The sequence below is a fragment of the Zingiber officinale genome, chromosome 1B (assembly GCF_018446385.1).
Source record: "Zingiber officinale cultivar Zhangliang chromosome 1B, Zo_v1.1, whole genome shotgun sequence".
Taxonomy (NCBI): Eukaryota; Viridiplantae; Streptophyta; class Magnoliopsida; order Zingiberales; family Zingiberaceae; genus Zingiber; species Zingiber officinale.
Genome location: NC_055986.1, coordinates 116,258,699 through 116,328,877, shown reverse-complemented (window position 1 = coordinate 116,328,877; position 70,179 = coordinate 116,258,699). Strand labels below are relative to the sequence as shown.

General features: G+C 38.3%; 6 protein-coding genes across 11 annotated transcripts; 3 read left to right on the top strand and 3 right to left on the bottom strand.

Annotated features, from left to right (window-relative positions):
- Window positions 1-15,809: 15,809 nt before the first annotated feature.
- On the top strand, window positions 15,810-18,585 carry LOC121974851 (eukaryotic initiation factor 4A-1-like). Of its 2 annotated transcripts, none has more exons than XM_042526113.1 (5): window positions 15,810-15,965; window positions 16,366-16,435; window positions 16,552-16,658; window positions 16,762-17,192; window positions 17,801-18,585. In XM_042526113.1, exons 2-5 carry the CDS (start codon window positions 16,368-16,370, stop codon window positions 18,434-18,436), a joined length of 1,242 nt encoding a protein of 413 aa, XP_042382047.1. In that variant the 5' UTR covers window positions 15,810-15,965; window positions 16,366-16,367; the 3' UTR covers window positions 18,437-18,585. The 2 variants fall into 2 exon arrangements, with proteins under 2 accessions (XP_042382047.1, XP_042382056.1); XM_042526122.1 differs by having other exon boundaries at window positions 15,811-15,961.
- Window positions 18,586-21,546: 2,961 nt separating this feature from the next.
- On the top strand, window positions 21,547-27,487 carry LOC121974830 (serrate RNA effector molecule-like). 3 transcript variants are annotated; one of them, XM_042526100.1, is made up of 12 exons: window positions 21,549-22,057; window positions 22,140-22,231; window positions 23,190-23,244; window positions 24,364-24,438; window positions 24,622-24,696; window positions 24,797-24,844; window positions 25,026-25,094; window positions 25,164-25,970; window positions 26,052-26,100; window positions 26,565-26,827; window positions 26,904-27,080; window positions 27,200-27,487. In XM_042526100.1, the coding sequence occupies exons 1-12, from the start codon at window positions 21,645-21,647 to the stop codon at window positions 27,258-27,260; spliced, it is 2,184 nt and encodes a 727-aa protein (XP_042382034.1). In that variant the 5' UTR covers window positions 21,549-21,644; the 3' UTR covers window positions 27,261-27,487. The 3 variants fall into 3 exon arrangements, with proteins under 3 accessions (XP_042382037.1, XP_042382026.1, XP_042382034.1); XM_042526103.1 differs by lacking the exons at window positions 26,904-27,080; window positions 27,200-27,487 and adding an exon at window positions 26,281-26,371 and having other exon boundaries at window positions 21,547-22,057; window positions 26,565-26,724; XM_042526092.1 differs by having other exon boundaries at window positions 21,548-22,057; window positions 26,904-27,487.
- A 472-nt stretch (window positions 27,488-27,959) lies between these two features.
- Window positions 27,960-31,385, bottom strand: LOC121974813 (formin-like protein 1). Its single transcript, XM_042526065.1, has 5 exons — window positions 30,434-31,385; window positions 30,258-30,346; window positions 30,052-30,163; window positions 28,626-28,678; window positions 27,960-28,531 (listed from the first exon to the last, which is right to left on the bottom strand). The coding sequence occupies exons 1-5, from the start codon at window positions 31,353-31,355 to the stop codon at window positions 28,310-28,312; spliced, it is 1,398 nt and encodes a 465-aa protein (XP_042381999.1). The 5' UTR covers window positions 31,356-31,385; the 3' UTR covers window positions 27,960-28,309.
- A 6,538-nt stretch (window positions 31,386-37,923) lies between these two features.
- On the bottom strand, window positions 37,924-39,448 carry LOC121974821 (epoxide hydrolase A-like). 2 transcript variants are annotated; one of them, XM_042526079.1, is made up of 5 exons: window positions 39,288-39,448; window positions 38,995-39,212; window positions 38,749-38,910; window positions 38,423-38,658; window positions 37,924-38,326 (listed from the first exon to the last, which is right to left on the bottom strand). In XM_042526079.1, the coding sequence occupies exons 1-5, from the start codon at window positions 39,358-39,360 to the stop codon at window positions 38,065-38,067; spliced, it is 951 nt and encodes a 316-aa protein (XP_042382013.1). In that variant the 5' UTR covers window positions 39,361-39,448; the 3' UTR covers window positions 37,924-38,064. The 2 variants fall into 2 exon arrangements, with proteins under 2 accessions (XP_042382013.1, XP_042382007.1); XM_042526073.1 differs by having other exon boundaries at window positions 38,995-39,419.
- Window positions 39,449-40,063: 615 nt separating this feature from the next.
- LOC121974804 (casein kinase 1-like) lies at window positions 40,064-46,379 on the top strand. 2 transcript variants are annotated; one of them, XM_042526042.1, is made up of 14 exons: window positions 40,064-40,829; window positions 40,950-40,990; window positions 42,281-42,350; window positions 42,436-42,584; window positions 42,702-42,797; window positions 44,029-44,099; window positions 44,579-44,640; window positions 44,731-44,794; window positions 44,887-44,971; window positions 45,094-45,220; window positions 45,285-45,349; window positions 45,433-45,496; window positions 45,571-45,704; window positions 45,785-46,379. In XM_042526042.1, exons 1-14 carry the CDS (start codon window positions 40,754-40,756, stop codon window positions 46,076-46,078), a joined length of 1,398 nt encoding a protein of 465 aa, XP_042381976.1. In that variant the 5' UTR covers window positions 40,064-40,753; the 3' UTR covers window positions 46,079-46,379. The 2 variants fall into 2 exon arrangements, with proteins under 2 accessions (XP_042381976.1, XP_042381986.1); XM_042526052.1 differs by having other exon boundaries at window positions 40,065-40,829; window positions 45,574-45,704.
- A 1,500-nt stretch (window positions 46,380-47,879) lies between these two features.
- LOC122041173 lies at window positions 47,880-49,415 on the bottom strand. Its single transcript, XM_042600776.1, has 3 exons — window positions 48,482-49,415; window positions 48,349-48,408; window positions 47,880-48,261 (listed from the first exon to the last, which is right to left on the bottom strand). Exons 1-3 carry the CDS (start codon window positions 49,413-49,415, stop codon window positions 48,248-48,250), a joined length of 1,008 nt encoding a protein of 335 aa, XP_042456710.1. The 3' UTR covers window positions 47,880-48,247.
- Between the last annotated feature and the right edge of the window lie 20,764 nt (window positions 49,416-70,179).

Below are 70,179 nucleotides of genomic sequence, written 5' to 3'. Positions count from 1 at the left end.
GATCAGCTATATAAAAGAGATTTCTCCAGACCCTTGCTTAAGTGTGTTGGATCACAGGTCGCGGAATACATCATTCAGGAAGTGCACCAAGGCTCCTGCGGAAGTCATCTCAGCGGCCGATCACTGGCCCGAAGATCACTGGCCCGAAAGATCCTCTGCGTCGGATCTTTCTGGCCCACGTTTCTCGATGATGCCGCTCAGACAGTAGCCACATCTCCATCGTGCCAAAAATATAACAACATCCCTCACTGACCGACCTAGGAGATGAAGGCATCCACGGTGTCTTACCCATTCGACCAATAGGGCATGGACATCGTTGGATCATTTCCAATGGAGATCGGTCAGCGAAGATTCTTCTTGTCGTGGTGGATTATTTTTCAAAATGGACGAAGGCTGAGCCACTAGCAAAGATAACCGAACAGATGGTCATCAAGTTTATCTGGCAGAACATCTTGTGCTAGTTCAGTATCCCTCGTCGGCTCGTCTCGAACAATGGGAGGTAGTTTGTCGGACGGAGGCTCAGGGAGTGGTATGAAGGCTATGGGATTTAGCAAGCCTTCACCTCAGTAGTCTACCCCCCCCCAGAGCAACAGTTAGACGAAAGTCACCAATTGGGAAATCCTAAGAGGTTTACAGGCTCGGCTCGACCACGTAGGAGGCAGGTGGGTCGATGAACTCCCTAGTGTCCCATGGGCTCTTCGCACGACACCAAAAGAGGTGACCGATGTCACACCATTCCAGCTGGTGTACGGCGATGAAGCGGTGGTTCCCGTGGAAGTTGGAGTAGAATTCGACCGAGTGTAACTCTACAACGAGGGGAATGCCGAGCGGAGACTCATGGAGCTTGATTTGGTGGATGAAGCTTGTGATAAGGCCACCGTCCAGCTCACGGTGTACAGGTAGCGAATGAAGCAAAACTACAATTGGAGGGCGATCCTGAGGTCCTTCCAGGTCGACAATATGGTGTGGAAAAGAATAAAGTCGGTCGACGACGTCACCAAGCTTAAAGCCCCGTGGGTGGGACCTTACAAGGTCATGCAGAAGCTCCGCTCATAAGCTTACTACCTATAGGACAAAGATAGGAGACAGCTCGAATGACCTTGGAGCGCTAACCATCTCCAACCATATAGGGTTGGGTGAGAGGTGTGTGCATAAATCCAGATGTACTTGTATGAGTGTATGTCTTGTAGATGCAGGAAAAGAATGAATAAAAGTCCCAAGTGTTCAAGACTCTTGTGCCAACCGGCTAAGTTAAAAGTTGAGCGACGACTATAAACCTTAGTCTTCGTCAACAGTCAAGCGGTGACTATAAACTCTGGTCTTCGTTAACAGTTGAGTGGCGACTTTAAACCCTAGTCTTCGTCAACAGTCGAGTGATGACTTTAAACCCTGGTCTTCGTTAATGGTCGAACGATGACTTTAAACCCTGATTTTCGTCAACAATTGAGCGGCAACTTTAAATTCTTGTCTTCGTCAACAGTCAAGCAACAACGTTAAACCCCGATCTGTGACAAGTTTAGTTGATCAACGAATATATAAACCAAGAATAAGACTGACCAGGAAATGTGCTCCTCCAAGAAGCAACAGTTTTCAATAAATAAGGTCATTTGGCAGCATTGAAGTGATCGCTTGGACATCCCAACGACTAGTTACATTGATAGTCGGGAGGACAAGAACCATACCTAGAAATTTTTCGTAAAATGGTAAGTGGTTTGTGTTTGTACCCCAAGGTTATTTTGATATGATCAAACAAGTTAAGTTAGGTCATGTTGTGTTTAAGCTTGTGTCTAAGTGTATAGGAGCTTAGGAGAACAGGAAGTCGAGTTAAAGACGCAGCTAGAGAGAAGGATGACACAGGAGAGAGCCGACAGGCTCGGTGCGTCTGAGGACCAGGTGCTGCGGAAGAGTATGCGGGCGGACGAGAAGGAGGCGCGTGGTGTTTCCAAGGGACGGGAAGCCGGAGCGGAAGGTTGCTCGAGAAGGTTGGAAGTTGGGTTCGGGTGAGCCCTATTCCGAATGGCCGAAATCACCCAAGCGAGCGGAGCTAGAGAGGAAGACCTAGACCGAGGCGAGCAGCATCGGAGCAAAGGGCCTGGACCGAAAAAAAGTCAACCATGTTGACTTTTAGGGTCTGGGCGTCCGGAATAGGTCCGGGCACACAGAACCTAATTTTATCCACTTTCGATGTGTATCTTGATCGTTGCGTCAGAGATAGAATTCTATTCTACTCCAGGCGCCTAGAACGATTCCAGACACCCCGACCAATGCTATAAATACAGCCTTAGTCTAGAAGCTAGATAACAACAAGCAATTCTTGATACAACACTTGTGAGTTTTTCTGTTTTGTTTAGCTTCTTCCTTTCTGAGCTTTCATTGTTGTAAAGAGGCTTCTCCGCCTGAAGGAGAAATTAGTGTGCATCATTTCCTTCGATTAACAACCTCTCTAGTTGTAACCAAGTAAAACTCTCTAAGTCTCTGTATTTCAGTTTCTTTTATTTATCATTTATGCAAGTGTTCTTTTAAGTTCGAGAAGGGTTCGTTTTTTTTTATTTTGTGCAGGGATATTCAACCCCCCTTCTAGCTGGCCAACGGTCCCAACAAGTGGTATCAGAGCCAAGACACTTCAGGAGGACTAACCGCTAATCGAATCACCGAATCAATGGCAGGATCGAGCATATACCCACCGAAGTTCGAGGGGGAGTTCGCTAGTTAGAAAAAGCGAATGCAGGTATTCTTTAAAACCGACTTTGAATTACTTTTAATAATAAAGTTTGGTTTTGTAGCACCCGAGGGTAAGGAGGAATACCAGTGGACGAAGAAGAAGCAGGCCGACTACGTGGCAAACGACAAAGCAGAGTTCAATCTGCTGAGCGTCCTTCCTCCATAAGAAGTCAACCGGATCGACACCTACGACTCAGTAAAGAAGCTTTGGGAGAAGTTCCTTGAGTTACATGAAGGGACGTCCGAAGCCAATCTCGCGAGACGGGACTTAATTCGCAACCAGCTCGCCAACCTACGATTTGAAGAAGACGAAACAATTGCACAACTTTACTCGAGGATTAAGGAGCTTATCACCGGACTTTCAAATCTCGGAGAAAAGGTAAGCAACCGAGATTCGCTAAGGTACATTCTTAATGCATTCCCTAGAAATACAAAATGGTCATCACTAGTAGATGTCTTCTATATCTCTAAGGACTTAGAATTTATTACCTTAGAAGATTTTTTTTCAACTTTTGAAGTACATGAATCGAGATGTGCAAGTACGAAGGAGTCGAAGCACAACATCACCTTCAAGGCAATGAGAGACGAACATGAGTCAGAATCCTCTCTCGACGACGAAGAAATGGTAATGATCGTAAGACGTTTTAAAAAGTTATTTAAATCAAGAAAGACTAACCATCCTCAGGGTAGAAAGAAAAGGATAATCAGATGCTACCACAGCAACGAAGAATGGCACGTTAAGGACAACTACCCTAAGTTGAGGAACAAGGATAAAGGAAAGAAGCTTGTCCAAACGAATAAGTACAAGACTTTAAAGGCGACGTGGGATGAAACGTCGTCCGAATCGGAAGTTAAAGCTTTCTTCGGGCTTGCGTTGATGGCAAGTCATCAAGACAAACACGAAGAAAGCTCCTCCGAAATGAGCATCAAGAATATCGATGAAGGGGGAGTGACATCGGAAGAAAGCAACAGTTCAGGGGGAGCTACGGACAACGAGATCGACAAGCTAAGTGAGGTACGATCTCTTCCTTCCGATAAAATGTTTAAATTCATTAAATTATTATCTAAAGATTGTTGTAAATTAGAAAAAGAAATTAAAGAATTAAAAGTAATTCTAGCAAAATCTTGTCCATTAGAAGATTTTGATAAATTAAGGTTAAAAAATGATAATTTATAAAAAGAAATAAAAAATTTGAAAAATCATACATGCACATATAATACAAGTATTAGAAAATATAATTTGAACTGGTATTTTAAATATCACAAAGGATAAATTAGGAAATTTTCAAAGAAATATGTTCTAAAAAATTCTTAATTAATCCAGTTGGCTAGAACCTATATTAGGTTCCAAAGTCTTGTTTAACTTGAACTTTAATTAGACTTAGTGCTTTCAACGAGAAAATTAGACGTTTAATTTCCTTATAAGACTTTGTCTAGAAAGTGGTTGTTGCTCCAATAACTAAGAAGACCTAGCGACTCGCCACAGCCTGGAAGACAAATATTGAAATAGAATGTTTAATTAACTAACTGATAAAACATTAAAATTGAAATTAGATAATGTTTTGAATAGTTTTTTTTTTGAAAAAAATCTTAAATTTTTCTATGCAAATCTGTTTAACTTTGAAAAAAAATTTCTCATTTTTTTTAACTTAAAGTTTTTTAATTTATTTTATAAACTTGTGCTTTACCAAAATATATTTTATATGTTGCATAAATTTTTTAAAAACTTAGAAAAATTTTTCTTACTTAGATTTTTTATTACTTAAAAGTTTTTTTAAGTGTCAGCTTTACTTTACCAAAAATTCTAAAATAATAATTTTTTTTGAAAATTTGTTTAACTGAGGAAATTATTGATTGTTTCATGAAATTTTTACTTAGAATTTTTTTTTAAAATTATTGAATTTTTAGTGCTATCAAAATTATTTTCAGTATTTTCAAAAATCTTGATAAATTTTTCAAAATTATTTATAAATCAGAGTTTTATAAAAGTTATCCTTAGATTTTTTTTGGTACCCCCATTTTTTATGTGATCAAAGGGGGAGAAAGGAAGATTAAGTCTACGGGGAAGTATATTATTTTTTTTTAATTTTTGCACTTGAATTACAAATTTATGCAAATTTATTTCTTTTATTTTATATTTGTTCACCCTAACTTAAATTGGGTTGCTCACATAAAAAAAAAAAAGGAGATTGTTGGTATCATGATAACCATGATTTTGGTTGTATTATCTTGATTCATAAATCATAATACAAGTTTTTAATGATTTTCTCATGGATTGAACTCATATTTACATTACATTTCATAATCGTATTTAATCTTGGACTTAATTGCAAATTAGCCTATAATCATGATATTTGATGCTAATATTTGATTATTATTTTGTAGGCATCAAAAGGGTCATGGACCCGATTAGATCAGACTACATTTGGGCTCAAATCTAGGGCTAAACAAGTCGATCAAGCTTTGGAGCATTATGGGCCGTTCATCCAAGATCAAGTAGATCTGAGTCATCCATTGAAGATCCGACCCATCCAACCTAATGAGGAGTATATCTGGACCGTAGATGAAGATCAGTACCTTTAGATCAGATTTTAGGCGATCTTCCACCGTTGATTGAGCTCTGAGCATTCTCAGTCGTCCGATCAGATTGGGAGAGGATTTAAAAGCTTTGAGAAGCTACAGTGCTTCCCCGAGCTCGGCATCCTCGCGATTTCCACACTGTTCACCATCTCCTTCTTCAGCGACGCCACAGCTCCCATTCCTCTTCCAAATTTGAAAATCAATCCTCTTTATCTCCGGCGAGCTTGTAATGATCCGGCGACCAACATTCAAGGGACAGAGCCGCGATTGAGGGTGTTCCCTGTTCACATTCTAGCTGTCCACGAGCGTCATTCCGGCAAAGATATGAGGGTGTTCCCCGATCTGATGCTTCCATCTTCCAACTGAAGGGTATGAGGGTGTTCCCCGATTCTTCAGAGTCCAATCCATCTTCATCTTTACCTAGCGTTTCCAGATTTGCAAGATTTGCTCTGTTCTTTGGTGGCTGGTGAGTTCAGGTGCTCTTAAGCTAGTTAGGGTGTTCCCAGCAGCTTTGGATTTCTCCTAAACGATGCTGTGAGTATAGTTTTTCGTCAGTAATTGCCCGAAGGGCGTTCCCAGAGGTGATTCTCTGTCACGGTAGAGATGAAGAAGATGAGTTCGGGTTTGGTTATGGAATGCTTTAGGTTTTTGTTTTCCTTGTTTTTGTCTTTGAATTATGCTTGAACTTGCTCAGATCTGATGATCTGATTTCCTAGTTTTGCAATTCAGATTTTATTTCTCAGCTTTGATACTTGTTTTCTTTGAACGTTTGCAATCCAAACCATGTTTAGCTACTAACTTAGTTTACAATTCCAGTCATGTTTTCTGCAATTCTTTTAGATTTAAGTCTTAAATTCAGAAAATCTTTGTTCTATGCTTGGATTTGTTGTGACGGTGATTGAATTTAAATGTTGAATGGATCACTTAATTACATTATTTACTTTAGTTAACATTCTTGATTGAGGTTGTGAATGGAAGTTTTGATAGTTGATGAATTAGCTGCAATGGTGTAAGTTTGAGATGTGATTGAATTATTTGATTTATGAGTGTGATTTGGAGTAGACTGTTGTTTTGGTGCATGCAAGATTGAGTTTAGTTTCAAGCTTTAAATGTTGAACTCTTATTTTAATTATTGAATCTGAAATTATTGTGGTTGTAGATTGAAGAGGTAGTAATTGATTTATTTGATTCATTGGTGCATTTAAATCCGAATTAGTTGTTGTAAGCTGGATGAGATGCAAGATAATAATGTTTATATGAGAGAACCTTCCTTTGATTCTATTCTTGATGTTATTAGATGAATTTACCTTGTAATGTGAGTCAAATGGAAGTGTTTAATAGAACTTGTTGATGTAAGAATTTTATTCAAATCAATTCTAGAATTAACACACATTTATTAGTCATCCTTGGAAAAATATGACTTGGGACTCGTTGTTACAACATTTATCTTTAGCTTATGTGAGTTTCCAATCTTAATTAATTTGATGTGCCACGTGACATGCAAAATGGCTAACACCAAATTTTGGCGCCGTTGCCGGGGAGATAACTAGTACTGTGTGTTTATTTTAGATTGAGATTGATTGATTTTCTTTGTTAGCATCTTGATTGATTTGATTACTTAATTTTTTTTTGTAATTACATGTTGACTTGTTCTTGAATTGTTAAGTGCTTTAATTTTCATTAATTCATTGTGTTTGAAACTTTATGCTCTTGAATCTTCTAATTTTGAGTTTAGTGTTGTAGTGTAAGAATAGGATATTTCAGTAGCATGGATCCATATTTTCAGAATTTTGGAGGTGGAATGGAGAATCAGTATTTTCAGCCTGAGTATCAAATTTACCCAACAATGGAACAACAAAATAGGTATGAGTCATTTCCTAATACTTTTAATGATAATTGGGTGGATAATTCATGTTTCAGGTATGAAAGTGCACAAGGACAATTTATTGAGCCATATCCAGCCTACTAGAATTTATATGGATTTCAAGAGGTTTCAACATCTTTTATGTCACATCCTTTTCAACAAAATGATCCTCAAATTGTAGAGTCAACATGGAAATTCAATGAAATTATGCAACAAATGAGTGAGCATCGAGAGCAACAATTTGCGAGGATACAGAACATACAGATTCAGTTAGATCAAATTACATCATCCATCAACCAGTTGCAAAAACAAAACGCCTATGAAGAGATGGATTATGGAGATCTTGTCAGGCCTGACACTGCATCTAGTTCTTCACTAGATTCTTTAAGTACTTTTTATTGTTGTGATGATGTAGTTGAACATACTTTTGATTCTATTAATAGTGTTGCTTTAGATGTTGTTGAAGATGCAGGAAATGAAGATTTAATTGATGAAGATAATTTAAGTGTAGGGGAATTCTTACTGGAAGCATTACCTCAAGAATCACCAAGAATAGAGGATGTAAGTGTAGAGACTTGTGCTATGGAGCCAAACACCCAAGAATCACTACATGAAGTTGTACATTCACCAGAACCAGAGCTTGTGCCATTATTTAATGAAAAGGAGGTAACATTCACTACTCCAGGTACCTTTCAACAGAACAAGGTCAGTATTTCTTGTGATACATCAGAAAATTTCATAAAGGTACCGATCATTGATTTTGTTAGATGTGATTCATTTCTTGAAATATTTTCTACTCGCACTAATATTCTCCTATTCTTTTCTCATTCCATATGTGAGTGAGAGATATTTTCTTTGATTGATGTTGTAGGAGAACATAAACTTCCAGAGTGGATGCTTGAACTAAATCGCCTCAGACCTCCGGAAAGAATTTTGAAAAGAAAAATGATGAATAAAAAGAATTTGAGTGCAACCACAATGACACCTCTACCGGTGTGGATTCTGTTGCTAAATCTTCTTCGACCACCGGAATTAAAGGGGAGTTGGTTCCAATTTCGTTTTCTTATGCATTTTAATTCATGCTTTGTTAATAAATTCTTTGTGGGCAATTTTCTTTAGTTTTATATTTTACATTTGCACTTTGTCTCCATACTTTGCATTTTTTTTAGTATATAGCATTTCAATGTGAATAAAATTCTCCATGGGAATTTTCTAAGTAATATTTTTAAGATGGTAAAAGTTTCTTAAATTTGACCATCAATTTTAGGTCATTTGACATGATTGGATGCTCTACTTACATGATATTGGTTAGTGTGGAGGTGGATTCCATTTTGATCGATTGAGCTTGTTTGCATGAATATTGTCTAGAGAGGTCCACTTTAAGCCTATATTCTATTATTGTCTTTGTGTGACATGTACTTACAACAACTGAAACTCTAGAACTTGCTTAGCTTCTTTTCAAAGTCACAGTAGCATATGTATGCATGGAAATGACTGCCGCATGGGCCCGGGCATCGACCTATATTTGTACGAGCGACCCTTGGTCCATATATGGTGCTCGGGGTGCGGGATGCAACGTCTTCCGGACTGCGTCACTTATCGGTCGACAAATGGATAATTGTCATTATTTATCTCTGGTCGCTCGGACAAGAGGGTTTTGAGGTCGTTCTGCTCGTAGACTGGGGTGTTAGGGCAGGTCAGATGTGGGACACTTGGGCCATCTGTAAGGATTGGGGTGACATGTGTTGGTGCAACATCCCTCAGGTCAAGGTTGACCTGGTTGACCAAGCTGAGTCTTGGTTTGAGTTTAGATGTTTGACAATAAGATGTTAATTGAAGAAGAGTCAAGTAGGTCAAGGTTGACCGAATACTTGACTGGGAAGTCCTAACTGGGATGTTAGGCAGAAGGAAAACCCTAGTGAGTGAAGCTAGGTGAAAGTCCTGGTAAGTGAAGCCAGGTGAAAGACCTAGTGAGTGAAGCTAGGCAGATGGAAAACCCTAGTGAGTGAAGCTAGGTGAAAGTCCTAGTAAGTGAAGCCAGGTGAAAGACCTAGTGAGTGAAGCTAGGCAGATGGAAAACCCTAGTGAGTGAAGCTAGGTGAAAGTCCTGGTGAGTGAAGCCAGGCAAGGGAAAATACAGATAGGTCAAAGGGATTGACCAGACATCTGAATAGGAAAGTCCAAGTAGGTCAAGGGAGTGACCAGATACTTGGCATGACGAGAAAAGTCCAAGTGGGTCAAAGGAATTGAACGGACACTTGGTGGGAAGTCCTGGCAGGTCAAGGGAGTGACCAAATGCTAGGCATGATGTACCAACAGGTCAAGGATGACCGGATGTTGGTTTGGGAGTCTTGGAACTTGGTTTTGGGCAAAAACCAAGTCTTGATCGATCGGGATCGATCCAGGCTGATCGATCGATCCAGTGCGAACAGAAGCCTCCGGATCGATCCGTGGATCGATCCAGATGTCCCAATCGATCGCTGGATCGATTGGGATAAGTGGATCGATCCGTGGATCGATCGGACGTTCTGATGAGAGCGCTCCGGATCGATCCGTGGATCGATCCAAAGCCTCCCGATCGATTGGGAACATTTGAATCGATCGGGTTAGCGTCGATTTAAGCTGCGGCGTCGATGGGCATCTCTTCACCGATTCACTCGGATCTCTCGCCAACTTCTCACAGCGCTCTCAAAGATCAGATCGCCAGTTCTTGAAGGATCTTGGAAGCTTTCCAAGTCAAGAGGCGGATCAAAGGCAAGAAGAGAAGCTAGGGTTAGGGTTTTCTGTACTCATTGTAAGCTTTGCGCTTGTGTTTTGTTTCCCTTTTCTTTTCTTCTTGTACTGAGAGTCTTGTAGGACTTCTCCGCCCTCGGTAGTTACCGAAAAGGAGTGTTTTCATAGTGGAGGGTGCGTGCGTGGTGTGGATCCTTGGACTAGTCACCTCTTGTGAGGTGGATACCAAGTAAACCAACCTTGTTAGCGTTGTGTGATTTGTTTCTTTGTATTTTCCGCTGCACATCTTAGAAGAAACAAGCAACGCCGAGCAACGAGCACGCGACGAGCTATTCACCCCCCCTCTAGCTACTTTTGGACCGGTGGTGCACAAATTGTCCCCAACGATAACTTGGACAAGGACGATGTTCAGTCGGATGACAGTGTGGTGTGGAGCGCTGTGGCTCCTTGCTCGAGAAGAGCAGGCATGGATGTTTTGCCCCGCTCGGAGGATGGTCGTCAACCGACTTGGGCTGGAGTCTGTATAACAGAAGTGGCAGAATGGGAGGATGCTTCCATACAGCGCCTCTTGCGTCGTTGCAGGGTTTGCCAGAGTGGCTGACTCAAAAGCTTCCGCGATCGGCAGCATGAGGGTCATTTTGGAGGAAGGTCCGTTGTAGTAGCTGCTATATCACTAGCCGCAGTCTGACTTCTTCCACCCTCGCTGGCCGACCCTTGCATTCCTTCGGCTTTGCCGAGCGGATCCTCGTGGGAGTCGATTGACTGTAGGTCTCGACTCTCCAGTTTGGCCACAACCGTAGTATTATTCTCCTCGTCTACGAGTTTGCTCTTGCTGGCCATATGTGCCCTTAACATGATGTGAGCTGGAAAAAAGAAAGTAAAATCAATTAGATTCAAGGATGAAGAGAAGAAAGAGAATACCTAAGTTGGACGAAAGCCGCGTGCTAATCGGGCTCAATCCGAACACGTAAAGAATGCCCTCTAACAGTAACCAGTGAATGTGATATTTCTGACTAGCCAAACTGGAAGCTACTTGGAGAAAGTCTTATCGACTTCTGTACTTCCCGAGCGATGGGGAATTCATCACTTCTATCTGCCAGTCGGTCGGGAAGTCTGGCCGCTAGGAAAACGAAGGAAGAAGTAGTGGTCCCTCCAATGCTTATTGGAGGACAGTATTTTATCAAGAAAGACCAAGCCCACTCGGATTTGGAACAAGAAGGTCCCCGGCTCAGATAATTTAAGGTAATAAAAATAATGGAAGAGCCGAGGAGTCAAGGGAATGCTGTGCAGGCAAAACAAAATTACGACCCTGCACAACAGTCTAAAGGAATTCGACACCGGCTGATTAAGGGAAATATAGAAATATTTACCAACAGCAGAAAAAAAGGGATGAACGAGGAACTGAAGGCCGCCAATAAATTGATCCTTAAAATAACACAAAAAATCTGCTGATGGTTCGTGTGGCTGGTCGTAAGCAGATGGAATGACAACTTGGTAATAAGATGAGAAGTGATAGGTGAATTTCAACTTTTCAATGTCGTCCCCATCAAACCTGGACTTGGTGGAAGTATACCAGAGCCCAGGTATGGGGGGGGGGGGGGGTTATGAAGAACTAACCATCGAAAATAAAGGATTCGAGAAGGAGTAGCAAACATATACAGATAAGGAAAGAATGAAGAAACTTACAGAAAATGATCGCCGAAGAAGAAGAAGAGATGAAGTGTCGCAGAGAAGGCTCGAAGACGAAAGCGCAAGGAATGAAGATGACATCGACGCGAAGTAAGGTTTATAAACCTCGCGACCGATGGCACTGAGTCGTTCGATCCAGAGTTCGAAAAACCAGGAGAAGATCCGACCATAGAATTTGAAAAGGCGCATATTATATCACCAGTAGATATTTGTCTGTCACATCAAACGTGCGGTGATAGAAAATGGGACACATGACATTCACTATCGAAAGACATTAATGAGGATTAATTAATTAAAAGGTATGGTCGCATGCTCGGCCATAATGATCAAAGATTTATATAGTCTTCAAGAAATTTGGATGATGTCAGCTACTGTGAAAGGGAGCCCATCAGAGGGAACCAAGGAATGGAGAAAATTTGCTAAGTGTGGTCGCCCATCGTCTCGATTGGCACAGATATTCAATTATCACACAACCGAGCGGCTAATTCATCTGTAGCTTGGGAGGTATGATCCGAGATACCTTGGGAGGTATGATCCGAGCGGCAACTACAAATCCAAACCAGTGAAATGAAGTCAAATGGCGAAGACATGTGATTCGATTAGAAACTCAGGAGCATAGATGATCAGATCAGACGTGGAAGCCATCGAGGATACTACTTATCCAGTCAGTTGGACTTGCAACCTCCTTCGATTAGACTTGAGGAGGAAGCTTGTGATGTGGCGATAAAGGGGGCACGCTCGACGCGGGTCAAATGCCGAGGTGAAGGTCAAAGTCAAGGTAGTCAATGCCAGGGGTGTCAAGAGGCTCGCCTATAGTGTCCGAGCGGAGGTCGATTACAACGGTCAGTTGGGGCAATCAGTGTTCGATCGGCAAAAGACTTGTCCGAGCGGGTCAGCCGTCTAGCTCGGATAATAGGGTAAGATTGTCAGACGCTCAGTGCGGGACGGCGGGACGCTGAGGAGATCGAAGAACTTGTCCGATCGGGAGGGACAAACTACTACACCCAGTTATCGCAAGGAAGAGCGGCTGAGGCCGACAGAGCGGAGAAGTCCCGGTGGAACGACTACCTGCTCGGCCAAGCAGCAGAACCATTGTCATATCTTTCAATATCCTTTTAGGAGATAGTGCCACTGACATGAGACATGACCAACAAACGGATCGTATTGCGAAACCTTCTACTGTCTTGTCAAAGATATGCATGTCCTGTTAAGGTATGGTGTCAAAGACATTTTCTTGATAGGTCATTTCATAGGACACATTGGAGAACGTGCCCACGCCTTGAGGAGCGTGCACGTCGCCCACCAGGGTTCTATATAAAGAGGGGTTCATGCACATGCGGAGGTGCGCGTTATTCATTGTTTGCGCTAGTGCTACTGTTGCTCCATTTTCTTCTACAATTCTGGTGATTGACTTGAGCATCAGAGGGTCAACACTGATGACCCCTTCCCTGACTCGACACTGACATTGCTTGTTTTGCAGAGCGAAGCACGGTCTATAGCCAGTCAGCGCAGCGACCACATCTCCAGCTAGCCACCTTCCCAGTTCTGGGTAGGATCATGGTACATATGCCATTTTTTTTTGTATATAGTGTAATTTTGTGAATGAAAAGGGGTACATGCGTCATTTTTTTGAATCTGCTATTTTCCGTCCGATTTTGAGGTGATCAATTTTAATTTCAAAACTATTCATTGATGGATTACGTTTCTCTTCCCTCTTAAAATTTTAACTTTTCCTTAATTTTATTTTCTGCTCTCCTAAGTAAATATAACATAAGAGTATCTTCAATAATTAGAGCTCCGAATGAGTTTTTTTTTAATGACCCTAATATGCCACAACAACTATATTAAGACTTATTGACACATCTCGAGCTCTAAATGAGTTGTTCTTTTATCTAATTCATAGTGATAAATTCATAGTATGAGTTACATGTCTTTATACATATTACATCAATTATGAGATAAAATAATAGATTTAAATTTTCATTATTATTTTTAAATTATAAACTTCAGACCTCATCTCTACAATAATTTTAAAAGATTTTATTCAAACTTTTTAAATTTAACTGAATTCTGTATTAAAGATGCCCTAACTTTATAACAAATAATCATTTGAATTTCATCTATGATATATTATATTTAAGGAATTAGTATTAGGTGTGATATAGGATAAAAGTTGGAGACCTAAAATAATGATCTTAATCAGTTTCTTTCATCCATTGTTAACCAGATTTATGTAGTTGAAACAGAATCAAATCAATAGAAATCACGAGGGGGCAAATTCACCCAATCGAATCTCCCGACATCCGCCCACGTCACATAGCCAACTTGTACGCGAAGCACACGGGTTTTTGGGCGAAGACAATGAATGATTAGGCCGTCACTAACTCCGTAATTACAACTAGGTAAACGGGTTGTTAGGGCTAAATCCATCTCCATTACCATAGAAAAATATAATTAATAAGCACGACAATCGGCTTCGACGTTCGCGCTTAAACTTTAATTAATCAACGCCTCATACTACAATTATTGGCGACAGACGACGTGGCATTGGAGCCCACAGGACCCAGGCGGCGGCGACAAGGTGGACCCGCATGCTCAGCGCCGCAAAGTGGGAAGCTGGCCCGTGAAAAAATTCATGAAATAAAAGAACTCATGAAAAACAAACACTCAGTCATCTAATAAAAAAAATTAATAATTTCAATTAGTATCATCTATTTAAATCTATAAAAAAAAATTATTAAAAAATATACATGATGATTAATTTAGAAATCTAATATTTTTTAATTATATTTTTTATTTAGAGGAAAAAATCTTATATAATTGGAGATCGAACCGTGGATGTCTGAATGATAATTTGAATATTTTATCATGACATCACAACCCTAAGAACAACACTCAATGAACTAATAGCAAATTTACGAGACGGTTACAAATTCACTGTGAGCTCGTAACTCTTTACCGTTAGTATTGAGCTTAAATAAGACGATGACAAATAACTAAAATTGAATTACTGATTTTGATTTTTTTTCTACTTTCATATTAATTAAATAGATAAAAATTATTTATTACTTTTAATATTATATATTTTTTTTCTAAATTTGGTTTTTTATAAAAAAAGAAAAAGAAAAATAGGGCATTAGAGAGTTTAGTGGGCGATGCACAATTCTATCCAAAAAGAATCCGTCTTGTCCTTAGGTTGGAATATTTATAAGATCTAAATATGCAAGATGATGTTTCGTGTGTGGAATAGAAATTACATACGGTTGCAAATTGGAATGCTTTTATTCTTCCTAACTCTCATTGCATCTTTAGAATCAAATAACTATTCTAAAGAAACTTTTCCCAATGTAATTCAATGTCAATGCCATTATCATGCCAAAAAGAGAAAAAAAGTAATCTTTAACTTTTGTGTCATTTTAATGTGGTTGTGGTGGGGTGGGATGGGGGATTACATTTCATTTTTTTTCTTAAAAAAGAAGCAATAATTTCAAAGAACAAAATCTAATGAATTGAGTGTGAAATGTGGAGTATCTTTGATTTGACTCCATAGTTATGGATACAAAGCTTGAGCTAATGGCACTCCTTATTAATTGATTTATTCAAATTGATATGTTAATGGCAAGTTAAGCTCCCTTCTTTGTTTACTCAAATGTAATATACTAAATTCAAACTCAAACTTGAGTGAGAATTAGATGTGGCTAATTTATCTATAGTCCCATCAACTTATCACTTCTTTGGTGCTATCTCAAGTCATAAAAATAGTGAAATGGAAAACTAATCAAAGCCAACCATTTTAAAATTAAGGTAGAAGTCTACTTATGAAAAGCTAACAATGTGAAAAGTATGTATTTGTGTAATCTTTTTAAAATTTAGATTATTAATTTTTATTTCAAAGTGTATAGTTTTAATAACACTGTTCATTATTAATAGATTAGGATAATATGGGGTATAAAAATCACCTTCCATTTATAATAATAATAAAAAACAAGGATTTCCCGATAATTTTTGCAAAAAAGGTAATTTTTTAATTTTAGAATTATTATAAATATGGAATTAATAAAGATTAAAAGTGGAGAGCAAGATCCCATGAAAGGGCGTGTTTGGCGGATGAGAAGTAGCGCTAGATTTGCTCTCACAACGTTGATTCTTAATAGGCCCAATTGTCGCAGCCCTTTTCGGCCCAATTATCTCGGTCCAAACGAAACCCTAAATAAGAACCACCGCCGTCGCCTCTTTTGCCTTCCCCACGCGGTTCTGCCTCTTCCTCGATCGACCTCCTCTGCCGTTGAATCCGAGCTCCATCTCGGGTTCATCTGCTAACCAATCGCTCTCTTTGCCTCCGTTTCCTCGGTTCTTCTTCGATCTCTCTCGCAGGCAGGTGAACAGCTACCTTTTGATTGTTGCGTGATCGCAGATTTGTTGTTTATGGGCCTCTTTTGTTTGTATGTGTGATAGCTAAAAATTGATCTTTGCTTGTGTTTTCCGTTTTCGTCAATTGGATCAGTGTGCGATATGGGATAACCGGTTTTTCTTCTCGTCAACACGGTTTTTTTTTTAACAAAAGAATATCTAACTTTTGATATTTTGTTCATAAAAAAATGGATTGTTGTTGCTAGGATGGGTTTGCAAGATTTGCCCACTGTAGAAATTACCTGTTTTCAACTTTATCGTTTTCGTTAATTCTCTGAGCATTGCTTTCCTTGGTTTGATTGGCACATGTCTAATGCATGCCGATTATGTAATCTTTCAACTGCCCGTAACTGTATGCATCTTTGCAGATATGGCTGGATTGGCACCAGAAGGATCACAATTTGATGGGAAGCAATATGATTCTAAAATGAGTGAGCTGTATGTCATCTTAGCCATCTTTTAGTTGATTCTTTTTTATTCCCCGTCCATTAATATTTATTAAGTCGTAGTTGCATATACACGTTTGTTATTTTTTCCTCATATTGTTGATGCAGACTTAATACTGATGGACAAGAATTCTTCACATCGTATGATGAGGTTCATGAAAGTTTTGATGATATGGGGCTTCAAGAAAATCTTCTTAGAGGCATTTATGCATATGGTGAGACTGAATGCAACTTTTTAAAGTAAATTATCATCATACCAAGTGCTTATTAAATAAAGATGGTTTGAGGTCTGAGAACTATAATTTCCTGTTTTTACAGGTTTTGAGAAACCTTCAGCTATTCAACAAAGAGGAATAGTTCCCTTCTGCAAGGGACTTGATGTCATTCAGCAAGCACAGTCAGGGACTGGGAAAACTGCAACTTTCTGTTCTGGAATTTTACAACAGCTTGATTATGGGTTGGTCCAGTGTCAGGCCCTGGTACTTGCTCCTACTAGAGAACTAGCGCAGCAAATTGAAAAGGTTATGCGAGCTCTTGGTGATTATCTCGGTGTTAAAGTTCATGCCTGTGTTGGCGGGACTAGTGTAAAAGAGGATCAGCGGATTCTTTCAAATGGGGTGCATGTAGTGGTGGGTACCCCAGGTCGTGTGTTTGATATGCTGAGGAGGCAATCCTTGCATCCAGACTACATTAAAATGTTTGTCTTAGATGAGGCAGATGAAATGCTCTCCCGTGGATTCAAGGATCAGGTTGGTATAATACTTTTGAATGCACATTTCAAGTAACACCGAGCAAATAGCCTAAGATTTCTGATTTGTGGTTCGCATGTTATAATCTAAGTCTCTTCTTTTGATAATTTCATTGTGTAGCATTGATTTTGTACAGTACACTCTAATTGTCATCATCTCTGTATCGTGGAGTGTATAATCTTTCTTAATACTTTACTGACTCTAGGAATGCTAGTTTTTTATTTCATTTTGTTGTTTCTTAAATAGAATCATTCAATTTTGTTCCAAACTTTTTTAAATAGTCACAGTAGTTGATGTTCTTGAGTATCATCACCAGCTCTGAAATCCAATGCTGTATCAGCTATTAAGAGCTTAATCTCCAATATTTATCTATTGCCAGATTTAACATATTTGTAAGATTTTGAATTATAATTTCTGTGTTAAAACTATTTACTCTATGGTTGGTACTCATCACCCTGTCTGGTTACACTGGAATATTATTTATCTAACATGCTTAATATCGTCGCCTGCTTATGCTTGCTCAGATTTATGCAGAGTGTTGCTTTGCTTATCTATAATTCTTGCAACTTGATGTCTAATTGATTGACTAATTGATTTTATCATTTCAGATCTACGATATCTTCCAGCTTCTTCCTTCTAAAATTCAGGTAGGTGTCTTCTCTGCTACAATGCCTCCTGAGGCCCTTGAGATCACCAGGAAGTTTATGAACAAACCTGTCAGGATCCTTGTGAAGCGAGATGAGCTTACCTTGGAAGGTATTAAGCAGTTTTATGTCAATGTTGACAAGGAAGAATGGAAACTCGATACACTCTGTGACCTCTATGAGACACTGGCCATCACTCAAAGTGTCATCTTTGTGAATACTCGGCGAAAGGTTGATTGGCTCACTGACAAGATGAGGAGCAGGGATCACACTGTCTCAGCCACACACGGAGACATGGACCAGAACACTAGGGACATCATTATGCGTGAGTTCCGCTCCGGATCCTCTCGTGTGCTAATTACAACTGATCTCCTAGCTCGCGGTATTGATGTCCAGCAAGTCTCGCTCGTCATAAACTATGACCTACCAACACAACCAGAGAACTATTTGCATCGTATTGGACGAAGTGGGCGATTTGGGAGAAAGGGTGTTGCCATAAACTTCGTCACCCGGGATGATGAGAGGATGCTTTTTGATATTCAGAGGTTTTACAATGTTGTGATTGAGGAGCTGCCTTCCAATGTCGCCGATCTCATCTAAGGCATTGCCTCTCATGTGTTATGAGATTTAAGCATTTTATGCTTTGTAGGATTATGGTGGTGTTCTAGGTGAGTATCGACTTCATCTACTTTTTGTGGTAATGTTCGAACCAGACTTTTATTTATTACAAACTTTAATTGTTTTGCAAATTTATCCCAATCTTTTATTTGTTTTTGTTGCATACACAATTTATACTGTTTTTGATATATCATATTGGTGGTGTGATCAATATTTGACTATGTGCTAATATTTCAAGGGGCTCTTGGATTTTTTTCTTCTTTAAAGCATCTAAAGAGGGGCTCTTAGAATTTTTATATAATCAACATTTCAATGTAAAATAATAAAAATATTGCTTTTAAAAAATATAAGTTTAATTAGTTGATTTATTAGTGAATAAGGAAAAATATCAACAACATATCTTATTTGTAAAATTTAATATTTAAAATTCAAAAGAATCCCTATTTTCTTCTGATGAAGAGTTCAACCCAAAACACCTCAACCCGAACCCGAACCCGACCAACCCGATCAACCCGAACCCGACCCATATAACCCGAAAATCCGATTCAAAACGACTTTTTTGGGCTATTTTCCCTATAATTCTTCACTTTTATCTCAATATTCCATCATTATCATACAAACATGATATTAATATACATAAAAACATCTAAATTTTTAAAATAAAATTTGATTTAACTCTAAAAAAACCCACAAAACCCTATATTTAAGCCAACCCGGGTCAACCCGGGTCAACCCGAACCCAACCCGACCCAACCCGAAATTTTTTTACTCTCCAACCCTCCAACCCGAACCCGAAAATGCCCAACCCGAACCCGATTTTTTTCGGGTCGACTCGGGTTGGGTCGTCGGGTCGGGTTCATTTTTGACACCCCTATGATGAAATACGTGAAATGAATAAATTTTTTATCATATTTATTTTCTTTTCATTGTTTTTAAGAATTATATATATGATTATTATTATTATAAATAATGTTATTTCCATTTTTTAATTAGTACACATAAAAATAAAAATTTATTCATTTCCAAATATTTTTTTTATTTGATTCTATTCAAATCCAATTTCCTTAGCTAAAATTAATTATTAAAGGTCACATTCTTATTCTTAGTAAGATTTTATAGTATTATAAAATTCGACGTTTTCTTGCTCTCGTTTTTTATGAAAACATTTGTTTTAGAAAAATATAGATTTAAAAAGTTATACCAATATGTTTCATTAACTTTTTTAATAAAAAGTCAAGCTTTATTAAAAAAAATGAAGATTTTGATAATTCAAACCTAATGAATTAATTTGTAAAAATAATTTAAATTTGGAGATATCAAAAATAGGATATAGAAATATTTTTTAAAAAAATATTGTAAAAAGTTGGAAGTTTCTAAGATAAATAAGGGATTTTTATAAGAGTGGGCAGAAGTCTTAGAAAGTTTTTTTTTTACAAAAAATTATTATAAATTTTTCATTAAAAAAAACTCTGCAGAGGTCTGCGGGCCCGTTAATATAACGGTACTACATTATTTAATAGAATATGCATTCAATAGAATATAGATAATCTTAACCACAATAAGAATAATCACTTAAAATGATTAATACTACAATCAAAAGTCTAAACCTTTTATAAAATATAGTGCAAATAAAGACCTTTAGAAAATAAAAATAAAGGCCCGGATAAAAAGACGCTTCTTATTTCATTAGCGCAATACCAATTAAAACTACACAAACATTAATTAAAATTATTGATGTTAAGTGAACTATTTCAAAGTCAGTCAAACTGTTTCACCATTAATTAAATCATTTAAATTTAATCAAAATTACTCCTGACAAACAAAATAGTATAATATGTTTCGATTAAAATTGCTTCAAGTAATCAAAACTATTCAAACGCAGATTAATTTTCCTTTTATTCTTTGTTTTTTGGCAAAATTAAATAAGATGAAGAAAGTAAGCCCGAGCCGAAAGTCAACCGTGGAGATTCTCTGTATCATTTTTTGTTGTTATTCAGAGAATATTCCCTTTTCATATATTGATGAGGATGAATGATCCTTACCTATTTTACAAATAGGGACCATGTATCTCCATAATACATGAAAAGGAAATATCTTCTGGATCACAAAAACGGTCCAGAGAGTCCGAGCTCCTCTTTCCCTCATCGGAAATCTCTTCAATTTTCTTCCTTTTCCGGGATTGTTTTGCATATAGGCTGCTCCACTTAGTGCCAGCTAGCGGCGCCATCGCCTGGGTGCGTTCGGGTTGTCCGCCTCACCGGCCACGCGGAGGATCTACGGGCGCCGATGACTGCAGGCAATGGCAGAGCCAGGATTTGTAGCCCGCCCGGGCTACAAATGTCCTCCAAATGGGTACCCAGGCTGAGACCCCCTTGCTCTATTTAGGAATGGAAAAAACAAGGCAGTCAAAGGGTAAAATAACACAACTTTAGCAAGGTCCCCCGGGCTATAGCCCGGGTAGCCTAAAGCCTAGCTCCGCCATTGACTACGGGGGAGCTCACTGGGCGGCCCCCTCGACCGTGCTCGTCTCCGCCGTTCACATCGCTGACCTTGCCTCCGCCCGCCTTCGGCCGGACGAGGCAGGTAGCGTCTACTTCCTCCACGCCGAGTCCTCTGCCCTCGACCTCGTCGCAAACATGCGCCACCCCCTGGCCGCCTCCAAGCGGGTCGGGACGCCCGTTGCTAGGCCGGCCGTTCCGTCCCCGAAGACGTGGCCGCGCCCCGGTGCATGGGTGTCGGAACTTGACCCCATTGCAGAAACGGGATTTTGAGAAGCAACAGCATTGATTTAATTGCTTGTTTTCTGGGGAATATATAAATTTGTGTGTTTAAATACCTAGACATTGTAAGCAAAGCAATGAACCTAGTGAATTTGTGTGGGGAATATATATAACTTCCATTTGTATTTTATTTTATGGAGCAGACGAAAGAAAAAAAAGTGATACAAGGATCCATTCCCTACTATTACTAACGACGTTCTCAATTCGTTGTCGGATCCGAATCTAATATTTCAATTTATCGGATTCATAATCGTATGAAACCCGAATCCTGAAAGCTTCGTCTCTTCTTCTTCTGCTTCTCCGGCTACCCTTTATTTACAGGTTTCATCTCTTCGATGACGCCTGCAAACTTCCCTTATTAGAATCTCTGCTAGGGTTCCTCGACTCTCCATCTCCACCTTCTCCTCTCCATGGCGGAGGTCATCGAGGCACCTTCCGAACCCATCGATCGCCATTTGGATCGCCAGCCGGAAAGTCCCTGCGGAAGATCTACCTCCCCTCTTCCTCCTCCTCCTCCTCCTCCTCCTCCTCCTAAGAAGAGGGATTTAGATTCCAGGGAGAGGATGGATGACCCCCAAGATACCCGTGACCGCTCGCCGCCTATTCCCCCGCCTGCTCCATCAGGGGCTCCGAGGGGCGACAGGAATCGGGAGTATCGTCGCAGGAGCAGCCCCAGTCCTCCTTCGTACCGCGATCGCAGGCGCTCGCCTCTCCGACGGTCTCCTCCTCCACGGGGGTCATTTAAGCGAGCCAGGAAGGATGACGGTGGATATGACCGTCGTCGCGGTAGCCCCAGAGGGGGTTATGGGCTGGATGACAGAAGGTGAAGTTGGACTGTGCTTCTCCGGTATATCACGAGATTCAGTGCAAGGTTTCTTAGATTTCTTATATACCTAAGGTTCTAGGTATGGACATGATTATGGTGGTGGATATGAACGGGGTGGAGGAAGATATTGTGATGACAGACCTCATGGACGTTATTTAAATCGTACGGCAGGTAATAATCAATTGATACGCTAATTTTATGGGTTTGACACTTACACAAGGTGCACTTATAAGTGCCATATATGCATTATCCACTCCTGCTCTATTCCTTCTGGGATTGAATGAGATAAAATTCTAGTGAATTGGGTGGTTTCTATCTTACAGGCTATAAACATATAAAAAGTATGAGCTGGAATGAACCTTCTCAGTGTGTAGGTGTGTTACAACTTGGCATTCACCAGGATAACAAAGCTGCGGCACTGCATATAGCTGTTATACTTGAAAGTCTATATAATGTCCTGATGATGCTGTGACAAATATTCAAGAATTTAAGCTATATTTGCATACTATCGCATGATAGGCAACATGAAAGATATAGTTGTCTTAGGAAAATATGGATGGAGTATAAAACTAAGAGGTGTTTCTGGTCTTTATTAAGTAAGGTACATAAGGGAATCAGGTCTCACGTTTCATCATTGAATCTATATTATTGACTGATAATATAATTCTTAAAGTGATAGATAGGTTTTGCATAGAAATAATAATAATAATGGGGCAACGCACGACTGACAAATTATCAACTCCAGTTTAAATTGGAAATAGAAGAAAATATAGATAAATTTCTTGGGGGTACGTCATGTTCTCTAAACTCATGTTGGATAAGTGACTTTTGGATGAATTTATGTTGAAATGAAAGCTGACAATTATACATGACATTTAGTTTAAAATTATTGTTCAATACTTGAGATTTATTGAGTTCAGCAATTGTGCACGTATCTATGTCTCAGGCAACTACCATCTAAGCTAATTAATTTCATCATTACTAATTCACCTATTGTGTTTCATCTAATTAATTGCTTTGTTATGTCAAGATGCTATGTTAATAATGCTGGTCAGCTCATTAAGGTTGTGAAATCACTTCTATACCATTATTTCTGACTTTTTATGTTTTTTTTGTGTTTACTTTTCAGATTGTCCTGATTCAGGACATGATGGCTATGTTGATGGCTTTGAGGGTGCTCAAAGGTTTTTTTTGTTTGTTTTCTTTATAGTGATTTATAAATTTTTTAATTTAGGAATATTAATTGCTGTCATGTGTTTCTAGAATTCTGTTCTTACTCTCACAAGTTTTATAGATTTGTTTAGGGAATTTCCACCAGCATATACCACTTGCTTCAAGTTGCGATTATGTTAGTAGTTAAAGGCCCTTGTTAGTCTAGTAACTGATACAATTTAGATAGCTAACTATTTAGTCATATATCTTATGTTGATGTTTGTATGCTGGTACCTCCACCTTCTGGCTTATATTTCTCAGTTTGTTGACTTTATCTTGTCTTCAATGCTTGGTGACACAGCCACACTATGAACCTTGTAACTTCATCATCACCTTAATGTTTCTTGTGTAGATTTGAATTCTCTCTCTTAGTGCCTTCATTCTCAAGTTTTTTAGGCTATGAGAAAGGAACTCTGTTCAATGCTATGCTTGATCAAGATCAAGCAACTTTGATTGATCAGTTAGTCCATGATCACCCACATGACTGGAGTCCCTGGATAATATGAACTACTAGTCTAACCAAAAGCCACACTGGTTCCACAATTTGTGTTGGCCATATGGATCGTATTGCATCAGTGAACTGTATGCAAGTACCATTGATGATCATCATGTCAGCCCCAACTATTTTTGTTTGACTATATAGATTTGATCCCTCATTGGATAATAAAACGGAGTCACTAAATGATCCAAGTTGACCCTTTAGTGCTTTCTTCTTTTTTATTTTCTTCAATACCTTTACCTTCCTGTGACGGTTCCCACAACTCTTATCAGATGTTTAGGAGGTGATGCAAGAGAAATGGATAAAATTTGCTAAAGTGAGAAAAATAATTTTTACATACAAATTAATTGAGGAATAAAGTATAGATTGTAAATTATTTTATTGTCTTCATCTTATGTTCTTAGGAATAAAGAAAAAAACGTTACTCTGAAAGAAGGAAAAAAATTTCTATTCTCGCTTCACATTTTTCTCCCTCTGTGTTTCACTTTATTCTCTTAATGCTAGATACCTTTGATTTATTTTCTCAAGAAAACTGAATTGGTTTGCTGATTCCTTTTTATAATATTGCATAATCTATTGTTTATTCTTCCAGGGGAGGTCTGATGTCGTATAAACAGTTCATCCAGGAACTTGAAGATGATATTTCACCTACTGAAGCTGAGCGCAGGTACATATCAGAAGCAAAGTAATTGCATGTACCAAGTGAGTTTTTGTGAAGCACCGTCGATGATGGCACTAATTGCTAATCTTTTAAGTTTTACTTATTCAATGTTGGATTGATTTTTTATGTTGATGAGTTGATTAGTTGTTCAGCTAGTATGAACATTTTATCATAATTCTGATCATGTAGGTATAAAGAATACAGATCCGAATATATTTCCACTCAGAAACGAGCTTATTTTGAAGCTCACAAGGAAGAACAATGGTACAACATGCCTTTTGTGTAAAAATTATTTTAATATTCAGATTGTGTTATACCTCTGCAGGCCTTTGCATTTTGTAATTTATTTTACATATTGGTGTAGGTTGAAAGACAAATATCATCCAACTAACTTGGTGGTTGTGATTGAGAAGTAAGATTTGTTTTATGTAATTAATTCTAAATAAAATTCTCTCTCTTGGTTGTGTTGTTAGTAGAATTTCCTTCCCCTTTGTAATTTTGTGTTTCAAGCTTTGTCACACTGGTCATGATTTTTGTCGATATTCTGATCATCACATCTTTAATTTACCATCACAAGCTGCATGCTGTTACAGGAGGAAAGAACGAGCTAGATTTATAGCGAAGGAATTCTTGCTTGATTTGCAGAGTGGGACACTTGACCTGTAAGAGTTCTCACTCCTCTCTAGTTCTTGTGCTTCTTCTGAAAGAATGTTATTCCAATGCATCTTCAGTGGCCCTGGCCTAACAACTCCCGCATCTAGCAAGTCTGGGAATAGCAGTGAACCAAACTCTGAAGATGAGTCAGATCCCAGTGGAAAAAGGAGAAGATACAACAAGGGAACCACAAGAGAACACGATCAGGTTTCCGATGCTCCCAAGGCTCACATAGTTACCTCTGAGTCTTGGCGAACTCGAATGGACATCGAACAAACACTAGCCTTGGTCCATAAACTTGATCTGGAGAAGGGTATCCAGGATAATGTCCTCTCCAGCAGCAGGCATGATGTGCTGGATGCTGAGAAATCCCATGGAGGATCTATGGGCCCAATCATAATTATTCGTGGTCTCACCTCCGTCAAGGGCCTTGAGGGTGTCGAACTGCTGGATACATTGCTCACATATTTATGGCGTGTTCATGGTCTGGATTATTATGGTATGTCTGAGACATCTGAACCAAAGGGTCTTCGACATGTCAGAGCTGGCCCTAAGATTGCTGATGGAAACACTGCTGGAGGCTCAGACTGGGAGACAAAACTCGCTTCAGTATGGAAGGCAAGATTTCAAGGCCAGGATCCCTTGGAAACTCTGACTGCCAAAGAGAAAATAGATGCGGCAGCTACACAGGCCTTTGATCCTTTGGTGAGAAAGATAAGAGATGAAAAATATGGTTGGAAATATGGATGTGGAGCCAAAGGTTGCACTAAGCTTTTCCATGCTCCTGAATTTGTTCATAAGCATCTCCGACTGAAACACCCAGACCTTGCTATTGAGTTAACCTCGAAAGTTAGGGAGGAGCTTTATTTCCAAAATTACATGAAGTAAGCACTTAGCTTATCATCGTCCTTGATAATTATTGGCTTTTTATTCTCCATTAGTGACTGTATTTGTCTCTAACACAGCGATCCAAATGCACCCGGAGGAACTCCTATTATGCAGCAATCTCAGCTGGTATGTCTTCTTTGTCGTAATGTGGACCTAATTACTTTGTTGCTTTTTTTTTAGTGAATGGTAGTATGTTAAGTGCCCCTACATACAGACACCAATACACACATGCACACACGAGCTCCCGAATGCATGTATGGGCATATTCCTAGATGCTGTCTGATTAGGTGTTCCTGCACAAATCAGGTAATGGCATTGGATAATTTCCTCCTACGAGTCAACAAAATAACAAAAGAAGAAAGTCACAGTAGAAAGCATCATTTTTTTAGTAATCCAGGTATCGAGTTCTATAGAAAGCATCATTTTTTTTTGGTAAAATCGAGTTCTATAGAAAGCATCATTTTTTTTGGTAATCCAAGTTTCGAGTTCTATAGAAAGCATCATCTTGCCTCAATGGCATAAGATATTTGCACTTAAATTATCAAAATCATGACTTTTTATTGAGTTTACTCTTGTTTTGTTCTATGCAGAAGGCAAAAATACAAAGGCGTAGGCCTTTGTTAGATAATCGTTTGAGAGATGAATGCAGCAACCGCAGAGATTTCAACAGGCAGGATAGAGATGCTGACAAGCATGACAGGTTCGACAACTCCCCTCGTGACACCAATGGCCGCTCAGATGATCATCATCCTGACAAACCTTCATATGAAGTCTATGCGGGACAAAGTGTGCATGGAGCTTTCCCTGCAGATGTTCCTGCACCACCCATCTTAGTTCCTGTACCTGGTGCTGGGTTAGTGAGCGAATCACCGCCGTTCGATCCAAAATATACTACATTTGAGTGTTGCCCAATCTTCTATCTTTTACAGGCCGCTGGGTCCCTTTGTCCCTGCCCCGCCAGAGGTGGCGATGCACATGATGAGAGATGGTGGCGGACCATCATCGTTCGAAACTAATGGTGGCCCTCATGGTAGAAAAAGAAGGCTTGGTCTGTCTCCAATTGTTTCTATGCCTCCATTTCAACCAGATCCACGTCGCCTAAGAAGGTTGGTTGATCTTTCATCCATTTTACCTACATCAATGCAAATACTTGTGGCCCTTCTAGCTTTTCAGGCTTTAGTTATCTTGTTTGCGGAGCAAATTGTACCCTGTCATCTCCTTGCAGCTACCGAGATCTTGATGCTCCAGAGGACGAAGTGACTGTTATGGATTACAGGAGCTTGTAGCACACTTTAACCTGGAACATCCCATCAACCTTGTTCTCTTAGAAATGGTACAGTTGAAGCTGGTTGACAACTTGGCTTCCAAGGAGTTGCATTACCCACTTTCAGTATGCACGGAGTGCGAATCTCTTCATTTTTTCCATTTAACCGGTCCACCTTCCCGTTGTTTAGCTCCATTACTATACTTTGCAATCGAGAATTTTGCTAATATCATTCGATGACTTCTCCAAGCTCAGAAGTGATCAGAAGAATTTTGAATTGTTGGTTGATGAGTTGAACCAATGGTTCAATTGGTTGAATTTTATATCAAACCGAAATTGATTTGGATATTAATTCATTTGTTGAATTGCATAAATTTACAAAATTGTAGAAAATATATTTTGCATAATACTGATCGAAATTAATATAACTAATTTGCTAGGATGTCAAAATAAATATTTATTGATAAATATGACCATTACCAGGTGGTGGCTAAAACTATGTTGTACTAATGTCCCTATTTTTCTTCCGTAACTGTTTTTCATTTCAGGCGCCAAATTTAATTGAAAAACAGGGGGAACGGTAATAATATAAGCAAATATTCTTCAATCAAACCTTATCTAAAAATGTACAAAGAAATTGACTAGTAGAATTATTTATTAGGTGATAAAGCATATACTTTCCCATACTTTAAGCTACGAGGAATCTTCGAGGAGCAAACAATTTAGAAAAACAAAGAGAAATCTTCACATCCTATAATGTCATGCAGTTACGCTTGACAAATGCAAATTGAACAGGGCACCAAAAGTGCTTGTTTTCTACCCTCAACTAGCTCTTTTTGGATAAAAGAAAAATATGATAAAATCAGAACTTGGAGTTAGGAAATCATTTCCAACATTATTGCAAAACCAAACATCTTATCAAGAATGGTGTTCTTAGATGCATGATAACACGTATCATATACTGACTAGCTGTGCGGTCCGCCAGCATCAAAAAGCACATTGCAAAGCAGTTTCCACCTTGTAGCCTCTCCTCTCCTCTCCTCTCCTTGCCATCATAGATCAAATCTCTTTTCAGGCCTTCTGTTTCCTCTTCTTGTTCTTCTTCTTCTTCTTGCTTTTGTGCTTGCTTTTGTTCTCTGTATTGAATTTTGGTTTCTTATACTCTGGCACATCCTTGAGGTTGAGCTTTGACAACACCAGGCAATATGAATCCCAATCTGTTCTTCTGAGATACTTAAGAAGCTTCTTTCTGGTTTGGAACATCTGCACCAGCCCTCTCCTCGAGTGTTTGTCCTGTGATCCGACAGAAACACAATTTAAAAACAACAATGACATCCATGATCAATAATGCAAAGAAGATGAAGAACACTGCAAAACGCTTTGTTACCTTTTTGTGTAGAACATTGTTCAGGTACTTAATTTTTGTAGTAAGTAACGCCACTACACAAAAAAATCATAGTCAGCATGTTAAACATCTAGTGGCACGTAATTCACAACCATGAAACAAATTCATAGATTTCAAGAAAATCATTATATGGAGATTTTTGCTGAACAATAACAATAAATGAGAAAATATAGCAGCGACAAGTATTGAAGTATCCACAACATAAAACCCAACAGCCTTTGTTACTTGGACTCACCCATCCTCTCTCATATTAGTGTCCTAGGAATCGTCTTCCTAGGATGAAGATTGAGTGTGGAGAAGAAAGCAAGAAGAAACACGAGGACAAAGAGAAGAACCAGAGGAGAGACTTGCTTTGACTAGGAAGACGAAGTGGTGCTACGAATAACTTGTAATTGTTGGAAGTTGCTGACTGGTTAAATAATAACTAGGCAATGAGGGACGGAGAGGAGAGTGGTGCAATAAGATTCTGCAGTATGAGGATTGTGGGGAAGAAACCATGAAAAAAAAGAAGACAAGTCTAAAACATATCATTCTTCCTATATGAATCAAATCAACTCAATTTGGTTCATCATTGGTTCAATAATAAATCGTTAAATTTGGATCTGATTCACAGACAGTTCAAATCCAAGGCAAACTCAACTTGATAAGATAGTGTCTTTAAAGATTCCGTATTACAAACTATGCAGTGTTCATGGAGCTATCCACACCCTTAGGCTTACCTATTTGTTGAGAAACCATGATAGAAAGATAAAGGCAAAACATACTCCTGCTGGTAGTAATGTAAAGCACCAAGCTTATGGCCACACAATTATTTAACCTATCATTTCATGTTGCATGGTTGGCCTAGTCAAATTGACCAATTTGTCTATCCTACAAGCTCAATCTAGGACTTTGAAACAAGTAAATAATCTTGCATTTCATAGACAGGTGGAATGCCTTATTCTATTTATTAAAATAAGGAATAAATGAAATTGGATCGACATTGCACTAGGATGTGGACACTACCTTATGGGAGCATTAGAATTCACACATGGAATTGATTTCACTCTATTCTACAGTACCAAGCATAGTTAACCCAATGTTTGTTTCACAGAACAGGATTGATCAAGATTCAAGAGTAGAAAATTCTTATACAATGAAACAAAATCACATAAAAAGAACTTCCATTTGACCTGTTGCCAAATAGTTTTATCTAAAATATGAACTAAACATATCTTAATCAGGCAATTTTCGTTTAACTAGTGTTGTTTTTTATAAACAAAATAATTCATTTATACCTTGACAATTGATAACACATCATAGCTACCAATTTTTTTTCATAGCCATAGCTAATGTTCTTTCAGAAATTCAGATGGTCAACCAGCTGTTGATTTTGAGGCATCTAAAATGAATAGCTCCAAATTTTTACCTTGAACCCTTACAGAACCACAATCCGATTCAGACATTTTAAATTCTTCTCTGACCCCTTTTAGCTCCAACTTCATCTTCTCCGCAGAAGACATGTTATCAGGATGGAAATACTGCAATAAACAAAATTTATTAACACCAAGGAAGTGTATAATATTGATAGATCAAGCTAGTAAACCAATCATAACATAACATCATGATTTTAACCTTCTCTAAGAGATGTTCCTGAGGGGGGTTTTGCATGAACTGTGGTAAAGGTTGCCCAGTAAGATTTGAAAGGATTGTTAATCTCTGAACTGCTCAAATATGAATACAAGTAATTATATACTTGCAATGACTAAGAGATGAAAAACGAAGAGCAAGCCAGTCAAAGAAAGCCTTACTATTGGAGTTCTTCTTGGTTACTGACTGACTGATTGACGCTAGGCTATCTCGGAGATCCCTGAATGATAGCCCACCCAACCTCATTTCCGATTCTTTCTCTTCTGCTTCCCTCAGCTTAGCCAGCCTATCATTCAACTCTGTCAAAGAGAATTCCTTGTTGCCCTTGTCAGCTACTTCAGGCCTCAGCATGCGGAGCTTCTCCCCCAACTCATCATGGCTATACGACCTTAAAAAATCTGTCCTTGGACCTTTTTTGGCTTCTCCCTGATCGGCTTTCTCCCTCAACTCTTTCCCGAATATGGATTCGGGCAAATTTTCTCCTCCGAGGATAGACGGGCCTTTCTCCGGCTCGCCTCCACGGATCCGAGTGTCTTCACGGAAGGGGCTGAAATTGAACGGTCTTGGAGGGAAGCTGTCTCTCCGAAGGCCGCCCGGCGCGGACGAGTCCCTAAACTGGCGGAGGCTCTCGCGAATGCTGTCAAATGACAACCCTTGGCTCTTCCTGTCAGCCATATCGTCACCGGCCTTCGAAATAGTGCTGCTTTTGAAGATCTCCTGGAAGGATAGGGAGGGAGAGGACGCGGGTCGCTCACCGGCGGCGGAAGGTCCACGGAGGCGGAACTCGGCCAGGTGCTTGCGGATATCATCAAGTGAGGAGGGTTGGGAACTCGGAGAGGAGAGAGGCGGAGGTGGATCGGCTGGGATCCGGCGGGGAGGGGCGGGAGGGGCCTTCAGCCGTTCCTTGATATCACTGAATACGGAAGAGTACGAGGAGCGAGGAGAGGGTGCCGAGGGCTCGGAAGTGTCTGCATCGGCATCGGGAGGGGGAGGCGGCGGCGGCGACGAAGAGGATGAGAACGGGCGGAGAGACCGGAGAGGTGTTAGGGTTTTAGACTTGAGTTTGAGGTAGACAGCCGCCATGGCGACAGAACTCTCCGCCACATGTAGTCAAAAATTAAATAGGGATGCAATTTACTGATGGATTTTTTCAGGGAGGTCCACACTCCACACCCATTTTCTCTAAGCACAGCTCATTTTCTAAATACATCTAAATTTTTTTAACAGAAATTGTTTCTAAATACGCCCTATAATATTTCTATTTTATCTTTTATAAAAATCCTAAAAATCTTCTAAAAAAAATATAGCATAAAAAAAAAAACAAAAAAAAAAAGCAACTTCAACTTTCTCTTCCACCTACTTTTCATCTCTCTCATCTCTTTAGTACTTGAACATCAATTGCACTTGAATAACTTGATTTCTAATAATATCATCAAACACCAGTGCTCGTTCGACCTTTCATTTTGTTCTACATTATCATTACATATATAAAATTTTATTTTTATTAGATTTATATTTAGTTTTTATTTAGTATAGAAACTTACTTGAATTTGATATTTTTTTTATATGAAAAGACTTTAGGATATTGAGTTGTTAGACTTGTAAAATATATATATGACAGAGATATGATAAAAATTAAGAATTTTAGTCATGCGTCATTTGACCCTGGTCCGTCAAACACATTGCTGCTTGTTTGGTTACCATCGGTCAAACGCACTAAGATCTGTTTGGTCATAGTTCACCAAATGCAACATAATGTGTTCAGTCGATGACCACCGAACATAACTCATGAATGTGTTCAATTTATGTCTACCGAATGAAACACAAAACGTTCAACCTCTAGCAGCCGAACATAGATGGATTTGTTTTGTTGTGTATTTGTGAATACATTGTGTTTTGTTTGATTTTGAGTGACCAAACAGCTTCGTTTCTTTTAAATAACATATGTTGATTGTATATCTAATTCACTTATTTTTTATGTGCAGTAAAAATGCTAATGACATTTTTAAGGAGAAATAGACTAATGACTTCTAACAGATAGTGTTGAGAAGAGAGACTTATACAAGATATACAATAATCGCAAGAAGAGTTACAATCATCACAAGTACCCAAAAAGAGGTATCATCATAAGTACCACAATAAGAAGATATGCATGAAGAGGAACCTCCGCAAGAAAAATTTATCTTTAGAAATGAATGAGGGTGAAGGAGAGCAAGCTCTCATTGGAGGGAGGAATGAAGTGGTCCACATGATCCATTACTATTGTTTAAAACACACATAGCGTCAAAATTTTAGTTTGGTGAAGAGAGAGATGTGCTCAAATGTCTATGTCATACAATTAAATTATTACAATGGGACTTCTATTCAGGAGCAGTCCAAATGTGGAGGAGTCTCTTTAGGGACTCTCATCTTGATCAAGTGAGGGAGATGTTATACCAGAAGCTGAATAGAAATTTAATTGTTACTTTTGTGGAACGTTGGCAACCGGAAACTAATACCTTTCATGTGCTATTTGGAGAGATGACAATCACTTTAGACGACATGTATTGTCTTCTTGGTCTACTAGTGACAGGGATTCCATTATAACATACAAGCGATGACAAACCTTACATTGTTAATAGATTAGTCGATTGTTCAGTGTGACATTGAACGAAGTTAATAAGTCCTTGGAGGGTGCGAGGGGTTCATCTATAAAGTTAGAGTGGTTGCACAAAACTTTAGTCATAAATTTACTAACAATTATGATGATTACATTATAACATATTTAGCGAGGATGTATTTGCTTTATGTTATGAACTGCACTCTTTTTCCTAACAAGACTTGTACCTCGAGTCTCAACAGGCCTCTTGGATTTTTTTAGAGGATATAGGCGTGATACATAGGTATGCATGAGGTGCTGCTACTTTAACTCATCTATATCGACAGTTGGGGCTCGTATCTAGGATAGGGGTGAAATAAATTTCTAGATATTTGATCTTGTTGGATGTAATGAACATTCTATATGCATATTTGTTTTGTAATTTAATTATCTTGAATTTAATATGCTCTCTCACATGTATGAATGGATATATGAACATAAACCCAACAACTAGGCCTCCTCACGACCTACAATATAATGTTGGTGAACCACTTGCGATGAGGCGGTCACAACATGCACATGTTAAAGCATCTTTAGAAGGTGTATAAGCATATAGAGAGTGGTTGAATTCGCTTAGTTCGAATGATGTGAGTGTTGGTTAGTCCTAGGAAAATTGTATCGGTTCCACTGTATAAAAATTTTGTACAAGTGTCGAACCTTTCCTTAAATAACCTATTGTGTTCTTTAGAAGTTAAATTAGGAATCGCAGACGGAACTTAACATCATTGATTCCAAATTTAACTTATCTGTTCTTAATGGTTTAGATTTGAATTACAAGCGGAACTTAACACTATTGATTCAAATTCACCTATGTTATTAATTCCATTAAATATTAATTTCTAAAATTGGCTTCCAAGACTGCATGACGAGGCACATGACCTTTTTGGATATGGGAGCAATCACCACCGCCTAGACAAAGCCTTTTAAGGAAAGCTAATATTTAATTTTCTTAAATAACTCTAAGTTAACCAAAAAGAACAATCGAATCACAAATTCGAAAAAGAATAAAACACAAACTTGAAAAACTAATTCGAAAAACTAGATCTAATGCCTCTTGTGTTTGGAATTCATACAAAAGAAATACAACTAGTATGATGCGGAAATTAATTACTAATTATACCTTCCTTTGTAAACTTTAATGACCTCTTGATCTTCTACCGTATTCCTCTTCTTATCTCGGACGTTGTGTGGGCAACGATCTTCCGAGACGAGAACCACCAAGCTCCTTCTTCTCCAAGCTAGATTCGGCCACCATTAATTCTCCATGAGAAGTAAAGGTCCGGCCACCACCACTAAGCTCCAAGGGATGCTAGAAACGAAGTCTTCTTTCTCTCCTTCTTCTCCTAGCTAGAACCGGCCACCATGGACTTCCCTTAAGTTGATGCTGCCGGCCACAAAGGAGGAAGAGAAAAGAAGGAGAAGAGGAGACCCTAGGGCCGACCACACCAAGGAGGAAAAGAGAGGAAGAAAAGAATAGAGTCGTTAGCCATTAAGACACCTCTACCCCCTCTTTTATAATCCTTGGTCTTGGCAAATAAGGAAATTTTAATAAAAACTTCCTTAATTCTTTTGCCATGAAAAAGAAAAATTAATTAATTAAAAATCAATTTTCTTTTTCCAATTTTCTTGGCCGGCCACTTTCTCCCAAAAACAAGGAAAGTTTTAATTAAAACAAGAATTAAAACTTCCTAATTTGTTTTCGGAAATTTATAAAAAATTTCTCCAATAATTTTAATCCCTTCATGATTGGTTAGTAAAAAGGAAATTTTATAAATTAAAATCTTTCTTTTAAATATGTGGATAATTTCTAAAAAGGAAAGTTATCTCTAAAAATTAAAATCTCTTTTCAATCTACAAATAAGGAAAGATATCAAATCTTTTCTTAATCTTTTGTAGAAACTAATAAAAGAGAATATTTAATTTTTAAACTTTCTTTTAAATTATGAATATGGTTAAAAATGAAAGTTTTCTCAAAATTAAAATCTCCTTTCAATCTACAAATAAGGAAAGATTTCAAATCTTTTCTTAATCTTTTGTAGAAAGCTATAAAAAGAAATATTTAAATTTTAAACTCTCTTTTAAAACTATGATATCCACATAAGAAATAATTTTAATAAAAATTCCTTTTAATTTTCTAGTGGCCGGCCACCTAAGCTTGGGACCCAAGCTTTGGCCGGCCACCAACTTGGCTCATCCATTTGGTCTTGGCCGGCCCTAGCTTGGGTTCCAAGCTAGTTTGGCCGACCCCATTAGGATGGGTAAGAAGGTGTATATGTGGTGGGTATAAATCTCTATATACAAGAGGCTACGATAGGGACCGAGAGGAGGAATTGGTTTTGGTCTCCCGATGAAATTAAGCTTCCCGTGTTCACCCCGAACACACAACTTAACTTTATCAATAATAATTCATGCAACTAAAGAATTATTATTGAACTACCGCACCAATCCCAAATTATATTTTTGGGCTCCTTCTTATTATGAGTGTGTTAGTCTCCCTGTGTTTAAGATGTCGAATGCCCACTAATTAAGTGAGTTATTGACAACTCATTTAATTAATATCTTAGTCCAAGAGTAGTACCACTCAACTTTATCGTCATGTTGGACTAAGTCTACCTGCAGGGTTTAACATGACAATCTTTATGAGCTCCTCTTGGGGACATTATCAACCTAGATTATTAGGACACAGTTTTCTTCTATAATCAACAAGTCACACTATAAGTAACATCATTTCCCAACTTATCGGACATTTTGATTTATCGAACTAAATCTCACCTTTTGATAAGTCAAAGAAATAAATATTAAATATATGTGTTTGTTATTATATTAGGATTAAGAGCACACACTTCCATAATAACTAAGGTCTAGTTCTTTTATTAAATCAGTATAAAAAGAACTTACCTTAAATGGTCCTGCTCAATACACTTAAAGTGCACTAGTGTAATTTATTAGTCAAGATAAACTAATACCTAATTACACTACGACTATTCCAATGGCTTGTTCCTTTCCATCTTAGTCGTGAGCTACTGTTTATAATTTATAAAGAACCGATAATACGATCTTCTGTGTGTGACACCACACACTATGTTATCTACAGTATAAATTAATTGAACATCTACATTTGATATATATAAATGTAGACACTTGACCAATGTGATTCTTATAAATGTTTATACAAAAGCTAGACTTTTAGTATACACTCCAACAGTGAGTACTTAACTTATTTTATTTATTTATTTTTATGTTATATACATATTCAATTATTTGACTTAGCGACATATAATGTGAATACATTGCAAGTCATTTAGGATCCATATGTTGATGTGAAACATATCTTTCCACATTCTAAAGTTACTTTTTACTATGACTACATAAGATTATTGGAAATTGTGGAGCCACATCATCCTGATCGCATGCTCAAGCAATTTGAGCATGTATAGATAATTCCACTAGACCCTCTTATTCCTATTAGGGCAAGAAGAAGTAATATTCATGTCCATTACAATGTCTTGTAGGGAGTTCTTGGAGAGTACTTTGTAGCTTGGGACAGTCATATCTTGTTAGATGCTCGTCATGGTAGATTGGTTGACCCTGCATGAGAGTGTTCCTCGGAGTATATGCAATGATACAATAAGTACTCTCATATGATTTGTACAGAACTCACAACACCGATTGACCTATGTTCACAGGACGATAGCTACAGATGCTATTCAACCTTGGGAGGGAGTCATGACTACACACAATTTGCTTGAGCCGATAGTTTAACGATGGAATTCTGATGACGAGAGTCTAACGCTAGATCAGGTGATGCCAACGATGCAGCATATGCTGCATTACAAGAATTGACATTGTACGAATAAGAAAATAGACAATCTATTACATCAAGGTGTCGGATGAGAAGACAATGATTTTTATGTATTGCATGTATAACTATCTTCGATCATTTCATGACATTCACGGGCTTTTGGGTTATTTTAAGTAGTTTATGATTTTAATGTTATATGTATATATTTTAAACTTTATGTAGTTTTTTGAATTATTAATATAATTTTTGTTCATTTAATATTATTTTGACAATATGAGTATGTTTGTGGTAAAAAATTGTTATTTGGATTTTGTAAATATGAATATATTTGTCGGATATTTACAAAATCTTATTCGACAAACATATTCATATTTATAAAATCTGATAAGGATTATGCATGTGTGATCTAAAAATCGTGTTTCTTGATTGATATACTTTCAGATTTTGAAGATACACTCTGAATAATACTTTTAACTCTGTTTATTGGCTTCAATTTAGTACTAGAATCAAGGTACTTCGTTTAAAATTGAAAGAGATATATCCATTTTTCTCAAACTGCTCAAATATGTAGGAAACAGAGCACTCAGATTTTATGTGTGTTCTTGCATAGAGAATTAGTCCTATTAAATGATCTTATTTGGGAAATGTTTGAGAAGATGAAATGTAGAAAATCTAATTAGTTTTCATTTCCAATTTATAGAAGTTTTTTTGGATCAAATATGAAATATATATGATTTTATATTAATGACTGACGAATCTGGAATTATACTATGACCTTACTGCTTTTGGTTTTGTTGGGGTGTAAATTAATCTCAATGGATGAACGAATTGCACTTCAGTGTCATCTGTTGAAATGTGGGAAATTGAGTTAGGTTTCCAACCATGTATGATATGAATAATTTGAATTAGTATGGAATGTGTTATGAGTTAATAATATAGCCTAGTAAAAAAAGAAATTTGTAAATTAAAGAACTAAGTCTTAAATGTGTTTAGCACTTTGATATTTCTGTTAGAGGTGCAGTTGATAGGAAATAACCATTTTCATTATTTCTTGTTTATTTGTCATTTCTATGTTTGTAATTGTATACTGATTCGAATGCCGAAATATCTGTGCCGAGGACATCTTCCCTAGCCTGGTTGCTAATGCTTGTTTTGACAATCCACTCGGAATCACTTTTTGCTGAGTCAAATTTTTCAAACAATCAACATCATCAGAGTCACCAGTCATCTTCTCCACTTTCTAACAGAATCAATATTGAAACAGCTACAACTCATTAGCATTCAAACATGTCTGGCTACCTTAATTATTTCAAGTGTCTGTTGAAAATCCAAACTACTGAATCATGCGCTATTTAGTTGTTGCCTGATGGATGATTTTTAAGGAAACCAACGATGAGCTTGTTTACTTGGTCAGGGAATTGCTCTTGAATAAAATGGCATCCTTCCGGCACGTAGACGATCTCCAGGTCCGGGACAAAGTGCTTCACTTCTCCACTCTTTACGTAGTTCTCCATTCCAGGAAACTTTAGAACGTAGTCTTTTTCTCCCATCACCAGCATTGCAGGCACTTCCACTTTTGGGTCCTCTCCTCCTGTTTCTAATTTGTGCAGTGATCTATATATATGGAAAACAGCACGTTTGATTCTTGTTACTAGATTGAGAGAAGAAAACAAGGTTTCGAAAACCATGGCAGGTATCGAAGCTACTGGCCTGTATGGCATATGGAGAGGAAAGCTGAATCCGGAGTTCTCGTACAGTGCAGCATAGGCGTCGAGATCTGCCTCCGTGAACCATGGCGGCAAGGGGGCGGATGAGTCCGCAAGGTCCAAGATTTCCTGACCTTCCTCGGCTATGGGAATCTCGCTCCTCGAGAAGAGGATGTAAATGGTGCGAACGACTCGTCTGACGTCGAATCGGCCGAAGTCGGCCTCCGCTCGGCCGGGCTCCTGGGTAAGAAAGGCCAAGCAATAAGGCGGGGAGCGCCGTCGATCGAGATAGATAAACGTTGAATAGCACTGGATCATTCACGGAGTTACCCGCCACCGGTTCATGTAGAAACCTTCCGGGAGAGAAATGAAGGGCGTGACTGTCGCAAGAAACGGCACGCCTAAGGTGGCGACGGTCGCCACCCGATCTGGGTGGCGCAGGGAAAGATCGTAAGCAGGCCTCGCGCCGAAGTCCTTCGCGACCACGTGCACCTTTTGTGTCCACAAAACGCTATTTCGATTCAGTTGGAGGTTGCGCGAGGGGAAGAAGCCGATCGATCGAGTTTGGTTCTGTACCTTGGAGATGGAGAGGAGATCGAGGATGGCAATGAGATCGGCGACGAGGTCTTGCCAACTGCTGTCCTCGGGTATGGACGGCTGGCCGGAGAGGCCGTAGCCGCGGAGATCAGGAGCGATCGCCCGGAACCCAGCACCGGCGACGGCGAGCATTTGGTGTCTCCAAGAGTACCATATCTCAGGGAATCCATGGAGGAAGAGCACAGTGCCCAATTTCCCTGCAACGCGATTAGGAAAGATTTGAAAAGATGGAAGATGCATTGAAGAAATGAGAGGGGATTCAATCAGCCAACCTTGCCCTGTGTGAGCTACGTGGAGGCTGAGGCCATTGACATCGAAGTGAGCATGCTCTATCTTATCCATCATCTCCTGATCTGTTTTTCTTCTGGTTTAATTCGGTGACGGAGAGGAAGTGAAATAGCACTGGGAATGGGAATCTTTATCCAGCTTTATGCTCAATGATGCTCCGGGAACAGGCCACGGGACCTGTAACTGTCTAACTGACACTGAAAAGGACGGAAATTAAAATTGTTGTTGTTGCCTGCTTTAAATCAACCGCATGTATCAAAGCAGATATCATTAATCAAAGTGGTTTATCTCTTCTTTACACTCTTTTAAATGGACGATGCATATTATCCAAGCTAAGGTGATAATTAATTCGGAGGTTGCACTTAGGGTGAGCTTGTCTGAGGGTAGAACTAACCTATTTAACTCGTTTGTCTTAGCCTTTCAAAGAGGGAACATTTTGGGCCCGCTCATTATCACTCTTGTTCTTTATTTTAATTTAAGATGTTTCGGATTAGTTTGAGGCATTTTACCTCACATTGAATTTACAACGTACAGAGGAAAGATTATACACGTGTTGATCATCCATGAAGACTTATAATTGCTCCATAATACCTATTTTGAAAACCTTTATATGCGACCGTAACAAAAAGTCCATGTCATCCTTTGGAATGTTCATCGTATGTATCTACGACTCCCATCAACGGCTGGTTCTTGCGTACGCAGTGAATCAGTATGCAAGCTTCCGTACGAGTTCTATGCTCACTTATATCGCTAAACTTAATTACTTTTCTTTAATCGTGACCAAAGATGAATAAAGATTTATCGGTTGTCTTTTGTCGACCGATTACATTTATCATCTTCGCAATGAGTTCTGGGGATTTTTTCTTTTTGTGGCCTCGTTACCAGATCCTGGAAATCGCTGGGTTTCTCATTGCTTTCTGACCAATCGGCCGCCGTCACTCTGAGGAACATGCTCGGATCACTCGGCTCGGCTGATTTTTTCCTCTAGGATTTCTTTCTGGCAGCCTACGGCTTCTTCGATTGGTGTTGGTGGACGGGTAAGAGCAGCATTCGCAGAAGAGGCTGTCACGGGATCTTTGTTCGATTGGAGTTGGTGGACGGGTTCTGAAGAGGTCATTGCGGGATCTTTCTCTCACGCCATCAATTCGTTATAATTTGTTTTTTAGGTTTTCTAGATCTCGCTTAAAGGAAAATTTCCTCTTTTTTTTCTGAATATCTTCGAATTGGTGGATTGGATTGCTCTTGATTTGTTTCATAGGCGGAAGGAAGTTTGAGCTGTCGACGTGCCTTCGCTTTGCTAGGGCTGAATACAGTTTTGGAGCCGAATGATTGTGATGTGCGCTGGGGAAAAGCAATCGTTTCTGTTAGCTAATTTTTAGAGATCTTTGGATTTATTTTATTTTTATCTCAGTTGGTTGTTGTGGGTTTATTTTGGATTGTTCATTAAATCATGGAACGTGTGATTGGCGGAAAGTTTAAACTTGGGAAAAAGATTGGCAGCGGTTCTTTTGGCGAGCTCTATATAGGTATGTTGTATTTCTAGGGTCTTTGACTCTGTGGGCCATTTTTGTAGTTTTAGATTTGGACGCATAATGACTTCCCCTTTGTGTTGGCTTTTTCACATTCTCCCCGGTTGTTTTGATTAGGTGTTAACATACAAGGTAGAGAAGAAGTTGCAGTTAAGCTGGTATGTGCTGCTACATAAGACTGAAGCATTATAATTTTGAAATGCCACAACCACCCATATACAAGGCAACATTTATTTCTTGAAATGCCTGAGATGATTCAACTAATATACTCATCTTTGATGCAAAATGTTACAACTGTTTACTAGCAAGACTTTTAGCCGAAGAGTAGATGGCCAGAATAATGATAAAAGACATGTGACAAAGACTCCATTTTCAATTGCATGTATATAATCTTCATATGTTATTTTTTTGTGATCCCAACTTAAGCACCAACAGAAATAAGCCATAGACTGTACTATACAAGGTCAGCTACTTAGATCATATCTCTCCATGAAACTATATAATATTCATATAACTTTTTTTTTCCCCATTCTAGTATTAATTGGAGCTCTACCAAATTTCATGTGTGTAGTACTATGTTTTGTTAATTTTACTTTCTCTTGCAACTTCACACATCTTAGTATTCTCATTCCTGTTATCATGCTATTAAGCATTATCTTTTAATTTCCAATGCTTTCACTCAAATCTACGATTGATCATAAAAAGTTTCTAATTTTATTTTCCATTTAACCTTTGAACACACAAAAGATGACTCTAAACATTCTTCTCCAATTAACAGATTTTTCTTTATCTTATTAATGATATCGATCATCAAATTCTCAAGCTGGGCTAATTCCTATTCACTCACAATGACTAGGGGAATCCTCATAAGTTTCTTCTCCACTTATTTATATGCTTAAACTTGGTGAGCGGCCTTGCCTTACTTGGGATGACAATTCAAGGCAAACATTCATTTGCTTGACAAGATGATCATAGGGTCTCTCGAGGACTTGTCCCAACACACTGAACATGATGTTCGATTCTCACTCACAACAACACCCATCAACCCATTTTGATATATCATTATTGTTGAATTATAGGTCTAAGATGTTGAAAGCTCTTCCCTACAATGGCTTTGTACCAATTCATCTTTTCTATTTACTCACTTCTTTTCTTATTGTTGATGTCATATTTCACGCACACATAATATGATCAATAAGTTCATCCAGTACTAATTTAAAAAAATAATAATAAATAAAGATTTTAGAATTGATTCTTGTTGTCACCTGCAATTATGGATAATCATTTGTTACATTCCTAGTAGTCTAAAACTAGTATTTTATTATCATGCTTGACCTAATCACACATATAATCATTCGATATTCCGAAACTTTCTAGGGCACTCTATTCATTCTTCTCTCGGCACTTGGTATTTATTACAATATTCTACTTATGATCCAAATTAACAGGAATCAGTGAAGTCAAAGCATCCTCAACTTCATTATGAGTCGAAAGTGTATATGCTTCTCCAAGGAGGAAGTAAGCTATTGACCTGTAATTATGATTCTATTTTTGTTGGGTTGGTTGGTGCACAACGATTTTTATTCTATTCATTCCTATATAGCTGGAGTTCCCCACTTGAAATGGTTTGGTGTAGAAGGAGAATATAATGTGATGGTCATTGATCTACTTGGCCCTAGTCTTGAAGATTTGTTCTGCTACTGTAACCGGAGGTTCTCACTGAAAACTGTCCTCATGCTCGCTGATCAGTTAGTAAGTGAATAGTTTGCCCTTGACTGCAGTTCTAATATTTCTAAATTCATCTTTAATAGTTCTGTACTGAGGCTCTTTTGAAGTATAGCCATGATATTTTGTTTTCTGTTTTGAAAGTTAAATCGGGTCGAGTATATGCACTCAAAGTCTTTTCTTCATCGTGATATAAAGCCCGATAACTTTCTTATGGGCCTTCGTCGAAAAGCAAATCAGGTGTGATTCCTATCTTCAACTTCATAATTCTTCCAAAAAAATGGACAATATGTTTCCTAAAGATAGTTGCAACTAAATGACATCTGGAGCACAAAGCTCAATATAATTGATTTGAATAGATTGATTATAAAATTCTTCTATATTTGTGTGTTAAGCTGTCAACAAGGGCCAGAAGAAAATTTTTAATGACTTCTCATTAGTTTATTTTGAACAGTCATCTCACACTCTCTTTGCTGGTTTAGAATTCCTTGAATATGTTCTAACGGATAACATGTCACAAATAGTAACATAAGCATCATAAGGTATTCATGTCAATGTCTCAATATTTAATTTTGTTAATGTTTATGTTGATGAATATATTAACACACTTAAATTTCTTTAATTTCTGTGAAATGTTACCTTTTAAGGACATGAATTTTCTTCATTGTTTTGCACTACACATGAAGTTGTAGTTCGTGTTAGGATAAACTCATGCTCTAAATAGAGAAAGGGGCATTCTTCTGAAAATGAGGTGATTTTACATAATTGAGAAAATTGCCTTACAACTCCTGTAAAGCTTAATTTGAATGTAAACCTTAATTTGAAATTCTAGCTAAATTATAATTGCATAGGTGGAGGGAATTTCTGGTTGTGGTTAAAATTACTGATGTAGAGAACTATAGATTAAGATACAAATGGTTGGCCTGGCCATGACAGATTGATTTTGATACAATATATTGCATTAGATGGGCTTTATTGGGTTTAGAAAACAAATTTTGGACTTCTATTTTGGTTTTTCTAACATCAACCCTATTTTTCTGTTATTGCATCACGGAACTATAAGTAGAAATGCTCTTTATTCTCTGTCCTAGTCTATAGATTATGTGACTTGGCCGGTTTGTAAAGGTCGCAAATGTCAATTACAATGCCATGCTTACCACATCTGGCCCTCCTTTATTTACATTATATTATAAGAGTTATACTGAACCAATTGCTATCTCAAGTCGACTGTACTTGCATGTATTCATTCTACTAATACCAGGTAAGTACTTTAGACAATCTCTTATCTTTTGTCATAATTTTTTTACTATAATTTTTGTGATGCATTATTTCATTGGACACAATATATGATAATATCTTCACAACCATCGTGTAAACATTGGAGCTGGAACAACTGAAAAGCATGAACTTTTGTTTGACTGTGATATTGATTTTCTGGTTTCTTGATTGATATTTTCTTTTTTACTCTCAGGTTTACATTATTGACTATGGTCTTGCAAAGAAGTATTGGGATTTTCAAACTCATAAGCACATACCGTATAGGTAATAAAACCTTGATTGGAATATATTAATTTTCTTTTTTGAATACTAACACCCTGTACATACTTTTCTTATGTGTGGGGTTGATATAATGCATTTTTGATAGAATTTATTTGAAGACTTAGATGACTTCACCTTGCAACTTAAGTTTGTCAAGTTGATATATTTATATATGTTTCATGTTGGCAATAGCCACTGTAAGGCTATGATTTTTCATGAAGTGCTTTCAAGGTCATCAACTGATATTTAGTTGTATTCCTGCTGAGAATATTCATTGAAAGGCCAAGATTTTTTGCATTCATGAATTTTTACCTCATGGTATCCACAGCTTGCTAAGAAAGAGGAGCAATGAAATTAGGAAAATAAATTGGACTTGCTTGTTTGTTACTTAAAATTGTTCAAATCATGTCTTTATTCACATATCCAGTTGTTTTAATTCTTGATTCTTTCTTTTTTGTTCTGTATGGCGTATCCATTTGCAGGGAAAATAAGAACCTTACAGGAACTGCACGATATGCAAGTCTTAATACTCATCTAGGGATTGGTGAGTTTCTTAGACATTGAATATTGATTCTGGGTATTTTTTGATATTTAATTCCTTTTTAAGTTTTTGATCTGAAATATTTACTGGTAGAACAAAGCCGAAGAGATGATTTAGAATCCCTTGGTTATGTACTTATGTACTTTTTAAGAGGAAGGTTAGTGCCAATCCATCATGAAGTCTATTTTTTCAAATTTGTTTCAGTTTATCACTAATCATACTATCTCTGGTTGCAATGTTTTGCTTTAGCCTTCCTTGGCAAGGGCTTAAAGCTGGTACCAAAGAGCAAAAGTACGATAAAATTAGTGAAAAGAAAATGCTTACTCCTATAGAGGTAATTATTCAGTCTTCTCTGACTTCCAGAAAACATGATCAACCAGTTTCTTTACTTCTGACTTTGTTTGCACCATGAAGAATGCTCTTAGATAAACTTTTGGATGACCAATCTTGTGACAGGTACTTTGCAAGTCGTATCCATCAGAATTTGCATCTTATTTTCACTATTGTCGATCCTTGAGGTTTGAAGACAAACCAAATTATTCATACCTGAAACAACTGTTTCGTGAATTATTCATTCGTGAAGGTAGGGGGGAAAAATTTCTTTGTTATTCTAATATTCTTCCTGCTTAGATGTTGGGTCGTGACAGGATACCAATATGATTATGTTTTCGACTGGAAGTATCCTCATTTCAGTGCTGATCCTCGACTGCGGGTATGCTTCTCAAGATTCTCATATACCACCTGTGTTTTAGCTTTTGTGACGTCTTTGTGTTCCATATAATGTTTTTGGTTCAGGAACCTAATGAAATGACTGGTGGAGCTATAGGTCCATCTTTTGAAAGGCCTGAAAGAATTTCAGGTTATTTTTCTTTTCTAAGTTTAACATAATCATTGACTAAAAGTTTTGCCCGCTGACTTATTTCACCTTATTAGCAGGCCAGGATACAGGGGATCGATTGTCAGGTGCAGCTAGAGCATTTGCTCGAAGGAATGCTGCAGGCCTGGATCATCTCAGTGACCATTTGAAGCACAAATCTCCTAATCACACATTTATGTCAAAGGAAGTTGTAAGTTCTACTTTTTTAACTCGGAGAGTTTGAATAAAACATCTATTGTCATGGACCCATAATTTTGCATCAAATCTCAGGTTGATTCAGAGAAAATCCGTCCATCATCGCACAATGGGAGTACATCAAGGAGGCCTGCTGTGTCAAGCACCAGACCTACTTCCATTGAGCTTAGCCAGGCACATCATGGCAGGACGAGCCATATGTTTTCCAGCAGCAGCCGACCATCCAGTAGTCATCAAAGATATCAGCAGCCTGCAGTCGATTCCAAGTTGTCATCTATCTCCCGAACTGCTGCCACAAGAGGAACACCCAATGAGTCTCTTCTTCACAGCATGGATCTCCTCTCAATAGGCACCGAGAGGAGGAAGTAAATTGCCAAAAAGGAAACTAGAGTTCCTGCTGCGGCCTTTATCCAGCACAAAATATGCTTCAAAGCTTCCTCAACTTCCATGATGATTCCTTGTTCATAGCATCAACATGTAATTAAAAAAGTAGGAACTTTCCAACTGAGAAAACAGTAATCAAATCCAAGCTCAATGTCAGATCTGTTGGGGCAACAACCTGCCTAGGTCCTAAAGGAACCAGTAAGTGACTTGTGAGTTTCCTAAGATCACTCTCTTTGGTTCATACATTTTTATAATCCAATTCCAAAAATTAGAATTTACCTCCAAAGTGGAAACTACAATCTCCTTCATGTCGTCGATAGTATTTTGATACCACAATAACGTGTTCTGTCTGCTTTATCTCATAAAACCTTTTCATTGTCGGAGCTCATTGTTTTCCCCAAATATTACATTTTAATGGAAATTATATGTACTCATATGGTTTCATGCCTCAGTCTTTCTCCTATTATTTGTCTTGTTATAATCCAACTGGATTTGCATGAGCTAAATTGTGTAAAATAAATATCTTTGCCGCAAAAAATTATTATCAAATAAATAATTAAAAATAATTATGAAGTTAAAAATTATCAAATAGTCGGTGTCAGATAATGCCAACTTAAAAATAATAATAATTAATCATCACGTATTGTATTGCTTGTATAATATAATATATGAATATTGTATTGTTTGTATAAATATATATGAATATGTATAAATTACATAAAATATTTATTTATTATCCACAACATATTTAAATAATATTATTATCGGCAATATTTATTAAAATATTTAAATAATATTATTATAATTTATTTTATAAAAATTTAATTCGGCAATAAATGAGAAAATATAAAAGCGGCGAGTATTGAAGTATCCACAACATAAAACCCAACCGCCTTTGTTACTTGGACTCACCCATCCTCTCACATGAGTGTCCTAGGAATCGTCTTCCTAAGATGAAGATTGAGTGTGGAGCAGAACGAAGAAGAAACATGAGGACAAAGAGAAGAACCAGAGGAGAGACTTGCTTTGACTAGGAAGACGAAGTGGTGCTACGAATAACTTGAAATTGTTGGAAGATGCAGACCCGTGAAAAAGTAACTAGGCAATGGGGGACGGAGAGGAGAGGAGAGTGGTGGAATAAGATTCTGCAGTATGAAGATTGTGGGGGAAGAAACCATGGGTAAAAGAAAGACAAGTATGAACCATATCATTCTTCCTATTTGAATCAAATCAACTCAATTTGGTTCATCAATGGTTCAATAATAAATCGTTAAATTTGGATCTGATTCACAGACAGTTCAAATCCAAGGTAAACTCAACTTGATCAGATAGTGTCTTTAAAGATTCAGTGTTACAAAGTATGCAATCTTCATGGAGCTATCCACACCCTTAGGCTTACCTATTTGTTGGGAAACGATGATAGGAAGATAAAGGCAAAACATACTCCTCCTGGTAGTAATGTAAAGCACCAAGCTTATGTCTGCCCAATTATTTAACCTATCATCTCATGTTGCATGGTTGACCTAGTCATATTGACCAATTTGTCTATCCTACGAGCTCAATCTAGGACTTTGAAACAAGTAAATGATCTTGCATTTCATAGACAGGTGGAATGCCTTATTCTAGTTATTAAAAAACGGAATGAAGGAAATTGGGTCGACATTGCACTAGGATGTGGACACTACCTAATCTGGTTGCCTTAACTGTTCACGGGAGCATTAGAATTCACACATGGAATTGATTTCACTCTATTCTATAGTACGAAGCATAGTTAACCCAATGTTTGTTTCACAGAACAGGATTGATCAAGATTCAAGAGTAGAAAATTCTTACACAATGAAACAAAATCACATAAAAAGAACTTCCATTTGACCTGTTGCCAAATAGTTTTATCTAAAATATGAACTAAACATATCTTAATCAGACAATTTTCGTTTAACTAGTGTTGCAAAATAATTCATTTATACCTTGACAATTGATAACACATCATAGCTACCAATTTTTTTTCATAGCCATAGCTAATGTTCTTTCAGAAATTCAGATGGTCAACCAGCTGTTGATTTTGAGGCATCTAAAATGAATAGCTCCAAATTTTTAAATTCTTCTCTGACCCCTTTTAGCTCGAACTTCATCTTCTCCGCAGAAGACATGTTATCAGGATGGAAATACTGCAATAAACAAAATTTATTAACACCAAGGAAGTGTATAATATTGATAGATCAAGCTAGTGAACCAATCATAATATAACATGGAACCTTTGCATGAACGGTGCAAAGGTTGCCCAGTAAGATTTGAAAGGATTGTTAATCTCTGAACTGCTCAAACATGAAAACAAGTAATTATATACTTGCAATGACTAAGAGCTGAAAAACGAAGAGCAAGCCTTACTATTGGAGTTCTTCTTGGCTACTGACTGACTGATTGACGCTAGGCTATCTCGGAGATCCCTGAATGATAGCCCACCCGACCTCTTTTCCGATTCTTTCTCTTCTGCTTCCCTCAACTTAGCCAGCCTATCATTCAACTCTGTCAAAGAGAATTCCTTGTTGCCCTTGTCAGCTGCTTCAGGCCTCAGCTTGCGGAGCTTCTCCCCCAACTCATCATGGCTATACGACCTAAAAAAATCTGTCCTTGGACCTTTTTTGGCTTCTCCCTGATCGGCTTTCTCCCTCAACTCCTTCTCCGTCTCTCCTCTACGGATCCGCGTGCCTTCCTGGAAGGGACTGAAATTGAACGGTCTTGGACGGAAGCTGTCTCTCCGATGGCCGCCCGTCGCGGACGAGTCCCTAAACTGGCGGAGGCTCTCGCGAATGCTGTCAAATGGCAAACCTTGGTTTTTCCCGTCAGCCCTATCGTCACCGGCCTTCGAAATAGTGTTGCTTTTGAAGATCTCCTGGAAGGATAGGGAGGGAGAAGACGCGCGGCGCTCACCGGCGGCGGAAGGTCCACCGCTTCGGAGGCGGAACTCGGCCAGGTGCTTGCGGTTATCAAGTGAGGTGTGTTGGGAACTCGAAGAGGAGAGAGGCGGAGGCGGAGGTGGATCGGCCGGGATCAGGCGAGGAGAGGCGAGAGGGGCCTTCAGCCGTTCCTTGATATCGCTGAATGAGGAAGAGTACGAGGAGCGAGGAGAGGGTGCCGAGGGCTCGAAAGTGTCTGCATCGGCATCGGGAAGGGGAGGCGGCGGCGACGAAGAGGATGAGAAGGGGCGGAGAGACTGCGGAGGTGTTAGGGTTTTAGGCTTGAGTTTGAGGTAGAGAGCCGCCATGGTGACAGAACTCTCCGCCGCATGTTCAAAACGACCTAAATAGGGATGGCGATCCATGGGTGTCAAATTTGGATGGATCGACTCGATTAGTCCAGGTCGGATTAATTTTTTTTTTTTTAGTGAAATCTGAATTCGACCAAACTCGAATTCAATTCAAAACTTCTAAATCTAAATCTAAATCCGATCAATCCGAACTCGAACCCGAATCAGATAATCCAAAAACTCAATTCAAAATGATTTGTTTTAACTATTCTCCTATAATTCTTTATTTTTATCTCAATACTCTATTATTATCATACTAACATTAATATTAATATACATAAAAAGATAAAAACATCTTAATGTTCAAAATAAAATTTAATTTAATCAAAAAAAATCCACTAAACCTTATATTTGGGTCAATCCGAACCCAACCTGACTCAATCCGAATTTTTTTACTCCAAAAATACTCCAACCCGAACCCGACCCGAACCCGAAAATATCAATCAGAACTTGATTTTTTTCGAGACGACTCGAGTTGGATCATCGGATCGGGTTCATTTTTGACACCCCTATGATCCATCACATGTATTCCAAGGAGGGCAGATCCTTTGCGGGACAAAGGAGGACTACGTGTATGTATTGATGGAGAGAATATAGGTGGGACCATTACTCCCATCAATACATATAAGTGATTTTTTTTCAGGTCAGTAAAAAATAGACTAGAGGATCTGGGCTGGTATTCCAAACGAGTTAAATAGGGATGCAATTTACTGACGGATTTTGTCCAGGGAGAGTCCATCCACACCCAAAGACATATCCTTTGGTCTGTAATTTGTAGGTCAGGGGATGACCCACTACATAGATTGGTCCACTTTGATGGACTCTACTTGTTAAACGGGTAGAGTTCATCATAATCTACCAATCAAAGATAATGGACCATCTTCTCGTCCATAATTTATGAACTAGAGGATCCCGCCTGTCCACACCCTTACTTTCCCTAAACACATCCCATTTTTTAAATATACATATCAATATTTTTTTTATCACAAATTTTTTAGATACACCATAATATTTCTATTTTACACTTTCTTAAAATCCTAAAAAAATTTAAAAAATATAGCATCAAAAATCTGCATCTCCAACTTTCCTTCCCTTCTCTTCATCTCTCTCATCTCTTCAACGTACGAACATGATTCGAACTTGGCCAACTCGATTTCTAGCAAAACCATCAAACAACAATACTCAAATAATACATATTATCTTTCATTTTATTTTACATTATCATTACATGAGTATATTTTTATATTTTTAGATTTATATTTAGTTTTCATTTATGAGGGTAGAAACTTACTTGAATATGATATATTTCTTTTTACATGAAAAGATTTTAGGGTGTTGGGTTGTTGGAATTGTAAAATATATGACAAAGATATGATGAAAATCTTGAATTTCAGTCGTGCATTGTTTGGCCTTGGTTCGCTGAACACATTGCCACTTGTTTAGTTACTATCGGCCGAACACATAGGATATGTTCGGTCATGGTCCACCAAACGCAACACAATGTAATTGGTCGATAACCACTGAGCGTAACTAAATATGTTCAATTTCTATCTACCGAACGAAACACAAAATGTTTGGCCTTTAGCATTCGAACACCAACGGATTTGTTCGATTGTGTGTTTACAAACACAATATGTTTTGTTCAGTTTTGAGTGGCTGAACAGCTCCGATTCCTTTCAACAACACATGTTAATTGTATATATAATTCACTTGTTTCTTATGTGCAGTAAAAATACTAAAGACATTTTCAAGGAGAAATATACCAATGGCTTTTAACAAAAAGCGCTGAGAAGAGAGACTTGCATGAGAGATACAATCATTACAAGAAGAGTTATAATCATCACAAGTACCCCAAGAAGAGGTACCACCACAACTATCAGAACAAGAAGATGTGTATGAAAATATAGCTCCACAAGAAAATTTACCTTCAGAAATGAATGAGGGTGAAGAAGAGCAAGCTTTCGTTAGAGGGAACAATGAAGATGATGAAATATTGTACAAACCATTTCCATGTAGTCCACATGATCTATCACTATTGTGGGGTTTTAAAACGCATATAGCATCAAAATTTTGGTTTGGTGAAGAGTGAGATGTGCTCAAATGTCTATGTCACACAACCAAATTATTACAATAAAACTTCAATTAAGGAGTAGTCCAAATATAGGAGTCTCTTTAGGGACTCCCATCTTGATCAATTGAGGGAGATGTTATACCAGAAACTGAATAGAAATTTGATTGTTGCTTTTGTGGAGTGTTGGCAACTAGAGACCAATACCTTTCATATGTCATTTGGAGATAACAATCATTTTAGACGACATGTATTGTCTTCTTGGTCTACCGACCTACAACTAATGACAAATTTTACATTCGTCAATTGATGACAATCACTTTAGACCAATACCTTATTGTTTGGTGTAACGTTGGGTGAAGTTAATAAGTCCTTAGAGGGTTCGAGGAGTTTGTCTATGAAGTTAGAGTGGCTGCATAAGAACTTTAGTTATAAAATTACTAATAATTATGATGGTGACACTTTAACATATTCAATGAGGACATATTTGCTATATGTTATTGGTTGTACTCTTTTTAATAGGGCTCTTAGATTCTTTTTTGGAGGATATAGGTGTGGTACATAGGTATACACGGGGAGGTGCTACTTTAGTTCCTCTATATCAATAGTTGGAGCTCGCATATACTATAGGGGTGAAATAAATTTCTTGATATTTGACCTTGTTAGAGGTAATAAATTAAACATTCTATATGTATATTTGGTTTGTTATTTAATTACCTTGAATTTAATATGTTTTCTGACATGTAGGCATGGATATATGAATACATCCCAAAAATTAGGTCTCCTTACAACTTACAATATAATATTAGAGAACCACTTACAATGAGGCGGTTACAGTAGGCACATGCTGGAGCACCTTTAGAAGGTGTACAAGCATATAGAGAGTGGTTGGATTTGCTTAGTTTGAATGATGTGAGTACTTAACTTATTTTATTTATTTATTTTTATTTTATATACTTATTCAACTGGTTGACTTAGTGTCATATAATGTGAATACGTTGCAAATCATTTGAGCTCCATATATTGATGTGAAGCATATATTTCCACGTCTTAAAGTTACTTTTTACTATGACTGCATAAAATCATTGGAAACTATGGAGTCACGCTATCCTGATCACTTGCTCAAGCAATTTGGACATGTATAGACAATTCCACTAGACCCTCTTATTCTTGTTAGGGCAAGAAGAAGTAATACACATGTCCATTAAAATGTCTTGTAGGGAGTTCTTGGAGGATACTTTGTAGCTTGGGATAGTCATATCTTGTCAGATGCTTGTCGTGGTAGATTGGCTGACACTGCATGGGAGTGCTCCCCGAAGTATATGCAATAATACAACAAATACTCTCATCCGATTGTACAGAACCCACAACACCGATTGACTTATGTTCACAGGACAATAGGTGCGGATGTTATTCAACCTTGGGAGCAAGTCAATAGTCATGATTGCATGCAATTTGCTTGTGCCAATAGTGCAACAATGGGATTCCGACAACGAGAGTCTAATGCTAGATCAGGTGATGCCAACGTGCAGCAAGCATGTGTTGATTATAAGGGTTGACATTGTACGAATATGAAAATAAACAACCTATTTCATTGAGGCATCGAGCGAGAAGACGGTGATTTTCATGTATTGTATGTATAGATATCTTGGATCATTTTATAACATTTACGAGCTTTTGAATTATTTTATGTAGTTTATTATTTTAATGTTATATATATACATTTTGAACTTTATGTAGTTATTTGGATTATTAATATAGTTTTTATACATTTAATATTATTTTGACAATATGAGTACGTTCGTTGTAAAGAATTGTTATTTAGATTTTGTAAATATGAATATGTTTGTCGAACGAGATTTTGTAAATATGAATTCGTTAACAATCTCATTGATCATCCAAATGAAGAGTGTCTATGTTATGAACTATGCTACTATTTTCTAACATATGATTATACAGTGCAAGTTAATGAGTATACTCAAAATCTCATCATGTTGTGCATGGAAACTGACATTGATACCACTTGTGAACAACGGGAGGTAATGATTGATTCTCGTGCAAAAAAAATTTATACACAAAAAATGAATAATTAGCAATGCAACAAATTATAAATTAAGAATTATATATTATTGAACTGAGCCCGGATTGCACTGAACTATGTTGATTCATGTGTGGCCACGACTTGCGCTCGTCGAATGTCGGACCGATCGGGCAAAATTTACTCAAGTGGAACAATCAACATTTTTCCACGGCCTCTCTGCTCGCCCGGTCGGCCTCTCCGCTTGCTCGAATGGCTGCTCTGCTTAATTGGACTCTGTACTCTATCTATGACTCGATCGCACTGCTCACTCGACCGCTCAGCTCCACGTTCGCTCGATCGTACTGTTCGATCGACCGCTCACCTTGCTCGGCCACTCCATTATTATGCCCGACCGACCACTTGGTTGCTCGGTCGCTCAACTCGATTAGCCGCTCTACCCTCTTGGTTGATCTTCCTGCTCGGCCGACCTACCCACTCGGCCTCTCAGCCCGCTCCGCCACCACTGTACAGGCTACCTTCAACACTTGGCAGAAACTAGCCCCTACTGGCAGCATGAGATTATCTGCTCAGGTCATCTTTACAGATAAATGAATTTAATTCAGTATAATTTAAATTCAGCTAATACCTTGTAAATCTTCGACAACAGATTGTTTGTCCAACAATCTTGAAATAGACTTGATTCTGTTGAGATGACCACATAACAGAATGTTTAGGTGCAATAGACTTAACATGTGAAGGCCCCCTCCATCCCGATTGGAACTATGTCAATCAATTATGGGAGAAAGATAGAGAAGTTCAGTGAACTAAATTTCAAGAGGTGGCAGCAAAAGATGCTCTCCTACTTGACCACGCTCAATCTGGCTCGGTTCTTGACCGAGGACCCTCCCAAGCATATTGAGGATGTTGATGCGCAGACCATCAGTGAGTGGAGGCATGAACTCATTCTGAGTTCCTTTGCCGAAACTACATCCTCAACTGCCTTATCAACTTGCTATACGTTGTGTATAGCATGAAGAGAATGGCTAAGAAGTTGTGGGAGTCCCTGGACAAGAAGCACAAGACAGAGGATGTAGAGGCCAAGAAGTTCATCGTGGGTCGATTCCTGGACTACAGGATGGTTGCCTCCAAGACAATGATCAACCAAGTCCAGAAGCTTCAGTGATCTAACACGAGATCCACTCAAAAGAGATGGTTATGAGTAAAACCTTTCAGGTGGTTGCTATCATTGAGAAGTTGCCTCTGTTAAAGTGTATACTAAAAGCCTAACTTTTGTATAAACATTTATTTAGAAATAAAGAATCACAATGGTCAAATACCTACATTTGTTAAGTGTAGTTGTTTAATTAATATTGTAGATAACATGGTATGTGGTGTCACACACAGAAGATCATGTTATTAGTTCTTTATAAATTATAAACAGTTGCTCACGACTAAGATGGAAAAGAACAAATCATTGGAATAGTTGTAGTGTAATTAGATATTAGTTTATGTTAACTAATAAATTACACTAATACATTCTAAGTGTATTGAGTAGGACCATTTTAGGTAAGTTTTTTTTATACTAACTTGATAAAAGAACTAGACCTTAGTTATTATGGAAGTGTGTGCTCTTAATCCTAATATAATAACAAACACATATATTTAGTATTTATTTCTTTGACTTATCAATGGGTGAAATTTAGCTCGATAAATCAATAAGCCCGATAAGTTGGGAAATGATATTACTTATAGTGTGTGTTGTTGATTATAGAAGGAAACTGTGTCCTAGTAATCTAAGTTGAGAATGACCCCATAAGGAGCTCATAAGGATTGTCATGTTAAACCCTGCAGGTGGACTTAGTCCGACATGACAATGAGGTTGAGTGGTACTACTCTTGGACTAAGATATTAATTAAGTGAGTTGTCAGTAACTCATTTAATTAGTAGACATTCAACATCTTAAACACAGGGAGACTAACACACTCATAATAAAAAGGAGTCCAAAATATAATTTGGGATTGGTGCGGTAGTTCAATAATAATTCTTTAGCGGTATGAATTATTATTGATGAAGTTAAGTTGTGTGTTCGGGGCGAACACGGGAAGTTTAATTTCATCGGGAGACCAAAATCAATTTCTCCTCTTGGTCCCTATCGTAGCCTCTTGTATATAGAGATTTATACCCACCACATACCCACTTCTTACCCATCCTAATGGGGTCGGCCAAGGTAGCTTGGAACTCAAGCTAGGGCTAGCCAAGACCCAAGGATAGAGCCAAGATCAGTGGTCGGCCCTAGCTTGGAGTCCAAGCTAGGTGTGGCCGGCCACATAAAAAATAAAAAGGGATTTTTATTAAAATTATTTCTTATGTGGATATTATGATTTTAAAAGAGAGTTTGAAATTTAAATCTTTCCTTAGCTTTCTACAAAAGATTAAGAAAGGATTTGAAATCTTTCCTTTGTAGATTGAAAGGTAGATTTTAATTTTGAGAAAACTTTCCTTTTTTAACCATGTTCATGATTTAAAGGATAGTTTAAAAATTAAATATTTCTTTTATAAGTTTCTATAAAAGATTAAGAAAAGATTTGATATCTTTCCTTATTTGTAGATTGAAAGGAGATTTTAATTTTTAGAGATAACTTTTCTTTTTAGAAATCATCCACATGTTTAAAAGAAAGATTTTAATTTATAAAATTTATTTTTTACAAACCACCATGAAGGGAAAAATTATTGGAGAAATTTTTTATAAATTTCCGGAAACAAATTAGGAAGTTTTAATTCTTGTGTTAATTAAAACTCTCCTTGTTTTGGAGAATTAGAGGTGGCCGGCCATTACAATTGTGAAAAGGATTTTACTTTTAATTAATTAAAATTTCTTTTCATGGCAAAGTAATAAGGAAGTTTTTATTTAAATTTCCTTATTTGCCAAGACCAAGGATTATAAAAGAGAGAGTAGAGGTGCCTTCATGGGGGACAACTCTATTATTTTCTTCCTCTCTTTTTCTCCTTGGTGTGGTCGGCCCTAGAGGTTCTCCCTCTCCTCTTCTCTTCTTCTTTAGTGGTCGGTTTCATCTTCTCTTGGAGCTCTTGTTGATGGCCGGTTTTAGCTAGGAGAAGAATGAGAGAAAGGAGGCTTTGTTTCTAGCATCCCTTGGAGCTTGGTGGTAGTGGCCGGACATCTACTTCTCTTGGAGAATTGTGGTGGCCGAATCTTGCTTGGAGAAGAAGGTGGCTTAGGTGGATTCTCATCTCGGTAGATCGTTGCACACACAACATCCGAGATAAGAAGAGGAATACGGTAGAAGATCAAGAGGTTATTTGCTAACAAAGAAAGGTATAACTAGTAATTATTTTCCGCATCATACTAGTTTCCTTTGTATAGTTATTTTTGGAAATACCAAACACAAGAGGCATATGATTCTAGAGTTTTTGGATTTGTTTCGAATTTGTATTTCTTTTGTTTTATTTTTCGAATTTGTGATTCGATTGTTCTTTTTGGTTAAACCTAGAGTTATATAAGGAAATTAAATATTAGCTTTCCTTAAAAGGCTTTGTCTAGGCGGTGGTGGATGCTCCCATACCCAAGAAGGTCATGTGTCTCGTCATGCAGTCCTAGAAGCCAATTTTGGAAATTAATATTTAATGGAATTTATAACGTAGGTGGAATTGAATCAATAGTATTAAGTTTCGCTTGCGATTCAAATCTAAACCATTAAGAACAAATAAGTTAAATTTGTAATCAATGATGTTAAGTTCCGTCTGCGATTCCTAATTTAACTTCTAAAGAACACAATAGGTTATTTAGGAAAGGTTCGACACTTGTACAAAATTTTTGTACAGTGGAACCGGTACGTTCTTCCTAGGACTAACCAACAATTGGTATCATAGCTAGGGTTTGCCTCTGTGTGTTTGGTTTTCAAATAGATTATGCACATGTCATACATAATTTATGCAGGATAATAGTAGGATGTGCTAATTTTGTGGTTGCAGACTCCAACTATTATGACATATAGATATTGTGTGGACCCTTGGACATGTCAAGGGCATTATTTTGTGTGTGCATGATTGTATGTATTAAATATAGCAGGAGCTGTATTAGTTTTAGAATTTTACTTTTTTGTTTGATCTAGAATACATGTAAATTCCTTTATGGAATATAGGATCGATATATGTAAAATTCTATTTTTGTCGCGGATCGTATCTTTGCGAGGCGTGGTGCTATTGGAGGACCAGAGGCGCAGCGGAATAAGAAGCAAGATAGATGCGACAACTCGACCCAATGGTGGTGGCTAAAGATGGCAGCAGCTAGGGTTGGAGCACACGGAGGACAGTGATGAAAATGTCATAATAGTTGGAAAATTAATTTCCAAATTTATTGCTTTTATTTACTGTGTGTGTGTGCATGTGTTATATGCTAGCATAGGTTAAAATTTCTCACCTTAAATAACTAAGTGGGAGAGGGATTTGAAATAAATTTCACGGTCTCCATTACTGGTTTGTAAGTGATGCAACAAGCTTGCGTGTTGGCTCTGAGTGCCTCCCTCCACAACGGATAGGTTTGTTGCGGATCACTAGATCAAACTTCCTTTATGGATGGTTATAGGAAATTATTTAGGAGCGTGTGATCTTCTCCAACTGAAGGGGAATAATCCTATTTAATGGACTAAGTATCAAGTAATGGTATATACTTAGACGCATTCAATAGTATCCTCCCAAACGGAGTTACTGCTATTATTTTGCGGGACTAAAGCAATACCAACTATTAATTTTTTATAAGTAAACCCCCCTCTTACAAATGTTTGAATTTATATACGTCCACACTAACGTGACATACAAAATTCATGGTGTTTGAGGTAATTTAAGGTTGACAAGATAATTAATGGGTAAGACCCTCCTCTTACGAATGTTGAATTTGTATGCGTCCACACTAACATGGCATGCATAATTCTCGGTGTTTGAGGTGTTGGTGAATTTAAATAATATTGTTTAAGGAATCAATGTTATTTTAAATTCAAAGTTTTGACCAAATATTTGATCAAAGACAGACCAACTATTAATTTTACTCATCATAAAGTAAGGTTGACGAGATAATAAAATTAATGGATAAAATATCCTCTTTGATTTTGTATACATTCACACTATTGTGGCATACAAAATTCACGGGGATTTTTAAGGAGTTGGTCTTGACCAAATATTTTTATGATTCTTAGATTTTCAAATGTTAGTCAATCCCCTAGTTGTTATACTATAGAAAAGACTTAGTAGTCCCAATTATAATGATTGGAAATAGGACTTGGACATTAAGGTGGACTGTCTTCTTAGAACTAAGAACAATTCAGGTGTATTTTATTCATTAGTTGTTACATGCTTAGTCGAGTTATCTACCAGTACCTGGCATGTAGATACGGGAACCACTGATCATGTCTGTAATTTATTGCAGGGGTTCTAGGAAACCCGACAACTATATGAAAGGAAAATCACCATCTATATGGGCACTGCTGCAAAAGTAGTAACTATTACAATGGGAGGTGTTTATCCTCTGAGAGGAATAAAACATGGATTTTTTGAAATTGTCTTTATGTACCAAGTTTAGAAAGAACTAGTTTTTAGTTTCTAAACTATTTAAAGAACTTGATATTTTACCTCTTTTAATAACAAAATTGTTATCAAGAAAAAGAGGAAATTTATCTGTTCTGGTACGTTGGTTGACAATTTAAAAATCTAATAACTGTTGGGATCTTAGATGGCTAGAGGGGGGGTGAATAGCCTCTTTAAAAAACTTAAGCAGAGAGTTCTACACAGAAACTAGTTAGCGCAGCGGAATAAGCAAACTAAAACAAAACGAAAAACAGCACACAAACACTGATACACAGATTTACGAGGTTCGGGGATAACTTGCCCCTACTCCTCGGCTTGTCCGTAAGGTGGACGACTCCTTGATCTTCGGTAGATCGCACCCCGGAAGAATTCCGGCTAAAGATCCTCCTTCTAGGTGGAGTAACCTTCCCACAAAGTCTCAAGAAATATCTAAGTTAAGGCACGAGACTTACAGAAACTCGGTGGCAAAGGAGAATAGAAATGCTTACAACCACGCGAGAATCAGTAGCAGAAAACAGAGATCGCAATTCACCCGAGAGCTCAAGAACTTCGCACAACAGCACAGACTTTTCTTTCAAGCTTTTCTTGTTCTGTTCTTGTTCCCCTCTCGCTGTTTTTACTGCTTCTCTAAACCTGATCTCTGCTGTCACAAATCTGGTCCAAACTGCGCAAATCAGCGCTGCAAATCTGGTCCAAACTGCGCAAATCAGCGCTGCAGCCAATCCCTTTTCCTCCTTCTCTGATTCTCTGAACTCACACCAATGATATCACAGTCAACACTGGCGTCTTCTGAGCTCGAACCAATCCCCAGGAGTCAAGCAGATCGCAGCCAGATCACAGCAGTATCCGTTGATGCCTGAAATGCACCATGCGCCGCTGAAACCAACAGAAAGACCATTTGTCGCATTCCTCTTACGAACTTAATTTGAAATTAGGCTTGGAATGATACCTGTTAACCTGCAAACACAAAAGCTAACAGCACAGAGGATTACATCACATAAATGAATGAGATATATCAAAAGCAGTGAAGGAATCGTTGATACAACGAACAAATCAGAGTGTGTGGATCGGTCACCAGACCGATCACAGTGCCTTAGACAGATCAGGCAAAGCCTCGATCGGTCGCCGACCGATCCAGTATCGATCAGAGGACATCCCAGCGTCTCCAGGTGCCTGGATTGGTCTGCAGACCGATCCAGACACACCTGGATCGGTCTTCCGACCGATCCAGCTTCTACTGGATCGGTCCGCAGACCGATCGAGCAGGGCACAGAATCGCGGCAGACACACCTCTTTCTGTCAAGAAGTTTTTCCCGACGGTCTCCCGACCGATCAGATTGCACCCGCAGCACGAAGTGTCCGATCGTCCGCGGGACCGATGATTTCACTAGTGTGCATCGAGTGTCATCCGATCGGTCATCGACCATCCGTGGAACTTGTTTCACCGATCGGTCCGCCGACCGATCCATCGATTTGTGTCCGATCGGCCCACCGACCGTCCATGTGCCATTGAAAGTCCACTTAAGTCTCTCTCGACTTAATCGAGAACGAGCTACCGAGCCCTCTCCGACTTCACGTCCAAGAACGGCCACCGAGCCCTCTCCGACCTAGTCGGAGAACGAGCTACCGAGCCCTCTCCGACTTCGTCCGGTCCAGAGAACGAGCTACCGAGCCCTCTCTGACCATTCCGTGCCAAGTCGCCATACTTGGACTTTTCCCGTGCCAAGCTCCCTGCTTGGACTTTTCACCAGATGTCTTGACCCATCTGGATTTCCCTTGCCTGACTTCACTCACCAGGACTTTCCCTCCCAACTGATCAACCTCGATCAGTAGTCATTCTGAGTTTAAACACTATCTGATACAAACTTAAATCAGTGTCAACATCAAAACAACAGTCAGGTCAGACTGTATCAACAATAACTCCCACAATGCAACAAATGTTAATTAATAACATATCTTCTAACTTTAATAAGAGAAAGCAACCTTCGGAGATGAACCAATCATATCTTTGGCATCTAAGGCTAGGTTATATTAACTTGAGTAGGGTAGTGGAAACCTTTCCAACCTGCGAATCTTACTTGGAAGGAAGAATAACCAAGAAGCTTTTAAGTCTAAAGGGTATAGAGCCAAAGATGTGTTGAAATTGGTTTAATCTGATTTGTGTGATCCTATTGTTGGTTAGTCCTAGAAACACGTACTGGTTCCACTGTACAAAATTTTTTTGTACAAGTGTCGAATCTTTCCTTAAATAACCTATTATGTTCTTTAGAAGTTAAATTAGGAATCACAGACGGAACTTAACAGCATTGATTCCCAATTTAACTTATCTGTTCTTAATGGTTTAGATTTGAATCGCAAGCGGAACTTAACACTATTAATTCAAATCTACCTAAGTTATTAATTTCATTAAATATTAATTTCATTAAATATTAATTTCATTAAATATTAATTTTCAAAATTGGCTTCCAGGACTGCATGGCGAGGCACATGACCTTCTTGGATATGGGAGCAACCACCACCGCCTAGGCAAAGCCTTTTAAGGAAAACTAATATTTAATTTCCTTAAATAACTCTAGGTTAACCAAAAAGAATAATCGAATCACAAATTCAAAAAAGAAGAAAACACAAACTCGAAAAATAAATTCGAAAAACTAGATTTAATTGCCTCTTGTATTTAGAATTCTTACCAAAAAAATAACTAGTATGATGCGGAAGAAAATTACTAGTTATACCTTCTCTTTGTAAGCTAATGACCTCGAGATCTTCTGTCGTATTCCTCGCCTCGCCTCGCCTTGGACGTCGTGCGGGCGACGATCCTCCAAGATGAACACCATCCAAAAGAGCTTCTCCTCCTTGTAATATTCGGCCACCACCACCACAATAGAAAAGAGAGCAAAGGGAGAAGAGAGGGAGAGAGGGGTCGGCCACCAAGAGAGTCTCCAAGCCAAAGAATAAGAGTTGTGTCTCATGAAGCCCCCTCACCCCTTCTTTTATATTACTTGCCCAAGGCAAATAAGGAAAAACTTTTTACAAAAAATAAAATCATCCAAGAGTTTTTCCTTTTTCCTTTTTATTTTTCCTTTTCTTTCCTCTTGATTGAATCAATCACCAATTTTAATTTTGTGATGATTTTAATTAATTTTAATATGGCCGGCCACTTGCTTCGGCACCAAGCAAGGTGACCGGCCACCTCATCAAGGGGAAAAATGAAATATATTTTTTATAAAATTTTATAAGAAAACTCTTATAAAATTTTACAAGCTCTCTTTCCTAAAGTAGGAGTTAAAAAAGGAAAGTTCTAAAAATTAAAACCATGTTTTAAAATTTAAAACTTCTCTTACAAAATTTCCTTTTTTAACATGATGATAAAAAATTTAAATTTTAAAACTTTTCTCCTTTTTTTTTCTTAACCCATGAGAATACTTAAAAAAGGAAAGTTTTAAAACTTTTAAAAACTCTCTATTAAAACATGTGGCCAAATTCAAATAAGGAAAATTAAAATATCTCTTTTAAAACTTATAGTTTTCTACAAAGAGAAGATTTTAAAAATTCAAAAACAACCCTCCTTGTTTGAATATTATGGGCGACCCCTTCATGCTTGGTAACCAAGCAAAGGGTCAGCCCCTATAAAGAGGATGTGGCCAATCCTTGCTTGGTCACCAGGCATTGGACCGACCCACTTCTTGGACACCAAGAAGAGCCTTACATTTGGATGGACTTGAGGCTATAATGAGGCTACAACAGGAACCTAGAGGAGAAACTGGTTTTGACCTTCCGATGAGCTTGAGTATCCCGTGCTCACCCCGAACACACAACTCAAGTCCATCGATAATAACTCATTCCACTAGAGAGTTATTACCACACTACCGCACCAATCCCAAATTACATTATAGGCTCCTTTTTATTATGAGTGTGTCAGTCTCCCTGTGTTTAAGATTACGAATGTCCACTAATTAAGTAAGTTACTGACAACTCACTTAATTAATATCTAGCTCCAAGAGTAGTACCACTCAACTTTATTGTCATGTCGGACTAAGTCCACCTGCAGGGTTTAACATGGCAATCCTTATGAGCTCCTCTTGGGGGCATTCTCAACTTAGATAACTAGGACACAGATTCCTTCTATAATCAACAACACACACTATAAATAATATCATTTCCCAACTTATCGGGCATATTGATTTATCGAGCTAAACCTCACCCTTTGATAAGTCAAAAAAATAAATATTAAATATATGTGCTTGTTATTATATTAGGATTAAGAGCACATACTTCCATAATAACTAATGTCTAGTTCTTTTACTAGGTCATTATAAAAAAAACTTACCTAAATGGTCATACTCAATACACTTAAAGTTTATCAGTGTAATTTATTAGTCAAGATAAACTAATACTTAATTATATTACGACTATTCTGATGGTTTGTTCCTTTCCATCTTAGTCGTGAGCAACTGTTTATAATTTATAGAGAACCAACGACATGATCTCCTGAGTGTGACACCACACTCCATGTTATCTAATTTATAAATTAATTGAACAATTACATTTAACAAATAAATGTAAATATTGACCAATGTGATTCTTTTATTTCAAAAATAAATGTTTACAAAATCTAGGCTTTTAGTATATACTCCAACGCCTATGACTATCCAGACAAGAGGTAGTTTTGAATATTTCGAAAACTATTCAAAATACGGGTACATTTACTTGATGCACTGCAAGTCTAAGTGCTTTGATAAGTTCAAAGAGTATTAGGCTGATGTGGAATAACGTCAAAGTAAAAGTATCAAGACACTACGCTGAGATCGTAGTGGCAAGAACCTCTTGGGAGAGTTTAGGAGTCACTTATCAGAAGACGGGATTCAATCCCAACTAACTGCACCTGGTACACTCAAACATTATGGTGTAGTAAGAAGATATAGGACTCTTATAAAAATAGTTAGATCAATGATAAGTTATTACCAAAATTCGTTTTAAGGATATACACTGGAAACAGAAGTGAACATAATGTTGGTGCAAAATCCCTCAGGTCAAGGTTGACCTGGTTAACCAAGCTGAGTCTTGGTTTGGGTTTAGATGTTTGACAATAAGATATTGATCGAAGAAGAGTCAAGTAGGTCAAGGTTGACCGGATACTTGACTGGGAAGTCCTAACTGGCAAGTTAGGCAGAAGGAAGTCCTAGTGAGTGAAGCTAGGCAGAAGGAAATCCTAGTGAGTGAAGCTAGGTGAAAGTCCTGGTGAGTGAAGCCAGGTGAAAGTCCTAGTGAGTGAAGCTAGGCAGATGGAAAACCCTAGTGAGTGAAGCTAGGTGAAAGTCCCGTGAGTGAAGCCGGGCAAGGAAGAAATCCAGATGGATCAAGGATGATCGGACATCGGTGTTGGGAAGTCCAAGTAGGTCAAAGGATTGATGGATACTTGGCAGGAAGGAAATCGGATGGATCAAGGATGATCGGACATCGGTGTTGGGAAGTCCAAGTAGGTCAAAGGATTGATGGATACTTGGCAAGGAAGGAAGTCCAGATGGGTCAAGGTTGACCAGACATCCGGTGGAAGTCCAAGTAGGTCAATGGAGTGACCGGATACTTGGCACGAGTAAAAGTCCAAGTGGGTCAAAGGATTGACCGACACTTGGTGGGGAGTCCTAGCAGTCAAGGGAGTGACCAGATGCGAGGCATGATGTACCAACAGTCAAGGTTGACCGGATGTTGGTTAGGGAGGTTTGAGACTTAGTTTTGGGCAAAAACCAAGTCGGATCGATCCGTCGATCGTGGATCGATCGATCGGTGGATCGATCCATTCTTCCCAAAGAACAAAGCTTCGATCGATCCGTGATCGATTCGAGGTCCCGATCGATCGGATCGACGGACGATGCCGCCGGCAGTGCCGGATCGATCCGTGATCGATCCAGCGCTTTAGGAGGCGCCTCGGATCGATCCGTGGATCGATCCAGCCTCCGATCGATTCGGAACATTCGATCGATCGGGATCCGACCGCTATGCGTCGGGTTTAAGCGCACGGCGTGGTCTTCGCACGCTACGAGCTCTTCTCGATTCATTCCAGCCTCCACCGCTCTACAAGCACGTGATCGCGGCTTGAAGGTTCTTGGAGGCTTCAAGTCAAGAGGCGGATCTATTGCAAGAGGAAGAAGTTAGGGTTAGGGTTTATCGCACATCTTGTAAGCTTTTGCTTAACTTGTATTTCCTTTCTTCTTCTTGTACCGAGAGTCTTGTAGGGCTTCTCCGCCCTAGGTACCGAAAAGGAGTGTTTCATAGTGGAGGGTGCGTGCGTGGTGTGGATCCTGACTAGTCACCTCTTGTGAGGTGGATACCAAGTAAACCAACCTTGTTAGCGTTGTGATTTGTTTCGTATTTTCCGCTGATATCCTTAAGAAAGCAACGCCAAGCGACGAAGCACGACGAGCTATTCACCCCCTCTAGCTACTTTTGGTCCTAACAAGTGGTATCAGAGCGAGGCCGCTCTTCACCGGAATCATCGAAGGGTCAAGCATATCAAGAAAAGCTAGAGGGTGAAGAAGTTGGAGCAAATTCTTCAAGTTCAAGACTTTATCAAGCTCAACTTTAAGATGCAATTCCAAGATGGGCTTGGATTTGACACAAGGGTGGCTCCACCATACACTTCTACGATTTTCGATTCTTGGAAATCAAGAATCGAAAATTTTCTTATGATGGAGATAGAGCAATGGTTTGCTCTAATGGAAGGCTTCAAGGCTCCAAGAAATTCAAAGGGTAAAGTTCTCAAGAGGAGCAAGTGGAGCCAAGAGCAAGTCCAAAGGTGCGAGGCTAATGACAAAGTGACCAAGCTTTTGGTCAATTTATTGCCAAGCACCATCCTTTGCAAAATTGGAGAATTTGAAGATGCAAAGGAATTATGGAGCAAATTGGACAAGCTTCATAAAGAGATACCCTCCACTGTACAAGATCATGAAGAATCCAGAGAGGGTGACTCTTTGGAGCAAGATCAAGAGGAGGACTCCGAGGTTGAGAGATGCTCAACCTCCGAAGAAGAGGAAATCCAAGAAGCTTCATCCTCAAGGGAATGCAACGAAGGGAACAAGGAGGGAGCATACTCCTTGTTTCATATTCAAGATGATGAAGCCTCCACCTCTAGGATTGAGGGGGAGCAATCCTTGGTGACGCCGGATCAAGAAGAAGGAGAAGCTTCTACATCCGGGTCAAGTGAAGAAGAAGAAGATGGTGCCACCTCCAAATTCAAGAGAAGATCCCATCCCTACACAAAGGTATAAACATTTCAATTAATAATAAAAATCATATCATATGTTTTGAGTGTAGGGAAAGTGGGCACTACAAGAGCAAGTGTCCCAACTTGGCCAAGAAGAAGGGTCAAGTGACGAAAAGGGCAAGGAGAAGCCCGAGGAGACCATTCCCGAACAAAGAAGAGCAAGGAGCATATCATATGCTTCTCTTGCAATCAAAAGGGGCATTATCGGAGTCAATGCCCTAAGGGGAAGAAGATGGTCAAGGCTCAAGGAGGAAGCTCAAGTCAAGGGGGAGCCTCTAAGGTAAAAAGGAAGGTAACATTTATTGAGCCTACCCCTTTACATTATGGTAAAAAGCATGATAGTTCTAACTTTTATCATTTTAATGCAATTTACCATAAGAATAGGAAGCATGAGGGCTTTAAGGAAAAGCATGTGGCCCTACATGCCAAAACTACTACACCTAAGGCTAGGAATGTAGGTAAAAGTCTAGGCAAGAACTCTAAGGATTGTAGCTACAAGCCTAGAAACAAAAATGCTCATGAACTTAATGGAAAAACAAAAACTAAGGACTTAGTGATGGAAAATCAAGTCTTGAGGTCAAGACTTGATAAAATGGAAAAGACCCTAAAAAGGATGGAAAATATCCTATTAGGGCAAAAAGAGCATAACCTAGGTTTAGGGGTACAAAAGCCATCCAATGGCCATAGAGGTTTGGGATACAAACCAAAGGCTAAGAAGGATGTGCCCTCTTACCATAGAGTTCCATATAGTTATGGAACAAACCCTAGGTCTAGTGGTCAAGCCAAAAATACTAGGGAAGTCATCCCTAAGAGTATTTTTGCAATAAATGTGACTAAGGCTTCTAAGAAGTCTAAGAAAGTCACAAACAAGGTCACAAGGGAGGCTATCCCTAGAGTTGACCTAGAAAGTGTGACCAAGGCCTCCAAGAAGCCAAACAAGGTCACTAGGAAGGTATCTAGGGAAGTTATCCCTAGTGAGTATCTAGAGCATCCAAGGAGCACCAATAGGTGTTGGGTTCCTAGGAGCATCTTCTCTACCCCATAGATGGGTTAGAGAGTGTCAACTCCGCTTAGAAGGGTAGTTAACCCAACTTTGAGGAAATTGACACTCAAGGAGCATTTTCAAGGTTTTGTTAACCTTTGAAAAAGAAATGGAACTATTATTTACTCCTTGAAAGAGTAAAATGTGCCTAGTGGTGAAAATTTGATTTTAATCTTAAAAGGCACATATTGGGAAATTCACAAGAGCTACCAAGTTGGGATTTTGGTATGTTCTTAGGAAATTTAAGGCAATCCGGGCCTTAACTTTAAAGTGCTATTCTTGTGGAAAAATGAAATATGCCAACATTTGAGGAATATGCTTAATTTCAATTGGCATAAATTAATCAAGGGAATTAGAAATGCCAATTTAGGTTTTGGCGTTTTCGTGACGCATTTAAGGGCAATCTAGGATTAAGTTGTAAGTTTAGCTAAGGTTTTAAGGATACTTAGATAGTTAATCTAGGTATATTTTATTTATGTTAAATCTTGCCATGATTGTTTGCCCATCATATGCCATGACATCATGTCTACTTTTGCATTCATGACTTATTATGAAAAATACAAAAATACCATGTCATGACATTCATACATCATGTAATTATAGGATATTTTCTTTTGAAAATTATTTCTTTTTGATGTATGTCATAACATTATCATGCATTAAGTTTAATTCCTTGTAATTAAGGACAAAAGACATTTAACAACACTTATTAACAAGTGACATCCTAGGTGGGTGTCTAATATCTCCAAAATGCCTAGATAGATATGCATGATCCCTAGATTAGGGCAAAACCAAAATCTACATCTCACAAAGACCTATAAGATGACTTGTATGTGTTTTAGTGCACATTAGATACAAGTGAGATGTTAGGATGATGAACAAAACTCAAGATGTTGATTTAGTGCATTCTTTTGAGTTTTAGTTTCATCAAAACACATAGATATGTGTTTTCCCATCATTGGGAAAGCTAATGTACAAGTCATGTGCATTATGCCCAAGGAACATGGTGGGATATTGGTTTTGAAAAAGTTTTCAAAATGATTTTGGAAAACCTTGGTGAAGGCTATCTTTTGATAGTAATCACCATTGAATAGTTAGACACAAACTTGAAGAAAACACTAAAGTTTTTGCAAGTTTTCAAGTTTGTGTCAATCTTTGAAAAGATGATGTATTTTCATAGAAAACTATTTTTCCTTGATAATATATGCCCTAAACAATGTCTACACGAAATTTCATAATTTTTGGATTTTGTAGAATTTTCTAGGGTTTCAGTTGACCGAAATGGAATTTCAGCAACTATCGACTCGATCGATCCATGGATCGATTCGGGCACTGAGGCTTGGATCGATCACCGATCGATTCAGTATTCTCAATCGATCGGTGGATCGATTCGAGAAAGGTTCAATCGATTGGAACCCAACTCAATCGATCCAAGTTGCTGATTTTGGCTGGGAAAGCCTGATTTCAGCACTTTGAACCTATTTTAGTCTAGGTAACCATTCCAAACCCTTAAAATACATTTGTATACATAAAAAGGGTATTTTCGTGTTGAAAACAAGGATGGAATGGTTAAGGAAGACTTCATTGAAGTTTAGGTTGAGGTTTGTTTCAAATTTTGAACATTTGAACCTCAAAACTTCTAAATCTGGGTTTCCTAAAGGTTTAGGGATTCCAAGTCATTGTTGGTGCAATGACAGAAGTTACCACCATGTCTTTAGGGGGAGGGACTCTTTAAAGACATGAAAATTATTTTTCATAAACCTTGGAAGGTGGTTAACCTTCATTAAGAGAATGCTCATGGATGAGCAGTTGAACTTGAAATGGGGAGTGGATATCCTCATTATTTCAAGTGGGAACTCAAGGGGGAACTCAAGTGGTTAGAAAATGCTCAAGGTTGGGTATTTGTCTACATTGAGGGAGAAGTTAAGGATAAATGAAGGGTATGGGACCTTCATTATTGTGTTGATCACAATGAGTGAAGTTGTGATCACGATGAGCAACTCTTCAGGGGGAGAGTCTTCAACAGATGAAGTGGTTGAAGTGTGCCCAAAATTGGAGCATAGGTTGATGTGTGTCCAAAGACGGGTTGATGTGTTTTATTAGTAGGGGTTGATGTGTGCCAATAGGGGGAGAATGAAAGGAAGTAAGTTAGGTTTTCATTACCTAGAGGGAGTTTGCCCTCTTAGGGGGAGAATGAAAAGCTTAACTTATGTGTTCATTACCTAGTGGCATGAAGAAGGAGGCTATAGGATTAGCCTAACTTACATGTGGGATTGTAAGTGTTATTGTGGTATTGTCAAACATCAAAAAGGGGGAGATTGTTGGTGCAACATCCCTCAGGTCAAGGTTGACCTGGTTAACCAAGCTGAGTCTTGGTTTGGGTTTAGATGTTTGACAATAAGATATTGATCGAAGAAGAGTCAAGTAGGTCAAGGTTGACCGGATACTTGACTGGGAAGTCCTAACTGGCAAGTTAGGCAGAAGGAAGTCCTAGTGAGTGAAGCTAGGCAGAAGGAAATCCTAGTGAGTGAAGCTAGGTGAAAGTCCTGGTGAGTGAAGCCAGGTGAAAGTCCTAGTGAGTGAAGCTAGGCAGATGGAAAACCCTAGTGAGTGAAGCTAGGTGAAAGTCCTGGTGAGTGAAGCCAGGCAAGGAAGGAAATCCAGATGGATCAAGGATGATCGGACATCTGGTGTTGGGAAGTCCAAGTAGGTCAAAGGATTGACTGGATACTTGGCAAGGAAGGAAATCCAGATGGATCAAGGATGATCGGACATCTGGTGTTGGGAAGT

Excerpts from the sequence above, each read along its gene's own strand:
- LOC121974851 (XM_042526113.1), top strand. The coding sequence starts at position 16,368 with ATGGCTGGATTGGCACCAGAAGGATCACAATTTGATGGGAAGCAATAT. Across the intron at positions 16,436-16,551 it reads GATTCTAAAATGAGTGAGCT|ACTTAATACTGATGGACAAG; the intron begins GTATGTCATCTT and ends TTGTTGATGCAG. Across the intron at positions 16,659-16,761 it reads TAGAGGCATTTATGCATATG|GTTTTGAGAAACCTTCAGCT; the intron begins GTGAGACTGAAT and ends CTGTTTTTACAG.
- LOC121974830 (XM_042526092.1), top strand. The coding sequence starts at position 21,645 with ATGGCGGAGGTCATCGAGGCACCTTCCGAACCCATCGATCGCCATTTG. Across the intron at positions 24,439-24,621 it reads CCTACTGAAGCTGAGCGCAG|GTATAAAGAATACAGATCCG; the intron begins GTACATATCAGA and ends CTGATCATGTAG. Across the intron at positions 25,095-25,163 it reads CAGAGTGGGACACTTGACCT|TGGCCCTGGCCTAACAACTC; the intron begins GTAAGAGTTCTC and ends ATGCATCTTCAG.
- LOC121974813 (XM_042526065.1), bottom strand. The coding sequence starts at position 31,355 with ATGGCGGCTGTCTACCTCAAACTCAAGTCTAAAACCCTAACACCTCTC. Across the intron at positions 30,347-30,433 it reads AACCAAGAAGAACTCCAATA|TTCAGAGATTAACAATCCTT; the intron begins GTAAGGCTTTCT and ends ATATTTGAGCAG. Across the intron at positions 28,679-30,051 it reads TGGTTCTGTAAGGGTTCAAG|TGGCGTTACTTACTACAAAA; the intron begins GTAAAAATTTGG and ends TTTTTTGTGTAG.
- LOC121974821 (XM_042526073.1), bottom strand. The coding sequence starts at position 39,360 with ATGATGGATAAGATAGAGCATGCTCACTTCGATGTCAATGGCCTCAGC. Across the intron at positions 38,659-38,748 it reads TCTACATGAACCGGTGGCGG|GAGCCCGGCCGAGCGGAGGC; the intron begins GTAACTCCGTGA and ends TTTCTTACCCAG. Across the intron at positions 38,327-38,422 it reads CCTCTCCATATGCCATACAG|ATCACTGCACAAATTAGAAA; the intron begins GCCAGTAGCTTC and ends CCATATATATAG.
- LOC121974804 (XM_042526042.1), top strand. The coding sequence starts at position 40,754 with ATGGAACGTGTGATTGGCGGAAAGTTTAAACTTGGGAAAAAGATTGGC. Across the intron at positions 44,972-45,093 it reads AAATGCTTACTCCTATAGAG|GTACTTTGCAAGTCGTATCC; the intron begins GTAATTATTCAG and ends ATCTTGTGACAG. Across the intron at positions 45,350-45,432 it reads GTGCTGATCCTCGACTGCGG|GAACCTAATGAAATGACTGG; the intron begins GTATGCTTCTCA and ends TTTTTGGTTCAG.
- LOC122041173 (XM_042600776.1), bottom strand. The coding sequence starts at position 49,415 with ATGGATCGCCATCCCTATTTAGGTCGTTTTGAACATGCGGCGGAGAGT. Across the intron at positions 48,409-48,481 it reads AGCCAAGAAGAACTCCAATA|TTCAGAGATTAACAATCCTT; the intron begins GTAAGGCTTGCT and ends ATGTTTGAGCAG.